This window comes from Miscanthus floridulus, chromosome 10 (assembly GCF_019320115.1).
Source record: "Miscanthus floridulus cultivar M001 chromosome 10, ASM1932011v1, whole genome shotgun sequence".
NCBI lineage: Eukaryota > Viridiplantae > Streptophyta > Magnoliopsida > Poales > Poaceae > Miscanthus > Miscanthus floridulus.
The window spans coordinates 53,989,422-54,047,245 of NC_089589.1; the positions used below are offsets into that span (position 1 = coordinate 53,989,422).

Sequence of the window (57,824 nt, forward strand, 5' to 3'; positions counted from 1 at the left end):
CAAGAAGTCTTACAGTGGTGCCGACCACTCCAAGACTGGGGCTAAGCACTCCAGCAGTGGTGCCAAACACTCCAGGAGTGGTGACGAGCAGTCCAGGAGTAGTGCCGAGCACTGCAGCCGGGGTGCCGAGCACTCTAGGTACCGTGCAGACCACTCTAGCAAAATAGGGAACTTCATCGACGTCGATCGAGTTCGCCTCACCTCCAAGCGACATCAATGAGTTCGTGGATGCCTTCCACGACGAGGAGGAGCTACAATTCCATAGGCTGCACGACATCGTCGGCAGCACAGGGCCCTCAAGCTTGGCGGGTCGGCTACTCAATGACCCAGAGCTGCTTCTCGTCAGTGCAGAGGAACCACCCACGTTTGCGCTGGGCGAGCGTGATGTAAACTAGCGACGGGCAATGCTAGAGGAGATGAAGGCGATCAAGGAAAACGAGACTTGGGAGCTCGTCGATCCACCTTTAGGATGTCGTTCGATTCACCTGAAGTGGGTGTACAAGGTCAAGCGGGATGAGCATGGTGCCATTGTCAAGCACAAGGCGGACCTCGTCTCCTGAGGCTTTGTCTAGTACAAGGGCATTGACTTCGAGGAAGTCTTTACGCCGGTAGCATGCATGGAGTCTGTCCGACTGCTTCTGGCTTTGGCAGCAGCAAAGGACTGGCGCGTCCATCACTTGGACGTAAAATCGGCCTTCCTCAACGGCGAGCTGGTGGAGACGGTCTTCGTTAGGCAACCTTCGGGTTTCACCATCAAGGGAATGGAGCACAGGGTGCTCTAACTGCGCAAGACGCTCTACGGGCTGCGATAGGCCCCACGAGCGTGGAACGCCAAGCTTGATGCCACGCTGGGCGAGCTTGGATTCACGAGGTGCGCAACCGAGCATGCGCTCTACACACGGCGACGGGGGAAGGAGGAGCTCATCGTCGGCGTGTATGTGGATGACTTTATCATCACCGGCGCATGTGCAGAGGACATCGATAGCTTTAAGTGCGAGATGGTGGCTCATTTTTGAATGAGCGATCTCGGCATGCTCTCCTACTACCTCGGTATCGAGGTGAGACAGGGGAAGGAGGCGCTCATGCTCTGTCAGAGCGCGTATGCCTCGAAGCTGTTGAAGTGGAGCGGCATGACTGAGTGCAAGCCGTGTGTAACTCTGATGGAGGAGCAGCTGAAGATGACGAAGGCCAGTACTACGACGAAGGTAGATGCAACACTCTACCGAAGCATCGTTGGCGGTCTACGCTACCTAGTCCACACGAGTCCGGACATTTCGTTCGCCGTGGGCTACGTCAGCCGCTTCATGGAGGATCCCTGAGAGGATCACTGGGCTACGGTGAAACGGCTGTTGCGCTACGTCAAGAGGACGGGGATCAGGGGATCGTCTTCCCCAAGACCGGCGGGAGAAGGCTGTAGCTCACTGTGTTCAGCGATGCTGACATGGCGGGGGACATCGATGGACAGTGGAGCACCTTTGGCATGCTTGTTTTCCTCAGGTCGGCCCCAATCTCATGGCTGCCGCTGAAACAAAAGGTGGTGGCGCTGTCCACGTGCGAGGCAGAGTACGTGGCGGCGGACATAGTGGCGTGCCAAGCTGTGTGGCTGCGCCGGCTGCTGGGCGAGCTGACCGGTGTGAAAGCTCACCCACCAGAACTGATGTTGGACAACCAGCCCCGCTATCGCCCTCGCGAAGAATCCGGTTCTCCACGACCGGAGCAAGCACATCGACGTCAAGTTCCACTTCCTCTGGAACTGTATCGATGGAGGACAGATCGTCATCGAGTTCAATGAAACTGGTCGGCAACTCGAGGACGTCCTCACCAAGCCACTCGGTCGTCTTCGGCTCACGGAGCTGAAGAATATGATCGGCATGGAGGGGGTTCAAGGGTTAGTAGCAGAATTAGGGTAAGAATTGTTAAGTAATCTGCTGCTCCCCTTGTGTAAACGCACGGCAGGGACAGGCGGTGCCGAAAAGTGCTCTCTGCTGTTGACTGTAGCAGTGTAGGGGCAGGCGCCAAATGGCTCTCCTGCCGCATTGTAGCCACAGCAAGGGTAGGCGCCAAAGTCAGCCCTGCTGTCACATCTAGTCACTGTAGCAGCATGGCAGCCTGACATGTCTGTGTACTAGGATTAGATGGGTAGAGTTGTATATATAGTTTGCCACTGCAACTCAGTAAAGAAAGCGAGTTCAGTTTTACCATCTCAAGCTCCAGCCAATGCTGATGCTTGTGCTGTGTGTGTGCTCTGTTCTCCCTCCCTTCTTGTACCTCTAGCCATAGTGTATGGTCGGCAAAGACAGTGCGTGGTCGGCTTGCCATGGTGCGTGGTTGACTCACCCTTGCCGGAGATCTAGGGGCTAACACGGTCCAACGCATCATGGACAAACAGCAGCACGCTTGGCTTCGGTGGTGGCGGCAGCAGCAGCTTGCAGGTTCCGGTGCGTTGCCGCCCCGAGCACGCTGCGGCACTACTCCAGCTGAAGCGGTCGTCCTTCACCTTCACCGCATCTTCCAACGGCTGCCCGTATTATTCAGCCAATACAACGCTGTCGTCATGGATCGAGGGCACCGACTGCTGCCGCTGGGAGGGCGTGGCCTGCGAAGGTGTCTCCGGGTGCGTCACTGGACTTGACCTCTCGTTCCGGTCACTGGGTATCAATGGCAGCGGTCTCCACCCTGCCCTCTTCAACCTCACCTCTCTCAAACACCTCGTCCTGGACGGCAACCACTTCTGCGGCTCCCACCTTCCAGCGTCTGGTTTTGAGAGGCTAACACGTCTTGAGGACCTCAGCTTACGTTACTGCAACATCTCTAGGTCAATTCCTCCCTCCTTTGCAGGTATCCCTTCCCTAAAGACCATTAGCCTCGCGTCAAATAATTTTAGTGGTGAGATCAGATCCCTGATTGACATCTCGTATACTATTCCACTCTTGGAACGAGTCATTTGATTTTATATTCACTTTGGTTTTAACTTGTTCGCTGGATCAACCTTCCCTCTCTGGATCACTCGCCTAAAACAACTCAAGGTTGTAGATTTTCAACGCATGGGTCTCTCTGGTACAATCCCTAGCTCCATTGGGAATCTCTCCTTGTTGACAGAGTTATTGCTCAGTGCGAACGACTTCTCAGGAGGGCTTCCTTCATCACTTAGCAGTTTGACATACTTATCACGACTGGATTGTTCAGCATGTGGTTTATCTGGCCAAGTTCCCTCTCTCAAGAACTTATCAAGGCTGGAATCTATAGACCCTCTCCGATAATAACCTCCAAGGTAAACCATTGCTTTCATTTGTTTGTGACTTGCCCAGCCTTCTATCTTATTGTTTTTCCTTTGCCCTCTCCTCTGTGCTAGGGAATACACATAAGAAGAGTAGATCTCACAAAAACCGCCACCTTTTTTCTGTCCTATATATCTTACAGCCCTAGTACCATTATCAAATAATCTCATTCCTTAGTTCTTTTGTTCTTGAAACTAACCTCAATATGTAGAGAATCTCCAGCAACAGCACCTACTTGACACCCTACTACTTCAAATTTGGGTAGTGGAGGTCAAAAAACCAACTCCAGCAGACCCCCTACCAGCACGGCGTCTCCTTGGCACACCGTTTCCCCGGCACGGAGCAGTAGGGCGTGGTGGCTCTGCCCAGCGCAGCAGTCTCGGCCCTCCCCGCCGCCCCGGCACCCTCCCCACTGCTCCCGGTGCGGCCAGCCGTCCCTTGCCTCCCCACGTGCCGCGATGAGCTGCCTCCCGCAGCCGGTCTCCTCCGTCTAGCACCTCCCGTCATGAGATAGCTGCCAGAGAGAAGAGAGAGGATGACTAATGGGGCCTACATGTCATTCTCTCCTAGAATAGATTTGAGTGGCCTATTTTAGTTAGCGTTGCTGGGGATAACATAAAATAAGAGTAGTATAAAATGGATGGCTACCTAAACAGACAAGTAGGGGGTCTGATTTGGGGAGCATTGCTGGAGATGCTCTTAGTTACCTTACCAAGCTCATCTTTTACTGTTAGTGTATCGGAGCCCCTTTTGCAGAGTCAACTAAACGTTCACACTAGTTCAGTCAATACCGGTCAATCGGCCTGTTCGCTGGTTGGTTTCTGGACTGATAAACTCGGTTGGTGCTGGTTTGTTGTGAGAAGAAAATACTATTGGCTGACTGATAAGCCCTGACTGAAACCAACAAACGAGCAGGCTGAATCTCTAAAACACACGGTTGGGTATGCCCATTCGTTGTGGCCAAGTTGACTTTGGAAAACTGCTCCATTTTAGCTCTCTAACACACTGATGTATACAACTATCTAGTATTTATTCAATATTACAGAAAATATTTTTACTGATGGACAAAAATGATCTTTAGAGCCGGTTTAAAAAACCGCTATTTTTAGGAGAGGTTCTAAAACCGTCTCTAGAAAGTAATTTTCAGGGACGGTTTTCTTAAAACAACCGCACCTAAAAATCTATTTTCAGGGTTGGTTGACTTAAGTCAACTATTCATAAAATTAGTTTTCAGATTTAACATTTAGAAGCCGTAAAAATAAAAAAAAATATTGTGGCGACAAGCCTAGAGGACCAACCATCCACTCCTAGGACTTAATTTTCGATAGTGTGTAGCTACCAAGACTCAAACCCACGACGTCTCGCCTCGTGTGTTGTCCCCTATCACTACACCACATAGTCATGCTATCTATTTGTACTGATATGTATGGATCATGTAATCAATATTTTTACTCATCAAAAATCTTTTTTTGAACTTTAAATACAGCAGGGAGACCCCACTGTAAGGATTTTATTACTCGTAAACAATCTTAAATGAGAAAATTTTCGACGACAAAGTTTTAGATCTCGTCGAACGCTACAACTTTGATATAGAACATGTCTCCATCTAAGGTCATTTGAAAAATAAAAAAAAATTAAAATCTAAGAACTTAATATATATATTTGGACCCATAAATAATCTTGGATAAAAATTTCATCAACTAGAAAGTTTTAAATCTCGCCAAGATCTATAATTTTGATATAAATTTTGTCTTTAACCGACTTCATTTGAAAAAGTTATGAATTTACTTGTGCTGCAACTATTTTTAAGGGCAGTTTCTGTCTTTAAAAATCGATTTCTTGGGACGGTCCCAAGAAATCACATTTTTAGAGGCCATTGATATAAGCAACCGTCTTAAAAAATCATATTTTCAGGAGCAGTGCTCTTAAGTCGACCGTCCTTGAAAATAGAACTATTTTTAGTGATGGATTACTTAACAGAATCATCCCTAAAAATATATTTCTAGTGGCGGTTGATAACCTACAGTGCTCCTGGAACTAGTTTTAAAGGGTTTGCTATGTAAACCGTCTTTGCAAGAAATTATAGAAGGCATCCTAAAAAAATCTTTTCTATACTAGTGTCTGTAAGCAGAGGAACCTGCCTCCACTCCAAATTATAAGTTGTTTTGCTGTTCCTGGATGCATAGTTATACCTAGAAATTTCAATTTTAGAAGGGAAGGAGTACGTTCTACTGTTTACCAGTAGTAGTTGATCGATACTAGGGCTTAAACTAATCGTAGGTCTGTGATACACATTGTTGACACTCAAAAGTGTCTCAAGGAGGATTACGGGCATCACCAACACACATATGTCACAAAATGTGGTAGTTCCATGAATATTAGGACAAGAAAGTAGTTTTTTCAAAGTGTAGATATATCGACTACAATAATATTTTGTTTTGCTAGCTCCTATGTGAATTTAATAGGTTAATGATTTTTTCGTTTTCTGGGGAAACAGAAAATTATCTGACCATGCCTGGTTGTACAGGGAATATTCCTCTGAGCGATGGAAATGTGCTCCGTAACCTCCAGTGCACATTAGTCGTAATTCATTCAGCGGTGCAATACAAGCATCCATATTCACCCAGCCAGCGTTTTGGACCTGAGCTATAACTGTCTTTCCGGTCATATTGAAGAGTTCCAGAATCCAACTGTGACGATGAAGTATATTTTCTTGTCTAACAATAAGCTCACTGGCCCAATTCCAACCTCATTCTCCCAGATCAGGGTTCTCACTTACCTAGAGCTCGACAAACAATTTCACGGGTACGCTGGATCTGTACCCTTACTTGATGCTAAGGAACCTCTCTAGCATAAGAGCCTCCAATAACCCCTTACTATCAGTTTCCGCGGACGATCGTGGCAATAGTACTAATAATAGCAGTATTACTGAACTACATTTTGCATCTTGCAGCCTAACCAGGGTACCCATTGTGCTAAAATATCTACCGAAACTAGACTATCTCGATCTCTCCAACAATAGCATTCATGGCAACATACCAGACTGGATTTGGAGAAACATGAGTTCCTTGCACCTGCACCACAATCTATATATTCAGTACAGTTGGTCAATTCCCTGCCTACACATCCATACATGACCTGGATCTCAGCTTCAATAAACTCAGGGGTTCTGTGCCGTTCCCTTCCAAAGTTCGTACTCTAGATTATTCCAACAACAAATTCTCCTCCGTACCATCCCTTGATTTCATCAGAATGTTCAGGACCGCTTGGACAATCAACCTGGCAAATAACGAATTTAGCGGCCCTATCCCATACTACACGGAATGTCAGCAGGATGATAATATAAGAATACTCGACCTATCTGGTAACCAATTAAGCGGGCCGGTCCCACCTCATCTCCTGAAAGGCTGCAGTAATTTGCTAAGGATGCTAAATCTGAGGGGCAATAACCTCAGTGGAATATTGCCTGATGAGATGGGAGAGTCATGTTCTCTTCAAGTCATAGATTTGCATGGAAATCAGATCCAAGGGCGTCTTCCAAGGTCACTTGCTAGCTGCAAACCATTGCTACACCTTGATGTTGGCGGGAACAAATTTGTGGATGTTTTTCCTTCATGGCTTGGAAACCTTCCAGACCTTTGGTTACTGGTCTTGAGATCCAACCAATTTTTTGGCCCTTGAACTATGCCAGTTGGGAATAATCACTCAGTGGTGAACAGTTTCTTTTCTAGTCTACAAATTATTGACCTCGCAGGAAATGGCTTCAACGGAGCCCTTCCTTGGGAACTCTTCAATTGTTTCAAGTCTATGATTCGGCCCCAGATGAACCCTGATAATATCGAAATCGACATGGGACTATGGGAGATAATTCATCTTCATTTAGGGGTGGCTTACTCTATCCAGTGCCAGTCAAGGTGGTCATGAAACAGCTATACCTTAGTATGATTAAAATCCCATTTGATATGGTGTTGATCGACTTATGCGACAATAGATTTAGTGGCTATATCCCCAAGTCTATCGGCAACTTGGCGGCCCTCCATGTCCTAAACATGTCTCGTAACACCTTGTCTGGGAACATCCCGAGCGAGCTTTGCCGCCTGTCCAAGGTTGACCTCTCGTGGAATAATCTCACCGGGAGCATCCCACAGGCCATGGCCTCCTTGACGAACCTCGAGTTGCCGATAGACTTGGGGATATAGCCACTAAATCTATTGTCGCATAAGTCGATCAACACCATATCAAATGGGATTTTAATCATACTAAGGTATAGCTGTTTCATGACCACCTTGACTGGCACTGGATAGAGTAAGCCACCCCTAAATGAAGATGAATTATCTCCCATAGTCCCATGTCGATTTCGATATTATCAGGGTTCATCTGGGGCCGAATCATAGACTTGAAACAATTGAAGAGTTCCCAAGGAAGGGCTCCGTTGAAGCAATTTCCTGCGAGGTCAATAATTTGTAGACTAGAAAAGAAACTGTTCACCACTGAGTGATTATTCCCAACTGGCATAGGGGGGGGGGGGGGGGGGGGGGGGGGGGGGGGGCACCAGGGTCTGTATGGATGCCCGCTCCCTATGCGGTGCAACCTGACGCTGTTAGATCACAGCTGTAAAGTAGATTCGGGGTGAGCCTCTTGCTTAGGGTTCCTCTAGTTCGTCCTGGCGCTGTTGCGCCGTAGCCTCGTGGACGCCTGTGTCGACGAAGCTCGCGCGGTGGAGTGCAGGGTGGTGGAGGCGGGGTCCAGTGGCGACGGCGGAGTCGGTGGGGCTTCCCGTCGCTGGCAGCACTCTTCTTTAGATCGGGTTAGGTTTTCTCTTTGGGTGGGTTACGGCGGCTCCGTTCAAACTCGTGGTCCGAGCCCTGATCCCCACGTCTTTTTTTATAGTGCTGTGCGACAGGGGCCCACCAACCATATTAGGGTTGGGCGCCCCCGATCAGGACAGATCGAAGGGTGGGCCTATTGGTGGAGATCAACTAACATTCTCCCCCTTGATCTCACTACTATCTTTCAATTTCATATCATTTACTTTTGTTCATTCCATTACAGATTAGCGCATAGAGCATGTTTCATCATCACGGTCAATTGCCGATAGATTTAACAGCTACAACACATCACTCTGTTCTGAAATAGATACTTAACTTTGGACCTTCTTTTGTCCAGGAATTTTAGGCTTTCCCTTAAACCCATGCTAGCTACATGTTCTCTGAACACGTTAGGTGGTAAGCCTTTTGTAAGCGGATCTGCGAGTATCTTTTCGGTACTTATATGCTCAAGACTTATGACATGATCCCGGACTTTATCTTTCACAACATAATACTTTATGTCAATGTGTTTGGCAGCACCACTTGACTTATTATTGTGAGCATACTGTACTGCCGGATTATTATCGTAGTATACCTTAAGTGGTCTATAGATGTCGTCAACCACCTTCAAACCGGGTATGAACTTCTTTAGTCAGTTCACCTGCCCCGTTGCCTCATAACACGCTACAAACTATCATACATTGTGGACGATGTAGTGACGGTTTGCTTTGAGCTTTTCCATGAAATAGCTCGCCACTGCGAGAGTAAATACATATCCAGACGTGGATTTTCTATCATCTCCCGCATAATCAAAATCTGAATATCTCACTATATGGAGTGAATCAGATATTCTATACGTCATCATGAGGCCTTTCGTTCCTTGCAAATAACGCAAGACTTTCTTTACTAATTTCCAGTGTTCTGTTCCAGGATTGCTCTGGAATCTACCAAGTCACCCGATAACAAATGCTAAGTCAGGGCACGTACATACTTGAGCATATTGTAAGCTTCCGACAGCTGAAGCATTTGGAACCACTTTCATTTGATCGATCTCATATTGGTTCCTGGGGCATTGAAAATCTCCATATCTATCGCCCTTGACTTTAGGAGCAGGCGAGGGACTACATTTGTGCATATTGAATTTCTTTAAGATCTTTTCTATGTATGCCTTTTGTGACAGTCCTAATACCCCTTTACTTCTATCTCATTGAATCTCGATCCCTAGATTGAACGAAGCTTCACCAAGATCTTTCATAACAAATGTTGAGGACAAAAACTTCTTTGTCTCCAACAGTAGACTGACATCACTACTAGCAAGTAAGATATCATCCATATATAGGACAGGAAAGATAAACTTCCCATTCTTAAACTTTGCATAGACACAATTGTCCTCAACATTATCTTTAAAACCCAAAATTCCTTATTGTCTGATCAAACTTTAAGTACCACTATCTTGAAGCTTGTTTTAATCCATAAATGGATTTCTTTAGGCGGCATCCCATTCGTTCTTTTCTTTTCATGATAAAACCTTTCGGTTGTGCCATGTAAACATTTTCATCCAAGTCCCCGTTGAGAAATGTCGTCTTTACATTCATCTGATGTAATTCTAAATCGTAATGTGCCACTAATGCCATTATGATTCTGAAGAAATCCTTACATGAGACTGGAGAAAATGTCTCATTGTAATCAATCCCTTCTCTTTGCGTAAAGCATTTTGCCACAAGTCTCGCTTTATATCTCTCTATGTTCCTTTGAGAGTCAAGTTTTGTTTTGTAGACCCATTTACAGTCTACTGTTTTGACTCCTTTAGGAATTATTTCCAAGTTCCAAACTTTATTGGCATTCATAGATTTCATTTCACCTTCCATGCTTCAAGCCACTTTGATGAATGACCACTTCTCATGGCTTCTTCAAATGAGGTGGGATCATCCTCCATTTGAAATTTCTTAGTGTTGTATACTTCATAGTCAACAGGAATAGCTGATTTTCTAACCCTTTGACACCTTCTAGGGGCCTCCACATTTGGCACATCTTCTATTTGAGGCTGTTGTTGCTCCCCCTCATGTGTGGCAATAGGTTCTACATGATCCTGAAGAACAGGTTCATCATCGTCATTCATTGTTGCCACAGGCGGAATAACAATAAGTGCTAGCACCATAGTATCTTGCACTGTCGGTGCAGCGACAGCAGGTAGTGAGAAAAATGGCTCATGAATCATCAGAGTGGGCGCATACACCCGCTTCTCTTCAAGGTCAATTTCTCGAGCTACCATGCTCCCCCTCGTCATTCCATACTCTAGGAAGACAGCGTGTCTCGTTTCCACAAACTTTATATATCTATCTGGACAGTAGAAACGAAAACCTTTTGACTTTTTTGGGTAGCCAATAAAATAGCAACTCACTGTTTTGGGATCTAGCTTCCCAATGTTTGGGTTAAATACTTTAGCCTCAGCAGGGCTCCCCCACACACGCAAGTGGTTTAGTAAGGTACTCTTCCTGTCCACAACTCATACGGTGTTTTGAGCACCGACTTACTTGGTACTTTATTAAGAATATGAATGGCGGTTTTTAACACCTCCATCCACAGGCTCAACTATAAGGTGGAGCAATTTATCATGCTGCGCACCATATCCATCAGGGTACGATTGTGTCTTTCAGCTACTCCATTCTGCTGAGGTTCGCCCGGTATCGAATACTGGACTACTATGTCATTCTCCTGTAAAAACCTTGTAAAAGATCCAGGAACTTGGCCATATGGGGTACGCCGACCGTAGTACTCCCCCCCCCCCCCACGGTCGAACTTGACTATCATAATCTTTAAATTGTGTTGGTTTTCAACTTCTGCCTTAAACATCTTAAATTTATCCGATGCTTCTTTTCTTTCTTTGATTGGATAAATATAGGCATAACGGGAGTAATCATCTGTGAATGTTATGAACGAATCATAACCATCCACACTCTTTACAGGAAACTGACCACAGATGTCTGTGTGAATAATCTGTAAAATTCATACGCTTTGTTTGACATCTTTCTTAGTTTTCTTTACATACTTTTCTTTTATGCATTCTCTGCATTGTTCTAAATCTGAGAGCTCTAATGAAGGAAGAATATTATTCTTAACTAGTCTTTCTATTCTCCCCCTCGAAATATGGACTATACGACAGTGCCATAATTTTGACGACGCATCGTGAGCTCTCTTATGCCACTATTTTTAAATTAACACTCTGTCACCAGCTACTTTATCAGCTAGGTAGCATATGTCTTTGAAGAGCTAGTGAACTGATTCTTTATTCTATCAAGGTACTCGATGACCGTGTCACACTATGAGATTGTGCCCATAATTGCAGGCTCAATCGTGTTCTTTATCACAGGCAAAAATTCCTTATTGGCAGTGACCCACTTCCTATGCTCAAAGTCATAGGACATCTTTTAGGATTCAAAATCCCTCTCTTTAGTTGTCTAAGCGGCATCAGCCTCGTTTGTCTCCCTCATCAGTGCCACATGATCAATGGGACACGGTGAGGTGACTACCCAGTCCACCTCAGCCAAGATGAAAACCTGGTCAAACCTTTTCTTAACAAAAAATTAACACCATTTGCATGCCTTGATTCCAACGTTGGTCAAAATCAAAACATACAACTGTTCTTATACACTAATTCTACATCACCATTGAGCAGAAATAGAATTAATATATAAAATCATTAAAATTCACAACTGTTCTTACATACTAATTGTACATCACCGTTGGTCAGAAATAGAATTAATGCATAAATCATTAAAATTTACAACTGTTCTTATACACTAATTCTACATCACCGTTGGGCAGAAATAGAATTAATGCATAAAATCATTAAATTACGATATTGTTATTAACAACGTTGGTCAGAAAATAACAACATCATAATCAAGTCAAAATCTCTTTTTCTCCAATTAAATATCACGTTGGTTTAAAATAACTGGAGAATAAATAATTTCTTTAGCAGCGGAAAAAGAATTCAATTCAATGAATTTTGCCCACAGGACAAATCTCTTTTCTATTTTCTTTAAGCCATTTATCCATTTTCAAGGAAACAAAACCTTTTCTGGAAAATAAAAAAGGAAAAAACGACTCCTTCGCTTGGGCTCAAAACCTGCAACAGCTCGGCCCAGCTTTGCTTGCCGTCATGGCCCAGCACGAAAACTCGGTGAAGCAGCCACGCGCACCGCGCCGTCCCAGCGCCTAGGCCGCAACCTGGGCCTGGGACGGAAATTCGGCCCACACGTGCGCGCCCCGCACCGCTCCGCCTAGGCCGTAAGCCGGCCCTTTCAACATCGCTCATCCGTTCCGATCGGACGATCGAGCGCGCCGATAGGGTGAACAAAAACCCACCCCCGACGGCCTTGCCTCCCCAGAACCCTAGAACCTCATTTCCTTCTCTCCTTTCTCTCTCTCGCGCCGCGTCGACATCAGCGGCGACGACCAAAGTGGCAGCCGGCGTCGTGAGGAAAGCAGCCACCGGAGCATGTCCAGCCACAAGTAGTAAATAAATATTTAGTGTGGCAGGTATATGAACAAGGCACTTGAAAACATAGCGAGCTTCATCGCCTAGTTGTCAGCTCATGGAGTAATTTGAACAGGCCACTATGTATTGCTCCTCGTTCCAATCAAAGCTGGCCTTAGCTTTACCCTAAGTCTAACTTTTACTGAGTTTTTATAAAAATTAATATTAACATCTACAAGTTTAAATAAATACACTATCAAAACAAAAAACTTTTTAGTACAAAGTCATACGAAGAACACGAGCGAGAGAGAGAGGGGGCAAAGGCAGCTGGAGAGATTAACTCAATCTCGAGCTGAATCTCACATTAACCAAGTGTTTAGGCTTTATAGCCGACTCTCCACAAATCACTAACTGACTAACAAATCCAAATTATCTAACAAATTCAAATCTGAGATCCTAGACTTCAGGAACCGAAGCCGCCCTGAGCGCGGTCACCACGCGGACCTGTGCGCGCCGTGCGCGTCGCCTGTTGGGCCTTCTCAGCCACGGCTTCGCTTGCGGCGCTGGTAGACGTGGCCCACCATAACATTGAGTCACTTGACCTCTCATGGAATCATCTCACGGGGAGCATTCCACCGGCCATGACGTCCTTGACGAACCTCGAGGTCATCAACGTCTTGTACAACGACCTGAGCGGTAGCATACCTTCGGGTAGGCAGTTCTCCACGTTCCCCAGAAGCTCCTTCCAGGGTGGGAACCAGGGGCTGTACGGATGCCAGCTTCCTGTGCGATGCAACCTGACGCAATCCCCGTCAGGTCGTGCAAGCGCTCCAGCACCCCAGCATTGTCTACGGCTACAAACCTCACCTTTGAAGCTGTCATTCTGTGGCTCTTTGTTGGTTCAGGCTGATAGAGAGAGCAATGGAGCCAACAACACAATCTGTATTGATCTCAGTGTATTTGTACAAGCCACAAGGCAGGCAACTGCCAGCGTGAGGTGCGACTGCAGCTGAGCGCACCGCGACGTGGGCGACGTCGTGGGCTGACCAGCGCGGTTGCATGGGCTAAGCAGCGCGGGAAAAACCTCAGCTAAGCTATGAACTACAAAATACAAATTACACTTTATCACCCCCCGCAGTCTGAAGCTTCATCGGTATGACGCAAAGACTGTCCCGGAAAGCTTCAAAGGTCTTCGTTGTGAGGCCCTTGGTCATGATGTCCACTACCGGATACAGGAGTTTTGCCGAGTGTCAAGGGCACTCGGCAAAGCCCCAAAAACACTTGGCAAAGCGTTTGACGAGTGTTACACTCGGCAAACGACGCTCGGCAAAGGTTTTATCGGCAAAGAGCTGTTTGCCGAGTGTCAAACGTCAGGCACTCGGCAAAGACTATGCCGAGTCCCCAAAAAACACTCGACAAACATTTTTCGGGAAAAAATAAAAAAAAACAAGTCGCCGGCCACCACCACCACCACGCCCAGCCGCCGGCCACCACCACGCCGCCCGTCGGCGCGCTCCTCCGTGCCGGATCCGCCATCGGAGGGCACCTCCCCACCGGATCCGCCGCCTCCACGCTGCTGCTCCCCGCCGGATCCGCCCGCCGCCGCCGTGGATCTAATCACCGGCGAGGGAGAGAGTGAGGGAGATGAAGAGCGGAAAAGAGAGGGAGATGGTGAGAGCTGACCTACCTCGGACCCACGCCGGCCGCTGCAACCCCATCGTCGCCGGATCCGAGCCCCAGCAGCCGGATCCGACGCATGCCGCCGTCACGAGGCCCACCTGCCGCGGATCCACCGCCATGGAGCTCTCCTTAGCCCTCCTCGCCGGATCCAATGCCAGGCACCGTCGCGAGGACCACCCGCCGTGGATCCATCGGCCTGGAGCTCGCCTTGGCCCTCCACGCCGGCGGGGGTAGAAGGGAGGGGAGGGGCGCCCACCGGGGAAGAAGAAGGGGGAGGGGAGGGCGTGGGTGGGCGGATCAGGGGAGGGAGGAGGAGAGGGAGGGCGCGGGCTGATCTGGGGAGGGAGGAGGAGAGAGGGCGCGGGCACGGCAGTGCCAGAGATCCGCCGGGAGGGAGGAGGAGAGAGAGGGGGCTAGCGGATCTTGGGAGGGAGGAGGAGAGAGAGGGCGCGGAGGAGAGAGAGGGGGTGGGCCAATCTGGGGAGGGAGGAGGAGAGGGAGGGCGTGGGCGGATCTGGGGAGGGAGGAGGAGAGAGGGCGCTGGCGCGGCGGCGCCGGAGATCTGCCGGGAGGGAGGAGGAGAGAGAGGGGGCGGGCCGATCTGGGGAGGGAGAGAAAGAGGGCGCGGGCGTCCAGTTAATTAAGTTGGTTTTTTTCTTTGCCGAGTGTCCTAGATCAGGGCACTCGGCAAAGTTTTTTTCATTTTTTTCTTCTCCTTATTCCCTAGAAAAAAGGTTTTATTTCTTTGACGAGTGTAAAAAATAAAACACTCGGCAAACCCCCTCTTTGTCAAATGTTTTTTTTACAGTCGGCAAACCCCCTCTTTGTCGAGTGTTTTTTTTGCCGAGTGTTTTTAGTGCAGCACTCGGCAAAGAACTTGTTCGCCAAGTTCCCGAGAGAATACACTCGGCAAACCTAAAAACACTCGGCAAATTTGACGTTTCCAGTAGTGGTGGGCGTACTGCTCGCCGGTCGACACATGGAGGACGCAGAGCTCGCCGGCTTGCACCCGTTCCCGAACGAAGTGGATGTCGAGTTCGATGTGCTTCGTTCTCTTGTGATGGACCGGATTCGTGGACATGTAGACAGCTGAGACGTTGTCGCAGAACGCCACCATAGCTTTGAGTATGGGTGTGTGAAGTTCACGGAGGAGCTATCACAGCCATATGCATTCGGCTACGGCATTGGCGACAGCGCGGTACTCTGCCTCGGCGCTCAACCACGACACCGTGGGTTGTCGCTTGGTAGACCATGACACGAGGGACTCACCAAGAAACACACAGAAGCCGGAAGTCGATCGGTGAGTATCTGGGTAGCCGGCCCAGTCTGCATCGGAGTAGGCAGTGACGTCGAGCCGTAACAAGGCACGCAACAGTAGACCATGCGACGTCGTGCCACGTACGTAGCGCATGATCCATTTCAGCTGTGTCAAATGTTGCTGTCGTGGATCATGCATGTAGAGGCAAGCTTGTTGGACGGCGAAGGCGAGGTCCGTGCGGCTGATAGTCTGAGGAAAGCTTTCCTTTGCCGTCGATCGGTGTCGAAGCTGGCTTACAGTTCGACATGCCCGCACGTTGTAAGATCTCCTCGGCGTACCGGCTCTGGGAGAGGTAGAAGCCATCCGCCATGCACTGGACATCGATGCCAAGGAAGAATCAGAGGTCGCCCATGTCCTTGATGGCGAACTCGGAGTGCAAGTCAGTGACGACGGGCTGAAGCAGTGTCAAGCTCAGGGCAGTGAGGACCATGTCGTCGACATAGAGGAGATAGGCCATGTCAGCTCCCCGGCGAAGAACAAAGAGGGAGGAGTCTGACCGGATGGCCTTGAACCCAAGCTTGGTGACCAACGTAGCGAAGCACGTGAACCAGGCGCGCGGCGCTTGCCGCAGTCCATACAAGGACTTGTCGAGGCAGCAGACAGCCAGGGTCGACGAACCCAATCGGCTGTTGACACAGGACATACTCTTACTCTTCGAGGTTGCTGTGGAGGAATGCGTTGGAGACATCAAGCTGTCTTATAGGCCATTGCTTGGACGCAGCAATGGTGAGCATGGTTCGTATGGTCGTGGGCTTGACCACTGGCGTGAATGTTTCCTGGAAATCCACCCCAGCACGTTGTGTGAATCTGCACACCACCCACCGAGCCTCGTAGCGCTTGAGTGATCCATCCGGATGAAGCTTGTGCTTGAAAACCCATTTCTCCAAAATCACGTGAGCGCCGGCCAGCTTGTCGACAAGACGCCAGGTGCGGTTCCCCTGTAGGGCCTTGAATTCTGCATCCATGGCTTGCTTCTAGTTTGGATCGTGCAATGCTGCCCGAGCTGATGACGAAATAGGCGAGATGGTGGTGGATGCGGCCGATGTGGCCATGGCATAGTGGGGGTTGGGTTTGAACACGCCGGTGCATGCACAAGTGACCATGGTATGGATGGGGGTGGTGTCAGCGTGGCATGCGCGGGCACCGGTGATGCTTGTGTGGGAGCTGGTGATGCGTGTGGATTGGAGCTGGGAGCAGGCACATCAAGCGATGGCATTGGCGTGGCCATAGTCGCAGGCGTCAGTATGGGTGTGGGCGTGACCACTGGGGAAGGCATGCCAGGGCTGGCACTGGGCGACGGCGCAGCGACGCGACAACGCTTGGGAGCTATGTCCGAGAGGATGAGAGGATCATCGTCAATGGCGGCAGGGAGCGCACACGCTGGCGACGTAGTGGCAGAAGATGGTGCTCGGAACGGGAAGACAGATTCATCGAACACCACGTGGTGTGACATGATGACGTGATGGGTGTCGAGGTCAAAGCACCGATAACCATGATGATCAGTGGGGTAACCCAGGAGGACACAAGCACAGGATCGGGCACACAGTTTGTGAGCGGTGGTGGCTGTCTGGTTGGGGAAGCACAAGCAGCCAAACACCCGGAGGTGAGTGTAGTTCGGTGGAGCACCCAAGAGCCGTTGGAACGGCGTCACCGGCACCGTGGCGTGGCATGGGTGCCGGTTGAGAAGGTGAGTGGTAGTGGAAAGCGCTTCAGACCAAAAGGAAAATGGCATGCCAGCGTGCAAAAGTAGGCTGCGCACACAATCATTCAGGGTGCGGATGATGCGCTCTGCCTTGCCATTCTGAGTAGAGGTATATGGACAGGAAAGGCGAAAGGAGATGCCGTGCATGGCAAAGTGCTGACGAACTACAGTGTTGTCAAACTCCTTGCCGTTGTCGGTTTGAAAAGAAATGAGGGGTAACTGAAATTGCGTCGGAACATAAGCATGAAATGAGATCAAACATTCAGCAACTTTAGATTTAGCGCGCTTTGGAAAGGTCCAAATAAAATGAGTACAAGCATCAATGGGGACTAGATAATACTTGAAACCAGAGTTGCTGGGAACAGGTGATGGCCAGACATCGCCATGTACAAGCTGAAAGGGAACATAACAGACAGAAGAAGAATGGGAGAATGGAAGATGAACATGCTTGCCTAATTGACATGACTGACAAGTATGAGCTATGGTTTTTGTACAAGTGAAATCAAACTGATCAAGAGTGCATTTGTGTGAATCACGGTCGGGGTGCCCAAGGCGTTGATGCCACAGATCAGTCGAAGCAGAGGAACTGGACAGCAGCGCCTGAGCAGATGAAGGCCGGAGGGGATACAGCTCGCTGTCACTGTTACATCAGAGCATCTCCGTCCGGGTGGGAAGATCCTTGATAGAGAAACCGAAAAGATCAAATTCGACTGAAACATTGTTATCTCGAGTGAAAGCACGAACTGAAATCAAATTCTTGACAAGATCAGTAGAAATAAGAATCTAATTGAGATGAAAGGGAGTTCCTGGAAGGGTAGAGGAGGCAGTATGAGTGACCGGCATGGATGCACCATTACCAACAGTGATTGGTGCTGAGAAGGGTAGGGCGCAAGCAGAAGAGAGATTACCAGAGCCGGACGCCATGTGCAAAGTGGCGCCAGTGTCGAAGAACCACTTCGATGTTTGAGGCTCGGCGGGCGGAACACTAGCCGTTGCCCGAGCGGCGAGGAGGGCCTGCTGGTTCCACACGTCGTTGGAGGATGAGGGCGGAGCAGGTGCTGGTGTAGATGCGCTGGCGAAGTAGGCCTGCTGTGGTGGACCGGGTCGCGGGCCGAGGACGCCAACACCAGGAGCGCGGAATGGCATGGACCACGCCTGGACCATGCCGGTCCACGGGTTGAAGCCCAGAAGCCACGAGGAATATGGTGGGCGGCTACTAGCAGATGCACCCTGGGAAGGAGGCGCGCCGCCACTGCTGCCGCCAGGGAAGTTGTTGCCACGGCCGCGACGCTTCTTGTTGCCGCGGTTGTCAAAACGCGTGTTGGCACCCGTGGTCGGCTGGCTGGATCGAGGAACGCCGGTGTTGCCAGAACTGCTCGCAGGAGCAGCAGGTCGAGAACTACCGACAGCGAGTAGGGCGTGCTGGGCGGCGGATTTGGCGTGTTTCTTATCGTACTGCTCCTCCAGCAGCAGATAGGAACGCGCGGACAGGAAGGTATGTGGAGGGTTCTTGGCGGTGATCACCAGAACAGTGTGCCGGTACTTGGGGGAGAGGCCGCGGAGCATGTTCAGCACCTGAGACGTCTCGCGCACTGGTTGCCCGATGTCGCACAGAGCATCGGCGAGACATTTGAGACGACCAGTGTACGCGTGATGTCCAGGTCACCCTAGACCAAGCTGCGGAACTCGGCCTCAAGGTAGGCGGCTCGATGAAGCTCTCGTTGTCGTGGAACTGGTCGTGGATCGCGTGCCAGATGATGCACGTCGTCGCCTTGGGAACACGCACGATAGCGCGAACGTCCTTGGACATGGTGTTGTAAAGCCAGCTCAGGATGCACTGGTCGACCATGACCCAGTCTAGATCACGGCAGTTGGTGCCGGTGGGAGAAGAAGGGAGGTGGGAGCTGAGACCAAACTTGCCGACGAAGGCGTCGAAGAATCATCGCCACTCGGTGTAGTTCGACTCGGTGAGATCGAGCTCGACGGGAACGTGGTTTTTTATGTTCACTGTCTGTAGCACAGTGGAGGAAGGAGGCTGGACGATGGTTTCGGTGAAGGAGACACGGCCGATGGAAGAAGTGGAGGAAGAAGACTCGCCATCAGAGAGATCGGCGTCATGCAGGGGGGTTAGTATCCATGGAAACAGTGGAAGGCGAGCGTGCGGCAACGCCGATCGCGGCGGCGGCGGTTGCGGGAAGGAAAGCGAACATGCAGCAACCCAGATAGCGGCGGTGGGGCAAAGCCGAGCTCGGCGGCGGCGGTTGCGGGGAGGGCAGCGCAGGGGAATAGACCTAAGCGAATGATACCATGATAGAGAGAGCAATGGAGCCAACAACACAATCTACATTGATCTCAGTGTATTTGTACAAGCTACAAGGCAGGCAACTGCCAGCGCGAGGTGCGACTGCAGCCGAGCGCACCACGACATGGGCGACGTCGTGGGCTGACCAGTGCGGTTGCATGGGCTAAGCAGCGCGGGAAAAACCTCAGCTAAGCTATGAACTACAAAATACAAATTACACTTTATCACAGGCAATGGGGTCGGCATCGCGGTATCAATTATGTTGCAGATGATAACCTGCTGTGGCAGGCATATGAACAAGGCACTTGAAAACATAGCAAGCTGCATTGCCTTGTTGCCACATCTTGAGCTAATTTGAAGAGGCTACTATGCACTGTTGTGTTTCAATGCATCTATACTATGTACACAAGATGTATTCGGATGCTTGTATCGAGTTATGCTCAAACACTTTTTACATGAATTGCTTTCCTTTATTTTACCTTGCACAAATAAATAAATATATTTAGATTTTTCATTTGTTGACAAAAAGTCTCAATATATTTATATGTGCAACGTTCAGCTGGGATTTCTTCATATCATGAATGCTCACACTCTAGAGCCAGTTTTGGGGTGAATGGACTTCAACCAATTTACAATGCAGATGCAAATTTACTTTAGGCAAAATATTTTGCTCGTGAGATGCCAGTCAGAAGATATATAACTGAGGTCCTGCTGAGTAGTCCAACTTATTTATAGTAATATTGTTGTCACAATCTAATTTTAGTTGGGCTAAGGATATTCTATCTGTCATCTAAAGCCTGGGATTTTCTAAGTGAAAGTCACGACCATATTCAGTTCTGCTAGCCACAAGTAGTAAATATATATATGAACTAGGCACTTGAAAACATAGCGAGCTTCATCGCCTAGTTGTCAACTCATGGAGTAATTTGAACAGGCCACTATGTATTGCTCCTCGTTCCAAATGAAAGCTGGCCTTAGCTTTACCCTAAGTCTAACTTTTTCTAACTTTTACTGAGTTTTTATAAAAAATATTATTAACATCTACAAGTTTAAATAAATATACACTATCAAAACAAAAAACTAGTACGAAGTCATATGAAGACAAATTTAATTTATACGAAAGTTGAGTTCAACAAGGTCTATAACTTTTTAGTCAATAACTTTCTTATTTCAGATGGTTTAGACATTCAAATATTTAATATATGATCGCAGACCTATTAAACTATTCCGGATAGAAACAAAATCAGCATAAAAGTTATAGTACTCGATGATATCTACAACTTTATAGTTTATTTGTTTTCATTTGAGACCGCTTGGAGTTTCGAATATGCAATACAAGATTCACAAATGTGAGCTTAGAATAATAGTGTCGGCTCTATAGTCATAAGTTACTATGTAGCTAAGATAGTAAAAATACCATTTGTCATCGGTTCCATTCCCTGTGAGATGGCTAGTTTGAAACCGGTAATGATAAATACTTGTTAAAGTAATGGATGCTCTAACAGGAAACAACACTTTTTAAAGTAATGGATGTTGGCTGGAAACTTCGCAAAGGATGTGAGATGGCTAGTGTCGGTGCAGAAAGTGACCAACACGTAAATATTTATAGTTTTGTCATACGTTGTGATCGGAGGTGGCCTAGCACTCAATGACACATGGTATATACTGGTTCAGGCAACGTGCCCTACGTCTAGTTTGAGTCGGTCGGTGACTTTATTCCTGAGCCCAGGTGCTCGAAGTTTGTAGTGGGGTTACAAATGAGAAGGAGAAAGATGGGGGTACAAGAGGTCCGGTCGGACTCTGGTCAGAGGGGCCGAGAGTGACGGGAGCTCCGCTATGCGCTAAGTGAACTTGATCGATCTGAATCCACTTAGTTGTGATGGAGAGGGCGCATCCCCTTTTATAGATGAAGGGGATGGCCTTACAAGTGAGAGGGAGAGAGTACGTATGCTACTAAGTCTTGTTGCTCACACACGGTGGATACAGGATGATGGTAGGTGCCCATAATACTGTTGCATGTCAGATGCACGTGGGAGGTTGTGTCGTCTTCTTCAGGTATGGCAGATGTCGGTGCCTGCCACACTGTTGATATCCAGAGGCATGCAAGGTTTATTTACCATGTTCGCCCGGTACGGTAAATGTCGACGCCCACAACACTGTTGATGCCCAGAGGCATGTGGGGGGAGCCTTACCGTATTTGTCCGGTATGGGAATTAATGGCGCCTACAACACTGTAGGGGAAAATGTTAGCGCTTACAACACTGCTTGGGTTCTGTCATGCCAAGAGGGTCGTAGGGTACTGCCTGGCAGGTGCACAGGGTACGGTCCCTGGTATTGCGGTTTGACTTGTGCGCCCTGCCTTACTTCGTCCATTTTGTGGTCCTTACCGAGCGGGCGTCTCCGGTCGGTTGGCCCCAGTCGGCTCTGACCGTGCCAGTCGGAGAGGAGCTGTAAGCAGGGGTTCGGCGTATCCCCGGTCGGAGACGCGGGTCAGAGTTTAGAAGTGGTATTTGGCCAGGTCTTCCGGTCGGAGAGGCCGTCAGGAAGCGGGCTAGAGACCGAAGCGAGTGCTCCGGTCGGAGAGGTGGGCCGGAGTTGGAAGCGGGCGATGTTCCTCCTCAGCCAGGCCTTCCGGTCGGAGATTGGATCGTCCTTCTGGCTTGTTATCTAGGTATTTGGGCCGGCCCATCAGTTGCGTGTTGCTCGCAACGTTGTCTGTTGGGCCGAGCCTTTGTTGGGAAGCCGGTCCATGATGGACCCTGGGTTTATGAACCCGATAGAAGCCCCCAGCCCCCGGGCGATTCGGGTAGAATCGTCTGGGGGATTTTTGTCTTGACGGTGGGTGCGCGCGAGCCCACCCACGGGTGTAGCCCCCGAGCCCCTAGGCGATTCGGGCAGAATCATCTGGGGGGGTTTCGTGTTGCCAGCGGGGGAAGTTTTCGTTTTGTCAGCGGGTGCGCGTGAGCGCACCCGCGGGTGTAGCCCCCGAGCCCCCCCGGCGATTCGGGCCGAATTGCTTGGGGGTTTTTTGTCAGTGGGCGTGTGTGCGTGTTTTTTAGTCAAGACAAAGTTGTCAACCAAGGCGTTGTTGCGTAGCCAATGTGGTTAGTTTTAGGGATCGGGCGAGGCAGAGCTCACAGATCCTGGCGTCGGTGTAGCCCGCGCAGCCAAGGCAGTTAGTTTAGGGATCAGGTGAGGCGGAGGTCGCGGATCCTGGCATTGGTGCAGCCCGCACAGCCGAGGCAGTTTGTTTAGGTATCGGATGAGGCGGAGCTCATGGATCTTGGCATCGGTGCAGCCCGCGCAGCCAAGGCAGTTAGTTTAGGTGTCTTGAGCCCCTGAGCCCCGTTGGGCTTTGGTAGGGGTCGGTTTGAGTTTTGTGCGTTACCCCGTCCTCGGTTTCTCACAGCCGAAGGGGCTGAGTTTTGTCGCTTGCCTCGATCGCTCGGGCTTGAGTGACGCGCTCGGTGAGCTCGCTAACGGGTATGATCGAGTGGAATCTAGGTCCATCATTCATGACGGGGTCGGCATAGCCCTCCTGTGACATTCCACTGCTCCCTTACCTACAACCCGGCAGATGCCTGGGTCATTCCAGAGACCGACCCGGGTGGCCCGATGACCTCCCCTTGATGGAGATTCTATGGGTTTGGTAGAGGTTTAGGATCGAACGAGAAGGTTGAGATGACCCTGTCTACTTTGGGGCAGACTAGGCGAGGGCCACATGGGGCTCATCTGTGTTTTTCTCCCCTAGCTTTGTTTGTCGCGAGGTGGCCTCGAGCCCTTCTTGGGCCGGCCTTCAAACCCCGGTTGGTCGTTGCTCATGTCGAATGAGGCAACTGCCACTTCGTGACGCAACATGAAGCGTTGTGATGCATTTTAGCTACATGTGCGATGCCTTAGTTCCCGAGCCCCCGGGCGATTCGGGCCCAAATCGTCCAGGGGGTGCGGGCATATGGAATGAATGCGTGTATGGATGTATGAATGATTTAGATAAAGAAAGAGCGGGGGTCGGTATTGTTACCTTGATGACTCGAGTGACGGGGTTTGAGGATCTTCAATCGGAAATGTCCTACCAGGATCCGTGCTCATCGTTCGTGACGGAGTCGGCATGGCCTACATGGGGTGTCCCTCTATTCCTTACCTATCTCTCAGCGTTGTCTGAGTTGTTCGATCAGACTTAGGAAGCCCATTGGTCTCTCCCGGCGGAGATCCCTTTGTTTGGGTCTTTACAAGTCCCACCTGGGAAGACAGAGAGTTGCCCACACATGGTGGCGCCTTGTTTCTCGCACCCGGTCGTGCGGTAGTAGTGGGCCATACCTAGGCCATGTCCCGTCTAACCAGGCGCTGCTCCATCGGTCAGTGTGCATCCCATCGATCAGGGCGCGTCCCATCGTTTCCCGTCCGCATTGAATGGGGGAAGGGAGAGAGTTTTTCGCTCTAATCCTTTGCCCTTCTTCAGCTACCGAATTTCCTCCTTAAAAAGGGGAAGGGAGAGGCCTTCTTGTTGTAGTCCTTTGCCTGTTCTCTAACCATTGTCTTTCCTCCTTCTTCCTTCTCACCAAGAGTGCCTATATGCCACGACGGTGCCTAAGTGAGGGGAGAACTCATAGATCCCTTCGTGAATCTGGAGCGCAATGTTGAGATGGAGGCTGCCCGAGGCGGTGCTGGCCGTCTTTGCCTGAGAAGGGGTGGCTTTCGCCGAAGGAGATGGTGCGCTGGATTCATCTGTGAGGCCTTTTTTGGGATGGAGCCGTGCGTGGACTCTTTCCGATGGATCTTCACCGGGCGAGCCTTGTCAGAGGGGAAGTTGCCTAGGACCGTGCTGGTGGAGTGTTTCATGCCTGCAGCTGCTTAGGTTGGCCAGTTAATAAAGTTTGATGAGATATCCTCCAGCCACGGTGGCCATACCTCGGTCGCAGCGTCCCTGCCTAGGAGCTACCTCGTCTGCATGAGAAGGTCAGGAGCTCCATGCTCTTCTACTGAGCATCTATGGGTGCGACGCCCTTGAGGTACCCGTTGCGCTCGCCGAAGTCGAGGGTGTGGAACCGAACGGGGTCTTTGAGGTACCCGTTGTGCTTGCCGAAGTCGAGGGAGCGGAACCGGGCGGTGTCCTTGAGGTACCCATTGCGCTCACCGAAGTCGAGGGAGCGGAACCGGGTGGTGTCCTTGAGGTACCCATTGCACTCGCCGAAGTCGAGGGAGCGGAACCGGGCGGTGGTTAAGTCCGGCGGTATGTGTCGTGGCTTCTCCTTTGGTATCAGCTGATGCCACCGAGTGGCCATAGTAGTATTTGGAGTAGAAGTAGTCGACAAATGTAATCGTTAAGTTTGTGGGGAGCCCCCGTGTGAATAGTTTTTGTATCAATGAATACATTAGTTCTGTTTTTGTGATAGAATCACTATTTGTTCCTTATTTTTTATCCTAGCATAGCTTTGTTTTTATCCTTTTTTTTCACACCTGCCTGTTCATTCCGTAGGCAGCAATTTTTTAGAACCTAGGCATGGCCCACGGGGCTCAGCTGCTCATAATCATAGGTCATGGCGGGGTGCGTTCGGTTGGGAGTAAGAACAAAGCCACATAGGGTAATCAAAGGAATGGAATGCCATTTTGTTCGGGTAAAAAGTTTTTACCATGTGATAGTAAAAAAAAGAGGTAGTATTTAGTATTGTACCCTCATGGAGCCCCCGAGCGACCCGGGCTGAAAATGTTCAGGCTGGAGGGCTTTACAGGAGCAAGTGTTGACTAAAAAGCGGTAAGACCAAATTTAGGGGGAAAACGACGTAGCTGTTCAATGTTCCAAGTGTTGGTGAGAACGTTGCCATTGTCGTCCTCTAGTCGGTAGGCGCCCGGTCGGATCACTTCGATTACCGTATAGGGTCCTTCTCATGGTGGAGAGAGTTTGTGTTTTTCCTTCGTTGATTGGGTCCTCCGGAGCACGAGATCACCGACTTCAAGGATCCTCCCCCTGATCTTCCTTTTGTGGTACCTACGGAGAGTTTGTTGGTAGAAAGCGAAGCAAATGACGGTCGTCTTGTGGGCCTCCTCGAGCAGGTCGACTACGTCTTCCTGAGCCTCCATGGCTCGGTCACGGTCGAAAGCCTTCACTCTTGGGGCGCCATGGTCGAGGTCGGAGGGTAGCACTGCTTCAGCTCCGTAGGCCAGGAAGAAGGGTGTGAACCCTATGGATCAGTTTGGGGTCATTCTCAGGCTCTAGAGGATCGTTGGGACCTCTACAACCCATCGTTCAGTGTACTTGTTGAGTCGGTCAAAGATGCGTGGCTTAAGTCCTTGGAGGACCATGCCATTGGCATGCTCGACCTGACCGTTAGTACGTGGGTGTCCCACCGAGGCCCAGTCGATCCTGATACCATATCCATCACTAAAGTCCAGGAACTTCTTCCCGGTGAAGTTAGTCCCGTGGCCAGTGATGATGCAGTTAGGAACGCCGAACCGGTAGATGATGTCGAGGAAGAATTTGACTGCCTCTTCCGAGCGGATGTTGGTGATGGGCTTAGCTTCTATCAACTTGGTGAACTTGTCGACTGCTATGAGTAGGTGAGTGAAGCCGCTCGGGCCCTTTTTGAGGGGTCCTATCATGTCGAGGCCCCAGACCACGAACGGCCAGGTGATGGGGATGGTTTGAAGTTCCTGTGTCGGCAAATGGGTTTGCCAAGCATAGAATTGGCATCCCTCACACCTGTGGATGACCTCCTCTGCATCTCGTAGTGCGGTGGGCCAGTAAAAACCTTGGCAAAAGGCTTTTCCGACCAGCAACCTCGAGGCCATGTGATGTCCACAGATCCCAGCATGGACCTCGAGGAGGAGCTGCTTCCCCTGGTTGGTGGGGATGCACTTCATGAGCACCCCCGATGGACTTCATTTGTAGAGTTCATCACCGAGCACGACGAAGGTCTTGGCACGTCGAGCGATCTATTGGGCTTCAGTCCTTTCGGGCGGGAGAACCTCCTCGAGGAGGTAGGCAAGCAGCGGCGCTTGCCAGTTGGTTTGATCGAGTGCTAATACGGCGATGTCAGCGGGTGACGTCATCATAGAGGCACTGGGGTCGGAGCCGCCGAGCGCTGGTTTAGCATCGGGGTCGGAGCCCCCGGCCACTGGCCTGGTGTCGGGGTGTCTAGGTTGGACCTTCCAGGATGCGTGCGGAGGGCTCATGAAGATCGTTGATGAAGATCCCGCTCGGAGATGGATCTCGCCTGGCGGCCAATTTCGTGAGGAAATCGGCAGCATCGTTGTCCTTTTGGCAGACATGATGCAGCTCGATTCCCTAGAATTTGTCCTCGAGCTTGCACACCTCATGGAAGTATGCTGCCACAAGGGGGATTTTGTAGGAGGACTCCTTCATGACCTGATCGACGACCAGCTCTGAGTCGTCGTGAACGTAGAGTCGTGTAGTGCCAAGTTCGATGGCGATGCGTAGTCCGTTGATGAGGGCCTCGTACTCCATGGCGTTGTTTGAGGCTAAAAAATGGAGGCGGATGGCGTAGCGGAGCCTACTGCCATCTGGGGAGAACAGAACCACTCCAGTCCCCGAGCCAGGTGCCATGACGGACCCATCGAAGTACATTGTCCAGTACTCATGGGTGACGTCTAGGGTTGGTAGCTGGACCTTCGTCCATTCGGTAACAAAATCCACAAGAGCTTGAGACTTAATGGCGGTATAGGGGATATACCTGATGTCATGGCCCATGAGTTCAAGTGCCCACTTGGAGATCCGTCCCACAGCATCGTGGTTGCGGATGACGTCTCCGAGCGGGTATAAAGTGACAACCGTGACTTCATGGTCGGTGAAGTAGTGCAGGAGTCGCCATCAGCACGGTGTATAGGAGTTTCTGCACCTAGGGGTACCATACATTGGGGTCGGCGAGTACCTCCCTGATGAAGTATACGGGCCACTAGACCTTAAGATGGTGTCCCAGCTCCTCCCTCTTGATGACCAGGGCGGCGCTCACCACATGGTTGCTTGCCGTGATGTAGAGGAGGAGGGGTTCTCCCCGTTTGAGAGAGACGAGGATTGGGGCCAATGTCAAGGACGCTTTGAGGATCTCTAGAGCTTGCTGAGCTTCCTCAGTCCAAATGAAGGCGTCCGTCTTTTTGAGAAGCTTGTAGAGTGGTATCCCCCATTCGCTGAGCCGGGAGATGAATCGACTTACGGCAGCCAGACAGACGGTGAGCCTTTGTACACCCTTGACGTTCCGTATAGGGCCCATGTTAGAGATGGCCGTGATCTTTTTAGGGTTGGCCTCGATGCCATGCTCGGACATAATGTATCCTAGCAGCTTCCCCTTTAGAACCCCAAAAAAACATTTCTCGGGATTCAATCTGATGTTGAACCTTCAGAGGTTCGTGAATGTTGCGGCCAAGTTTGAGATCAAGTCACAAGCTTGAGCCGTTTTGACCACTATGTCATCAACATATACGGCGATTGTTTGTTTCGGCCACTCGGCTTGATCAGGCTGATCGAGCAGGTCGATTTGGTCGGTGAAGCATTGCTGCATGCACCTTTGGTAGGTGGCACCAGCGTTCTTTAGGCCGAAAGGCATGGTTACATAGCAGTACGAACCATATAGGGTGATGAACGAGGTTGTGAGCTGATCGGACTCTTTCATCGCGATCTGGTGATAGCCCGAGTAGGCATCCAGAAAGGAGAGGATCTCACAACCTGAGGTGGAGTCGACTATCTGGTCTATGCGCGGCAAAGGAAAATGACCCTTTGGACACGCTTTGTTGAGGCCAGTATAAACAACGCACATTCACCATTTCCCGGTCTTCTTTTTAACAAGAACGGGATTGGCAAGCCAGTCGGAGTGGAATACCTCTCTGATGAATCCAGCTACCAGGAGTTTGGCGATCTCTTCGCCTATGGCCCTGCACCTCTCATCGTTGAAGCGGAGTAGGCGTTGCTTAGCGGGCTTCGAGCCCGGAATGAGGCATAGTGCATGCTCGGTGATGTCCCATGGGATGCCTAGCATGTCAGATGGTTTCCATGCGAAGACATCATGATTGGCTTGTAGAATGTCGACGAGCTCGCATTCCTATTTGGCCGGGAGCTGGGTCCTGATCCGCACCGTCTTGGTTGGGTCAGTGGGGTCGATTCCCACCGCCTTGTTTCCTCGAGCGAGCGGAAGGCCATCGAGGAGGTTGGTTTGTTGCAGTCTAGGAATGCTGGGGTCGATGACTCCCCGAGCCGTGGGAGCTCGGACAAGTTGATGACTGCGGTGGCGAGCTCGAAATGCTCACGGTCGCATGTGAAGGCGTGCGAGAAGGCGCTGCTCATGGAGATGATGTCGTTCGGTCCCGACATCTTCAGCTTGAGGTAGGTGTAGTTGGGGATTGCCATGAATTTGGCATAGCATGGCCGCCCCAAAATGGCGTGGTAGGACCCTGGGAAGTCCACCACTTCGAAGGTGAGGACCTCCGAGCGGAAGTTGGCTCGGTTGCCAAATGTGACGGGCAGGTCAATCTGCCCGAGTGGGTATGCCTGCACTCCCGGGATCACCCCATGGAAGGGGGAGCCCGCTAGGCAGAGTTCCAACTAGGGGATGCACATGGCGTCAAGGGTGTCGACGTAGAGGATGTTGAGGCCGCTGCCTACGTCCATCAGCACCTTGGTGAGGCGCTTCTTGTGGACGATGGGGTCGATGACGAGCAGGTAGCATCCTAGTCTCGTGACATGGGAGGGATGGCCCCTCTAATCAAAGGTGATCGGAGATTCTGACTAGCTGAGGAAGGAGGGGACGGCCATCTCGGCGATGTATGCCTCCCTATAGCACACCTTGTGCTGCCATTTGGACCAGATGGCATCGGATCCACCAAAGATCATGATGCATTCCTCAAGGTTGGGGAAGCCGTCTCCGTCCTTGCCCACCGCGCCTCCTTTCTTGGCTGCTGCCTCTTTGCCGTCTCCCTCTTTCGACCCGCCGACTTGTTGGAGGAAGCATTTGAGGAGCTCGCAGTCTTTGTAGAGGTGTTTGATGGGGTAGGCGTGGTTGGTGCACGGGCTATCCATGAGCTTGTTGAAGTGGTCAGGTAGGCCCTGTTGGGGCTACTTGCCCGTGCGATCAGCTGTGGTGACCAATGCGGTGTTGTCCGATCAACGTCGTTCCTTTTTGTTCTTCTTGCCCCTCTGTGTGGAGGGGCCCTCGTCTTGGTCCACGCGCTTGGCCTTGCCTTTGTCCCGGCCTCCATTGAAGACCGCTCCAACCGCCTCCTCGCTGGAGGCATGGTTAGTGGCGACGTCAAGCAGGTCGTGGGTGCTACGGGGCTTTAGGCAGCCAAGCTTGTGGATCAGGGACTCACAGGTCGTCCCGGAGAGGAACGCACTGATGACGTCCACGTCGATGACATCAGGGAGGGAGTTGCATCATTGGGAGAACCTGCGGATGTAATCCCATAGGGACTCGCTGGGCTCCTACTGGCAGCTCTTGAGGTCCCAGGAGTTACCAGGGCGGACATACGTCCCCTGGAAATTTCCGACGAAGTCCCTCTTGAGGTCTGCCTAGTCACGGATGCTATCGTGCGGGACAAATTCGAGCCACGCCCGAACATGTTCCCCCACGCAGATGGGGAGATATTGAATGATGAAAAGGTCATCATCCACTCCTCCGGCTCTACAGGCGAGCTAGAAATCTTCGAGCCAAATACCGAGGTTCGTCTCCCTGGTGTACTTGGCGATGTTGGTGGGCGATCGGAAGCGCTGAGGGAACGGCGCTCTCCGGATACACCGACCAAAGGCCTGTGGTCCCGGGCCCTCAGGGCTGGGACTCCGGTCGTCTGGCCGGAGACCATGCCTGGGGCGCGTTTCACTGCTCCCCTCGATGGTTCGGCCAGGACCCATGTTGCTGCCCTCACCGCCGCCCGGTGGACGTCATCATTATGCCGGGCCTAATGCCGGTTGCTGATGACGTTGCGAGCGTCTTGGTGCGGACCGGGCCATTCGTGTACCGGTGGTTGGTGTGGAGCAGGCGCCAGGTCGGACCGCAGCGCAGCCGCTACCTCCCGAGTCGCACTTGGCGGCTGTAGTGGCGAGCGGATGCAGCCATCCATCTAGCGCGTCCCCACTCCCCCAGTGGGGAGAGAGGGCACGTATCGAAGTCATGATGTGGAGCTTTCTGCCAATTGAATGGCGGTGGCTTCTACCAGTGCCCAGAGGTTCCGGTAGACCGCCTGCTCCTAGGGGTCGACGGGCTCAGGAACACCGCACAGAAGCATTGCCGCAGCGCTGATGTTCTGGCTAGCCCGAGCGAATTGTGGGGGTCGTTCCCCTCATTCATGATGTCATGTTGGACCTGGCGGGCGTGACCCCAGGTGCCGCCCGTCGGGTCATACGCATGGGGCGCAACGTGCTGCACCAAATACGCCGGCGCAGGCGACGGCTGGTAATGCCGCTGTTGTCGTAGCTCCTCAGCGTGCCCTTGTGTAAGCACGAGGGCCCCCGCACGTGGGTCCAGAGGGGTGTGAGTCTGCACAGACTCCGCAACCACCGGCGGCTGTCCCGGAGGGTCCACCATAGCGCACTCCTAGGACGGACGGTGGCTAGACGCCACGTCGCCAATGCTGGAGCCGTCGCTCTCAACCTCGTCATCCAGGAGTTCATGGAAAGTGGTGGGAGTATAGCTCGCCATTCCCATGAATTAAGATGTGAGAGGGGGCGGCGCCGATGGAGGGCGCCCCTCCGACGGGCGCCGGAATGAGTGCCTCCTTGCGGAGGTGTGGTACGCTAAGCCGGTCGGCGATGAAGTCTAGGCTTCCAAAGAGGAAGGCCTGGGACGACTCGAAGACGGGTGGAACCCACATCTCCATAGGTGGGAGTGTGGGAAACTCTACTGAGCCGAAGCGAGTCGTATCGCTTGAGCCCGCCATGGCGAAGGTGGCAGAAAAATGGGCCATCCGATGACCAAAATGTGTTGAACGTGCAACGTCTTCCCCACAGACGGCGCCAACTGTCGTTGCAGAAAGTGACCAACACGTAAATATTTATAGTTTTATCATACGTTGTGATCGGATGTGGCCTAGCACTCAATGACACAGGGGTTATACTGGTTTGGGCAACGTACCCTACGTCCAGTTTGAGTCGGTCGTTGACTTTATTCCTGAGCCTAGGTGCTCGAAGTTTGTAGTGGAGTTACAAACGAGAAGGAGAAAGATGGGGGGTACAAGAGGTCCGGTCGAACTCTGGTCAGAGGGGCCGAGAGTGATGGGAGCTCCGCTATGTGCTAAGTGAACTTGATCGATCTGAATCCACTTAGTTGTGATGGAGAGAGCGCATCCCCTTTTATAGATGAAGGGATGGCCTTCCAAGTGAGAGGGAGAGAATACGCATGCTACTAAGTCTTGTTGCCCATGTCGGTGGGTACAGGATGATGGTAGGCGCCCACAATATTGTTGCATGTTAGATGCACGTGAGAGGTTGTGTCGTCTTCTTCAGGTATGGCAGATGTCGGTGCCTGCCACACTGTTGATACCCAGAGGCATGTAAGGTGTTTTACCATGTTCGCCTGGTATGGTAAATGTCGGCGCCCACAACACTGTTGATGCCCAGAGGCATGTGGGGGGAGCCTTACCGTATTTGACCGATATGGGATTTAATGGCGCCTACAACACTGTAGGGGAAAATGTCGGCGCCTACAACACCGCTTGGGTTCTGTCGTGCCAAGAGGGTCGTAGGGTACTGCCTGACAGGTGCACAGGGTACGGTCCCTAGTATTGCGGTTTGACTTGTGCGCCCTGCCTTAGTTCATCCGTTTCCTGGTCCTTACCGAGCGGGCGTCCCATGTCGGTTGGCCCCAGTCGGCTCTGACCGTGCCAGTCGGAGAGGAGCTGTAAGCAGGGGTTCAGCGTATCCCCAGTCGGAGACGCGGGTCGGAGTTTAGAAGTGGTGTTTTTGGCCAGGCCTTCCGGTCGGAGAGGCCGTCCGGAGGCGGGCTAGAGACCGAAGCGAGTGCTCCGGTCGGAGAGGTGGGCCGGAGTCGGAAGCGGGCGCCGTTCCTCCTCGGCCCGGCCTTCCGGTCGGAGATTGGATCGTCCTTCTAACCTGTTATCTAGGTATTTGGGCCAGCCCATGAGTTGCGCGTTGCTCGCAATGTTTTCTGTTGGGGGCAAGCCTTTGGTGGGAAGCCGGTCCATGATGGACCCCGGGTTTATGAACCCGACAGCTAGTTTCAAACCGGTAATGATAAATACTTTTTAAAGTAATGGATGCTCTAACAGGAAACAACACTCACTTTTTTTAAAGTAATGGATGTTCTAACAGCTGGAAACTTCACAAAGCATGTGAGGTGGCTAGTTTGAAACCGGTAATGATAAATGTACTTTTTTAAAGCAATGGATGCTCTAACAGGAAACAACACTTTTTAAAGTTCTAATAGATGCTCTAACAGCTGGAAACTTCGCAAAGGATTTGTTCCTTGCTGAGAAAGCCTGATTACTCAAAAGGAATCCTCTCTGACTGGAACTAGTTAAGGCTGGCTGTATTCCATGACGGCAAGAACAAATCCTGATTCCTGCCGTCACAGCTACTCAATCAAAGTGCCAAAAATAATGGAAAGGCGTACTCGATCGACAAAGCTAGAGGATAATATATGATCTCAGACCTATTAAACTATTCCGGATAGAAACAAAATCAGCATAAAAGTTGTAGTACTCGATGATATCTACAACTTTATAGTTTATTTCTTTTCATTTGAGACCACTTGGAGTTTCGAATATGCAATACAAGATTCACAAATGTGAGTTTAGAATAATAGTGTCGGCTCTATAGTCATAAGTTACTATGTAGCTAAGATAGTAAAAATACCATTTGTCATCGGTTCCATTCCCTGTGAGATGGCTAGTTTGAAACCGGTAATGATAAATACTTGTTAAAGTAATGGATGCTCTAATAGGAAACAACACTTTTTAAAGTAATGGATGTTGGCTGGAAACTTCGCAAAGGATGTGAGATGGCTAGTTTGAAACCGGTAATGATAAATACTTTTTAAAGTAATGGATGCTCTAACAGGAAACAACACTCACTTTTTTAAAGTAATGGATGTTCTAACAGCTGGAAACTTCACAAAGGATGTGAGATGGCTAGTTTGAAACCGGTAATGATAAATGTACTTTTTAAAGCAATGGATGCTCTAGCTGGAAACAACACTTTTTAAAGTTCTAATAGATGCTCTAACAGCTGGAAACTTCGCAAAGGATTTGTTCCTTGCTGAGAAAGACTGATTACTCAAAAGGAATCCTCTCTGACTGGGAACTAATTAAGGCTGGCTGTATTCCATGACGGCAAGAACAAATCATGATTCCTGCCGTCACAGCTACTCAATCAAAGTGCCAAAAATAATGGAAGGGCGTACTCGATCGACAAAGCTAGAGATTGGAGCGTGCAGTGCTGGTGGGTGCATAAATATCCATGCTCACCGCTTCAGAAATTATATGCTCCAGATGATCCCCTCCAAATTAGGTAAAGGAGAGATAGCGAGAGATGATGAGCCTGCCAATGGAGAGTAAATACTTAAGCTAAGGCGACCCAATCATCATCTAGAAAAGCAAGGCAATTAAGCCAAAAGATGGCAGAGGCCATCGTGGGGTCGATGCTGTGGAAGCTGCAGCAGGTGGCGAGCAGGGAGGCGCGGACGCTAGTGGCTGTGAACGAGGACATCCGGAGCCTCCGTGACAAGCTCATGTGGATGCAGGCCTTCCTGCGCGACGTCCAACCGTCGCGCCGCGTGCAGCCCAACGAGCTCATCAAGGTGTGGCTGCAGCAGACCCGCGACGCCGTCTTCGACGCCGAAGACGCCGTGGACCAGTACTTCGTCCAAATTGATCTCTCAAGGTGCGTTTATACCACGACATTAACACCTAGATAGCCAGTAGTATTGCGTGTATTTTTTTTTCGGAACCGAGGGCTGAGCCCCATTTCCATTAGAAACAACGGAAATACAACAGAGTTTTTTACAGTGTTTCAGAAAACAAAAGGGATAGCAGGAGCAGGATTAAGACTACATCAGTATCACCAGATTGCTATCTTAGCAAAACAGACGGCAACTCAACCATATCACCAGAAAACAAAAGACCCCCTTAATTATATACATGAAAATAATAATTAAATATATATGTATATATATATGTGTGTGTGTGTGTATAGAATGTTACCACAAACGCATTTAGAATTATTCATAAGAGGAAATTTGTTATATATTAAAATTTTCTCTGATAACAATTCCATAATTTATGCGAAGTTGGTTGTGTCCAATGGTACACGGATCTCATCCACCAATTTAGTCCGTATGAGAGATTTTTTTTTTCAATTTAGAAAAACATTTGCAGAGACGGGCATAGGATTCCCCTTCATAAATCTTCATTAACAGAGACCATACGCCACAGATGGAAATGGACGTTTCATTTGACTGACTCTCTAAATCTGTTTCGTAGTATCATTCCCATCCAATTCAGTTTTAGACTCTCAGAGGTGCTCATAAGGGTATGCGTGTGCCGTTCACACAGAGTGAGTGTGTACATGAGTATCTGGTCTGTACTAGGATTTGCAAAACAAAACTTATAGTACCTATCACTACTACAATAAGCATTTGTAGGGGCGGCTGACGAAGGTTCGTAGAGACGGCTCGGCCAGCTGCCCCTACCATACCGTCTCTACAAATCATGCATTTATAGGGGCGGTTCCCAGACCGTCCCTACAAATCGATTTATAGAGGCGGCTGGTGTTATCAGCCGTCCCTACAAATCGATTTGTAGGGGCAGCTAGTAACACCAGCCGCCTCTACAAAATTGATTTGTAGGGGCGGCTGTAGTACCAGTCGCCCCTATAATACCTGTTTATAGGGGTGGTTCAGTCTAGAACTGCCCCTACAGTACATTTTTCCTCAAAAAAAATTCAAATTTACAATATATATATATAATTCAAATCTGAGCATATGCACAACCCAATATCATTACATCCATTATCATATTGAGATTAACCAAATTTAACAAGTTTCACAGCATCAATACACACCACGTTGCAATGGGAGCTTATCAAAACCATACAAAAAAAACTCAAGAGCATACGAAAATCATAAAATAGCTAAGTTCATCAATTCCGATAGCTTTTCCATTGTTCTTGTTTCCTACACATGAGTGAGCAAGAAATCAGAAGTTAGGATGATGGGTTGCAAATAAAAACTACCAGTTATGAGAAATGAAGACACAACGATCTAACGATATGTTATTGTTGCAAATTTAAACGAAAGTAGATGCCGACTTGAATAAGAAGCTAACTCATTTACACGGGAGACAAATCTACTAAAGAATATGTGAAAAAAAGAGGACCGGATAGCGCTTACCATATTATGCAACCGGTGGTGCAGACTGTAGATGTTGGCGCATCCATTGGCCGATTCAACCACTTTTCACAATTTTTGAGGAGAAGAATGCAAAGCATACAGGAAGATGCATGGTATTAGTTGTCGATGTCAACGTAATACAAAGCATACAGGTTACGTGTATCACTTACTAATGCACTTGCGAAGCGTGCCGAACAGCAGAGATGCGAGCCAGACACACGCATCGGATCACGACGACGCCGCCACCGCCGAGATGTGAGCCAGCCCACGCTGTTGCTGCCGCCGCCACCTCGGAGATGAGCCGAAGCACTGACGAAGACGGACCGGCATGGCTGCGCTAGTATTTAGCCCGACGCCACTCCACCATGTGCCGCGGCCTAGCACCAACCAAGGGGCGCTGACTGCTTGAGGAAGCACCCAAGGATCCGACCACATCAGATCTCCGCCCGCTCGCATCGGATCTCAGCCCTCCTGCACCGAACGGTGTAGTGCGCGATGGAGGAAGGCTCGGTGGTGGAGCTGAGATCGAGAGGAAGGCTCGGTGGTGGAGATGAGATCGAGAGAGAGGGGGGCGCGGATTAGCCCGGCGGTGCTCCGTTCGCCTAGGGTTGCCGTCGTTCGTCTGCCTGCTCTCTCTTTGCGGCGGCCGCGCGTCCAAAATGGATGAGAAAGGAGGAAATCTTGTTAGGGTTTGGGAAGTCCGACGGGTGGAGCTAGTTTTGTTCCTGGTGGGACGAACTTTGGCCGTTGAATTCAGATCAAGGGCTTAGATCACTGACAGCCTTAACAGGCATGCGGGTTTCAGTGGCCTACAAGCGAAAGTGAGGCCCAAGCCCAGGTTTGGAGCCTGCGGGTTTCGGCGGCAGCATTTGTAGGGCCGGTTTTTTATTCAGCCGCCCCTATAAATATTTTCGTATATTTCTAAATATTACTTCTGCATATTTTTTATAAATGTGTAAATATATATATATAAATGTATAAATGTAATAAAAATAATTTGTTATATTTTCCCGTACTCATAAAAATTACTTGCTTATATATATATAGATATAATGATACATTTTATTTTGTAAAATAAAAAATATATTTAAAAATTTTAAAATTTGAATTTGTGAACTTCGAATTGAATTTTAAGACAAAAAATGATCAAAAAAAATATTGTAAACATCAAAGTTGTAGAACTCATCAAGATGTACAACTTATATTTTGGTCATATTTTCATTTGATAAAATTTGGAAAGTTCAAATTTTGAATTTCAATAAATGGCAACTTCAAACAAGATTTTGAAAACTTAAATGATTTCAAATAAGGAAGTCATAAACATAAAAGTTGTTGAACACATCACTATCTACAAATTTTATTTTGATCATCTTTTTATTTGACAAAATTTGAACAGTTCAAAATTTGAAATTCAATAAATAACAACTTCAAACAAGATTTTGAAACCTTAAATGATTTCAAATAAAAAAGTGATGAACATAAAAGTTGTTGAACACATCAATATCTACAACTTTTATTTTGGTCATTTTTTCATTTGACAAAATTTGAACTGTTCAAAATTTAAATTTTAATAAATGGCAACTTCAAACAAGATTTTGAAACCTTAAATGATTTCAACTACAAAAGTCGTGAACATAAAAGTTGTTGAACTCATCACTATCTATAACTTTTATTTTTGGTCACTTCTTTATTTGATAAAATGTTAGTAAACATTGTTCACAAATTCACATATCACTCATAGCTTCATGAACTATACGAGAGACATGTTGATTTGTGAACAATGTTTACTATCACTTTGTCAGATGAAGAAATAACCAAAATAAAAGTTGTAGACCTTGATGAGTTATAATCTTTAGTATTCATCACTTTTTCAGCTGAAATCATTTAGTGTTTCAAAATATTATTAGAACTTGTCATTTCTTTTAAATTTGAAAATTTGAATAGCTCAAACTTTGTCAAATGAAAAGAATGATCAAATCAACACAGTAACTTGATAGGGCATGATTTTAGAAAATTTTAGGAAAAAATCATCACATTTGGAGTTATTATGAGGGAGAAAGACTAGTTACAAATTTTACCCAGAGATTAAAAAAAATCACAACTGTTCATGATGATCAATGATGAACAAGTATGATTTCTCTTTTTGATGTGTGGCTGAAACTTGTAACTAGTTTTTCTCACTCATACTAACTCCAAATGTGATTGTTTTTTTTCTAAAATTTTTTAAAATCATGGTCTATCATTTTAGTCTGGTCATCTATCTTTGTCACTAATTTTCGACAATTCAAATTTTGAATTTCAAAAAATAACAACTTCAAACCTGATTTTCAACCACTAAATGATTTTAGCTGTAAAGGTGATGAATATAAAAGTTGTTGAACACTTCACTATCTACGACTTTTATTTTGGGCACCTTTTCATTTGGCAAAATTTGAATAGTTCCAATTTTAAATTTTAATAAATGACAAATTCAAACTAGATTTTAAAACCTTAAATGATTCCAACTACAAAAGTCGTGAACATAAAAGTTGTTGAACTCATCATCATCTACAACTTTTATTTTGGTCACTTCTTCATTTGATAAAGTGTTAGTAAATATTATTTACAAATTCACATATCACTCATAGTTTAATGAAATATATGAGAGACATGTTGATTTGTGAATAATATTTACTATCACTTTGTCAGATGAAGAAATAACCAAAATAAAAGTTGTAGATCTTGATGAGTTATACATCTTTGATATTCATCACTTTTTCAGCTGAAATCATTTGGTGTTTCAAAATCTTGTTAGAACTTGTCATTTTTTTAAATTTAAAAATTTTAATTGCTCAAACTTTGTCAAACGAAAAGAATGACCAAATCAACATAGTAACTTGATAGGGCATGATTTTAGAAAATTTTAGAAAAAAAATCATCACATTTGGAGTTAATATGAGGGAGAAAGACTAGTTACAAATTTTACCCAGAGATTAAAAAGAAAAATTACAACTGTTCATGATTATCAATGATGAACAAGTGTGATTTGTAGGAGTGGCTGGTGATTGAGCCGTCCCTATAAATTGCAACACCGGGGGCGGCTGGTGAGTGAGCCGCCTCTACAAATCGACCCATTTGTAGGGGCGGCTCGTATCATCAGCCGCCCCTACTTTGCCATTTGTAGGGGCGGCTGGTCTCGTGGGTCCCGAGCATGCCCACTGTAAGGGTGGCTCCATCACCAGCTACCTCTAAAAAAAATTATCCCGTTGCTACAAACGTTTTTTTTTTTGTAGTAGTGCATAAAAAAGGGTCATGACTATTGATTTGGTTTGTAGATTTATTATCTGATGCTAGGGTTGAAAAAATATTTAAACATCATCCATAAACTAATTATATGCATTTTTCTGTAGATTCCCTGGCTGGAGCCGTACCATCTTGAGTTTCTTTGCCAGCTTTACCACCCAAGTCGTGGTCCGGCGTGACCTCTCCAGCAGGATCAGGTTGATCAATGCAAGGCTGGAGGGAATCATTGTGAACAAGGACAGGTACAGGTTGGGAGAGTCTAATACGCTAGGATCAATATGGAGGCCATCCAGCTCCACGTCACCTCTCTCAGAAAAGATGTAAGTGCTTGTTTCCAAGCCTATTCACACATTACCATCTGTTGTGTATTGAATTTTTTTTTTTCGGATCCGTATTGATTGTATGAGACATAGTTTCATGCATGTTTGTTTTCTCTCTTTAGAGGGAGAATCGATACCCAAACTTGTGCCACTGAAGTTTGGTCGATCTAAACTCACAAACAGAAAAAATTCACTTGAAAGATAATGAGTTAATTAAATTAATTACGGTATGTAATGTTTTCACTTAATTTAACTATAAAGATGCGGTGGTGCAGTGAAAGAAAGGTAGAGTTGCCGGAATCTCACAATGGGTGTGCCCAGTGGTGCTGTTTTTTTCCCCTGCAGTGTAGCTGCATGCTGATAGCAGCCTTCTACTGTAGGAGAAATTTTTTTCATGATTTTGGTTCCTCACACTTTCTCACCCATCTTTCCATCCCTCACTTCCACATCTCTTCTTCCATCCATCAGTCCGATCCCTATTCTTTATCTCCAAAGCCTTCAATGCCCACTTTGTCGTCCGACCAAAACCTTCCATGCCCACTTGATCGATCAAGCTCATGTGCATCGTGACTCCACACGACTTGGTGCACGTACGTAGGAGGGGGTTGACACGTACTATATTTTTCTTAACCTCACATATAGAGTTAACATAGGGGCCACAGATGTTCAGCATGCCACATCAGCATACGGGCACTGATCTAGACGCAATTGGACTGGCCGTGTGACTTGAACAGATGATCTATAAGTTTAGAGACCGGAATTACACATATGAACAAATTTGAGGACCTAAAAGGACGCTTTTTAAGTGTAGGGACCGATGACATAGCTAAACAAGTTTGAAGACCTAAATGAGCGATTTATGAGTTTATGGACCGGGATGACACAATCACACAAGTTTGAGGACAACGGGTGCACTTTACTCTTTTTATTTTATGATGAAGTGTCATATATATGTGCTGTGTGGTTCTGTTGGTGAAAATTGTTTGTGAAAATGTTATTATATGCCAGTTTGAAAAGGATGCACGTGATGGACCATGAAGGATTTGTTTGTCCTGGAATGTAAGTGGATTACAAATCGGCAGCAAATATGCCCTACCCATATGAAATTGGTAGATCAGGGGTGACCAAATTTGACTGTTGAGTAGAATCCTAGGCTGATATGTCTTCTATATATATATATATATATATATATATATATATATATATATATATATATATATATATATATATATATATGGTGCATTTTATATACTCTAGGGAGTAGTTACTCACATAATCAATAAATCATGTTGTGTATGTGTACATACTCATTTATCAGTTTGAGTATATTGACATACTAATATTAAGATACTCCATATCTTTACTATATGAAAAAAATTTAAAAGAGCACATATTTTTTAATATATTATATAATACTATGATAGTAGCATATAAAATAAGTATAACCATATACTCTAAGTATACATACATACTTGTCATGCATAGTACCCTAAATGGTCTAGTATGATGATATACTCCATCTACATACACTTCGTCGGGCCATATATGCCCTAAATCTAGAGATATATACACATGAGAGTAACTACTCCTGGGAATAGGAAATAATTTCCATATATATATATATATATATATATATATATATATATATATATATATATATATATATATATATATTTATGCATATATGTTTATTGCTGACGAAGATTTTTTTAGTAGTATTGGCAATTATCAAACTAGCTACCTCATGATTAACACTAGAAAAAAATATGACAACAGGGATGACGTGGTCCTGCCACTAGTGGGACGAAAGGAACTGGTGCGTCATCTTAAGCATTTGCTTTATAAAAGCAGTGTAAATCATCAACATGTGATCACCGTGATTGGGGAAAGTGGAGTCGGCAAGACAAAGCTGGTGAGGACCTTGTACGACAGGAGGCAGACCCTGTCTCATTTTGACATCTCTGAGTGGGTGAGCTTTGGGCCAAATCTTAGTGCCTCTGCTGTCCTCAAGATAATCATCAGACGCATTACAGATGGAGAAGAATGTCACAAGGCCAATATCAAGGATAAACTGCAGGAGATATTGAAAGGAAAGAAGTATCTGTTTGTGATAGATGCTCAACTCAGTAACTCAGAGTGGAACCGCATTTTTGCTATGCTCCCCGACCGCAAGGATGTGGATGTCAATGTTGGCAGCAGAATAGTGAGAATTTCACATAGTCGACCAGATACACCACCTCCTCCATATAAAGAAATTCCAATTGAGGTTAAAAGATTTGATGAGAAAGAAGTAGTCGTCAATCTGTTCAAGGAAACCTTCTTAACATATGGCAGAAATGAACTTCCTGGTGAAGCAATTGAAAAATATAGAGAGAGGATTTGGGATAACACAAAAGGGTTGCCACTGGCGGTAGTTCTTTTGTCAGGCCTTCTGCGGACCAAGGAGTACCCTAATGAATGGAACACAGTGTTTAAGCACCTGAAGAAGATGCATTCAAAGCAGATTGATAAGATTTTATCCCTCTGTTTCGATGACCTTCATTATGATCTGAAATCTTGCCTCCTCTACTTTGCTGCATTGCCGGTGAATACTTTTATCAGGGCAACGAACATTGTGTGCATGTGGATGGCGGAGGGCTTCCTGGTACCAAAGGGCACAACAGTGGAGAAAGTAGGAGAGCAGTACCTGAAGGAGCTGATAGATAGGCGCCTTGTCAACTTGGCACCAGTGGGCTATAATGTTCCTGGGTATGCGCGTGTAGCTGTTCAGAGCAAAGTACACGCTTTCCTGCAGCTTGAAGCACAAGAGCAATGCTTCGTGGAGATCCACAGTGGTGATGACATCCCAGCTTTGTCGGATGTTCGACGCTTGTCGCTCCAGAATCACAAAGACAAGTATGCAGCTTTGTCACACCCTCTGCCTAAGCTGCGAGCCATCCTGTCAAACTTTGAGGCAGAACAAGAGGCTCCACAAGTTGGCGAGAAGCCACCAAATGAAGCTGGAGGAGAACAAGGTGGAAATGGAGATAGGCCATGCCTGTACCCAGTCAGGTACTGCCCTGGTTCCTCAATTAGAGGGGGCAACAAAAAGAAAAAGCAAGCCATGTCTTGTGTGCAGGACCTGCTACAGAATTCAAGGTTCCTCCGTGTCATCCATTTCAACGGCCTTGAGGTGGACAAGGAGCTTCCTGCCGAAATCGGCTATGTTGTGAACCTGCAGTACATCCGAGTTACCTCCTGCTCCTTGGAGAAGATCCCATCATCAATTAGCAGGCTGTGCAACCTCCAAACTCTTGATGTCCGAGGCACCATGGTCCGAAGCCTTCCAGATGGGTTCTGGAGGATTCAGACACTCCGTCATGTGCTGGGCGACCGTCTTATCTTGCCAAAACATGTTGGTGACTTGAGGAATCTGCAGACACTCAACAGCATAAAGCCTGACTATGATGACGCCCATGCCTGGGGCAACAAGACCTTCACCCACATGATCCGCCTCTTGTACTTACACATCCGGCACGGTGAGAGTCAGGGCAGCCAGGACATCTTCGCCAACCGCAAGAACAAGGCTGCCTTGGTAAAAGCAGTAGCCATTCTCAAGTACCTTGTCGTCCTCATCATAAAAGCTACTGTCATTCCCTCAGAAGTGTTCACTGGGTCCAACCTCCAACGTCTCAAGGCAATGGAACTGGTCGGGAAGCTTGACCTTCCTCAAAATGGCATCCCTGAGATGGAAGTCCGCAATCGCCTCCCAAACCTCAAGAAGCTGAGGCTTATGGAAACAATGGTGTCACAGGAATTCATCAACCAACTAGGAGGCCTACAGTTCCTTTCCACCCTTGAACTAACCAGCAATTCTTTCAGGCAGCTTATCTTCAAGGACGGATTTCGCAGCCTCGAAGAGTTGACAGTGCATGAGAAGACACTCAACAGGTTGGAGATACATGAGTCGGCACTTCCCGAGCTTGGGGATCTGGATATTGTCAGCCATAGCAATGAGCTCCGTGTTGTGATCCATGGTCATTCCAGGCTTGTGGAACACATCAAAGCTGAGGATGAAAAACTTTTTAAGATTATGGACATAATAATAACGCGACAAGTCGAAGTGGAAAACAACAAAGAGTGCGATTTCAATGCCTGAAGATTGAATGTGAGCTGATGTGCTTTTATGCATGCTTCTGATTGCAGTGTATTTTTATATATGTGCCCATGTATTTTATTCTGTGTAATTTGGAACCTTGTGTGCTTCTGCGTGGTGACTGTAATACAATGTACGTGTCACCCGTTAATTATCATGGTGTGTATTTGCTGTGTTGACATGATTAACAATGCTGCAAAATACTTGTTTGTTTTGCCTTCATTTTTGCAATGGATGTGGGATTCACATACCTGATCAACTAATAACCAGCTGGGTGCACTACTGCAGATACCCAGAGGGAGGATTGTGTGCCTTGAAATACACTGAGATGCTTTACTTTAACAAACACTATCATTGATTATTAGACATCTAACATCAAGTATCTTAAGTTGTTAAGTGACTGTTCCGCGAGATTATTCCCACCCTTTTTAGACTGCTGCCACTAATACAGAGATGGGCTTTACTCCCGGTGGGGAACCCCCTCTAGTCCCGGTTCCCCACCCGGGAGTAAGCATCCGGGACTAAAGGTAGAACCTTTAGTCCCGGGTCAGAAACCGGGACTAAAGGGGGACCTTTAGTCCCGGTGCGTAACACCAACCGGGACTAAAGGTCCTCCCAGCTTTAAAAAATAATGCCTCCTACCGTTGCGTCCCGTGAGATTCGAACCCAAGACCTCATGCATTGCCTCGCGCGTAGCTTACCATCCCACCTAGACAACACATTTAACAATGGATGGGATGCTTCCCTTTTGAACTAACCCATCAGGGAACCTTTAGTCCCGGTGCGTAACACCAACCGGGACTAAAGGTCTTTTAGTCCGGGTTGGTGTTACCAACCGGGACTAAAGGGTCTACCTTTAGTCCCGGTTGATGTTACCAACCGGGACTAAAGGTTTGAGGACTTTTAGCCGTTGGGCAGGGACCTTTAGTCCCGGTTGGAGACACCAACCGGGACTAAAGGTCTCTCTAGTCCCGGGTGCAAAAAATACCGGGACTAGAGTCCATTTTTGCCTCGGATAAAAGGTCTGTTTTCTACTAGTGTGCTTTGGGTCTTGGCAGCAAATAAAATGCTTTGAAAAATCAATCGTGCATCATGGCTCAAGAAAGGCAACACCAATAGTGATGAGGCATGTTTACCTTATAGAGTTGAAGAACGTGTTTCTTGAGAATTGATGTGTATAGGAGTGAGCAAAGTAGTGTATGCAGGTCGGTTACCAAACAAAAGTCCTTGAGTAGCAAAGTTTTCCGATTAATAAATGTAGGGCAACATCTCAGATCCCTTTCGAATGTAACCTGTGCAAAGAGCAACATAGTAATTGCAGTTAAAGATTTAGTAAGGCATAAGAAGATGAAATGATCATGAATTTGATTAAGCAAGCTGAAATGAAGTGTAGCTGTGTAAGCATACCATTTCAGAGGAAGTATTCAGTTCCAAATATGTCGCACTTGACAAACCTCGAAAAGAAAAGACATTATTTCTGCTACCATTGGCATAATAATATATGAAGCACATGTCAAGTACATTCTTCAGAACCAGCATTATCACAGAAGTTACAGACAGTAATCCTCATTGTTTTGGCCAAGATTGACAGATGCTGTTTCCGCTGGCAGCATGCTTTCAAGGACAGGAGTCTCTCCAACATAGTCATCTAGTTGTAGTGAAATCAAAATCTGAGCAGATATTTGAGTTCAGTTGGGACAAATTACCAACAGAGTTCACCGCCTGTGATTTTAAGATGTTTCAAGGATTTGGATAAGACCTTATCAGTAGCGAGTTGGCAATTGGTAATCTTCAGATCCCTCAACACCAGGCGGCTTGAGTAATCAAGAAAGCTTTCTTTCTCCCAAAGGGAGACCATGTATCTCTAATCTGACAAGGAGTTGGGAGAAGAGAGAGGCCAGTCGGCTACTTCAACACGCACGTACGCGGAACGTCCAGCTGCGAGAACCCACGGAGATGGAGATCGATCTCGCCCTCGTCGAGACACCGTAGCGCCACGAGCGTCCGCGATGCGCAGGAGAGGGACGGACCCTCCACTCCTCCAGAGTATTCGGTAGCGGCAGACGAGCACGCATGCCCACACGGCGTCTCGCGCTGGGAGGAAGCCCAACACGTCGTACACAACGGCGTCCGGGAACGCGCGGCCGCGGAACGGCACCCTGCCGCACTCTGCAGGCGCCTTGTTGGTCTTGCGTTGGTGAGTCATTGCGTCGAGCAGGCGGCGTGCGCGGGCGCTGAAAGAGCAGGTAACTTTTGTTCAGCGACGAAGGTGGAGAATTCAAATGTGGCGGGAGCATCCGGAGCGCCGAAGAAGGGTGGCCCGGAGGGGAAGGTGCTCGGATGTCTGGACGGACATCCACGCCTGCTCTTTGTTTCGCGCCCCCATGGTCCGCGCTGCTTCGAACGCCCCAAATGTCACTAGCCCTGAACATCACCTGCGCGTATGGAATAGATGCCTAGCCAGCACAGGAGGAGGAGGAGGCACCGAGGAGGCAGCAGAAGGCGACGAGAGAGATGCATGACCCGATCTACTTTTGCAACATATAGATATAAGATAGATAAAACAATTAAAACATGCGTCTGAAACACCTGTAGAAACACCCAAAAAAACACTTTCAACCATTGTAAAAAGTACGCAACATCCAGATAAAGCACTTGCAATATAGGATTAAAACACATGCAAACATCCCACATCTGAAAAAACAAATGAAACATTGAAAACAGAAGCTTGCAACATACATGTACAACAATTATATCATATGCGACGTCCCGATCTATTTTTGTAATATTCATATGAAACAATTGAAACGTGCATCTAAAACAACTGAAACACTTGAAACAAGCATTTGCAACTTAGGGGGAGAGGCCGGGACCGGTCGATTCCGGCCGTTGAGGTGGGAGCCGATGGCGAGCGAGCACCACTGGCACTGGGCGCGCTCGTGGGCCCTTGGCACATGCGCCCAGCGGCAGCGGCGGCAGCCCCATGGTGGCAAGGCAGCCTGACGGCGCTGGGGTTGGGGAAGAGGTCAGGACGAAGCTGCGCAAGCTGAGGGAGGAGGTGGTGTGGTCGGTTTTAATGGAGGAAGGGGGCAGCGGTGGCGCTCTATGATTTATCGGAGACATGGAGGAGAGAGATGGAGAGACACGAGGCGAGATAGAACAAGAGAGAATAACTATGACTGGCTACTTGAGGGGAGGTATCGAATGTAGTGGATACAATACATGAACAACATGAGGCGACGTAGCGTTCGGAGGGACTCCCGATGTTTGGATGCTCTAATTATAGCATTACAGCTCTTAGGCCTCGTTCGGCTGGTCAAGTTTGCGGCTGAACCGGCTGGAGCTAGTTGGACCTCGTGACCCAGGCGAGGACCAGCCGTTCGGCTGGTCTACAATATTCAGCTGCCGCCATCCCACTCTCTCCCGTCTCATTCGGTCACGCGCTTAGGGTTTCCACCACTCCCAGCTGCCGCCATCCTCACTCACTCTCCCTTCTCGCCTTCACCCGCGCCGCTGGTCCCTCATCGTCGCCGGACGTCGTCCGTCCTAAACCCCTCCCATCCCTTTTCCCAGAGAACGAAGGCGACATCCACACGGGCCATCTCGCTGGTTCTGGTTTGTCGGTGCCTTCTCCGAGTCATAGCCGTCTTGCAAACCAGATCCAGTCGATTCGTCGCTGTCGGCGGGAGATCTGCCTTCCATGGCACCGGATCCGTCACCTCCTCCTGCTTCCGCCCTCCCTACAATGGTATTTTCGGTATGCTTCCCTCTTCTGCTATCCCATTTTGCAGGCCGCTATCAGATCCACTGGGTTAGGGTTGCAAGTTTTCTGCTCCGAGGTGTGGATGCCTAAGTACAGACGGATTGTTAGGGTCACATTGGCCTTGCACATCCGTTGCATTGAGGGTTAGCATAAACTCCATTTTTAAATGTTTTCATTTACACTTGGCTCCCCTGGTTTGTCATGTAGTCCAATGATGGATGAGTTGTACATCTGTGTCTTCATACTCCTGCTTATGCAGTCAGTCAATAAGCAATATGCGGATGTGCCTTTGATTCAGTTTCACTAGGAAAACAATGAAGTGTTTGAGCCTATAGTTTACCAATACATGTTGGCTTGATGATTCAAATGCACAGAGTTGTATACATCCAAGCACCCGTTGCATTCAGTAGGTTTCACCAGTGGAAATGATAGCCTGTATGCGTCATTTGACCTATTCAGCAGCTGTTCAGGACTACTGATGTGGTTACGTCTTTTGTTATAATTTCAGTGATTAGGGTTACTTCTTTTGTTACTTCTATAATCTGTTGTTAGTACAATATACATACAGTTCCTATTCGGAATTTATATATTTGCGTGCCAGTACTTTGGTAATCATTTAGCTCTGATAGGGGAACATGTTTATCATGTAGGTGTGGCCTTTCGAAGTATATATACTGTCACCATCGTCAACAGCTTCCTGCTCCCCGCCAGAATCCCCCCGGTACAACTTGCGTTCCAAGCGCGTGAAGCGAGAAATCAAGGCAAGTACACATTTCTAGCATTTGCATCGTATTTTAGTTATTTTTGTTGAATGCTTTAGTTTTTTTGCGGTACCACTAGTATGTTCAGCCACAAACGACAATAGCTCTTCCACATTCCAACAGATGCCTCCAAAGCGTGCAACTTGGACCGAGGATGAAACCAAGCTGCTGCTGGACCTTTGTCTTCAAGAGAAGGAAAAGTGTAACTTCACTCAGCAGGGTCTCACCACTGGTGGCTGGCACAACAGTTACACTTATTTCCCCCAGTTTGATAAGAGACAATGCAACAATAAGCTAGGATACCTAAAAAAGGCCTACCAGACATGGAAAGATGGGCTGACAGCCACTGGACTTGGGAGGAACCCACGTACGGGCGCCATTGATGCTGACACTGAGTACTGGGAAACTCAAGAAGGTTCCCAGCCCATGAACTCGATATGTTATCTTGTTAACAGTTCCGATTATATAGGTTACATTGTTTAACATTATGTGCTCCTCTTATTTTTTAGGATGGTAGTCAGCCTGAGGTCCTCCATGGTAAGCAACCTCCCTTCCTGGACCAATTGGAGGCACTGTTTGGGGACCGCAACCGGAACACGGGCTGCTTCGTATCCGTTGGTGGTATTCAGGACTCAACGCCTCCTACAGCCTTGCGTAGGCTAGACTTAGGCGGTCCATCCAGCTACCATTCTGGTTCGAAGAGGGACAGCAGGGATCATGTTGTCAACAACCCAGAGAAGAAGAAGAATTGAAATGTGGGGGAGTACATTGCACGGTTGTCTGAGAGCATTACTGCAAGGGGCGCATCAAGGGATAGAGAGCGAACCCGTGAACAGGTGGAGGTAGACGAAGCTATGCAACTTTTACGAGATGACGGTGTGCCAGCCACTTCAGACATGTTCTTCTTGGCAACGGATTTGTTCAATAACTCAGTGCCCCGGCGGGTGTTCAAGAATTTGCTGACATCCGAAGAACGTATGGCGTGGCTGACATATCAAATGAACAAGAACAACAAGTAGTTCAGTAGCTGGGATGTTGAGTTTGGTGTGAAGCAACGGTGGCATTTGAGTGTCGTCTTTTATCCTTTACATTAATTATTGTCCTAGTTGTGTTGAGGTTTCATGTCTTGTAACGGGGCCTTTGCCCAAAAACCATGTGTCGTATTTTTTTCCGGAACTCGTTATTAGTTGTGTGATGCGATGTATTTGTTTGAACTGCCAGTCATGACTTGGTTGTTGAAACTATAAATTATTTCATTGTTAACAAATGCTTTAAAGTGTTCTATATTTTAACAAATCATAATGGGGTACTGTTGTTGCAGGTACATCAGGGACTGGTTGCAGAGTTCATCAGTGATCGACAAGCTTGAAGGTGTGTATGCCTTTTCCAGTTAAGAAATTAGCCTTTCAGCTATGGCATACCGGCTAGGTTGTAAATGGTTAATGAATATAATTGATTAAAGAAACTTAGAGTACAATTTTTGGGTTAATGGTTTGAGTCTAAAGTGCTCTCATTACTTATAGTGCCCACTCCGGATGCAAACTATGTTGGAATGTGCTTACCAACGATGGTTTATACCTTTGCTTGGCAGCATTTTGGGGCATGGACAACAGCGACGAGGAAAGTCAGAATTCAAGTAAGATGAGCTTCAACGAGGTGGTTACTGCAGCTATGGCTGCAGGCATTGCAATTGCGGACATGTTGTAGGTACCAACACAAGATAACCCTTATGTCCCAGTGCCTGATCCTACCGGAAGACAATGGGTAGAGAAGCTGTTGTCAGATGCTGGTAGGTGCTTTGAAAACTGCCGAATGAGGCTTGAAAATTTGGTTAGGTTGCATAGCATACTACATGATAGCTATGGGCTAAAATGCAGTAGGGAGATTGAATCAATTGAAGCTTTAGCCATGTTTCTATGGGCATGTGATACAAATCAATGCCAGAGACAAATGCATGAGAGATTTAGGAGGGGGTTGGGGACATGTAGCAAGGTATTTTCCCATATTCTAGCTGCCATGACTGGATTTGCAAATGACATAATTAGGCCTAGGGACACTAGTTATTCAGTAGTGCCCGCTGAATTGGTGGAGTACTCGCCGTTTTTTGATGGATGCATAGGCGCCATGGATGGCACTCACATAGATGTCATAGTTGATCAAGGAGTCCGTGATAACCACATTAATAGGAAAGGAAGGCCAACTCAAAATGTAATTGCGGTCTGTGACTTCGACATGAGGTTCACATATATTGGGGTAGGGACAGAGGGTTCTGCACATGATATACGGGTCAAAAGAAAGGCAGAAGCAGATGCCTCTTTCCCACATCCACCGTCAGGTTAGTTGAACTTAGATAATCTGGTTGAGTAAGGCTGTAGCTAATTGTATGTTACCTGTTGCGTTGCTGTGAATTTATGCACGCCGCTATTACTTGGTGGACTCCGGTTACACACTTCAACCTAGGTATCTGACGCCGTATCCAAATAAGAGGTATTGGGTGAAGGAGTTCCAGACAAGGGGGCAACAGATGCGCAGGAGGTATTCAACCGACATCATTCCAAGCTGCGAAATGTCATAGAGAGGACATTTGGGGCAGCGAAAGCAAAGTGGCACATGTTAAAAGGCATACCTCACTATCAGGGACTAAGCAAACCTAGATAATTATTGCTCTTTGTGGACTGCACAACTACGTGCATGAGCTGAAGGGTCAGCATCAACAAGTGCGGATCAGGCAAGCGACAGACCTTGGCCCTTTGAGTCAAGTGGCAGCTATGGCATTGGGAGATCCTAATGACATGAAACATGTCCGCGAGTGGATAACATATGGACTGCCACTCCTTGGGAAGACAACGTAAGTCAAACAATTTCGTTTTTGTGGATGTTATAGCATAAGTCATGCATTTTTCATCATGGCTGCCTAGTTTGGGTCTAATGAGAATATGTTCACATGCAGGTGAAGTAACTGCCTACATGGTGCAATAGGGCCACTTATAAAAATTTGCTTGAGGTACTACTAAGAAAATCTTTGTCCAATATCTATGCTGCCTTAGTCTTGTTTGTAATATGACAACTGTATGGATAAGTCATGATGCATACTGGACACACCTAAACCATGTACAGTTTTGTTAGCATTACCAACATTTACATGTCTGCTCTGTTGCCGACACATAAGAAGTGTAGCTGCAAGCAGTGTACTGATCTAATCTTAACAATTGCTAACTTGAAGTGTAGCCGCTGACAGTGTACTGATCTAATCTTATGTTGCTCATTTCCTTCCCTTCTTGTTTTTCCAGAGAAAAGCTGATGGGTTCATTCCTTGTTGCTGCGATTCAACAAGTTGGAGCTTAGTCTGCTCTGGAAGCTTGATGCATGTTTAGGAATTCTTTATGTTTCAGCTTGTATCTGAAAGCTGTTGTCGTTTCAGAGCTTATCAGTTTGATGCAGGTTTAGGAAATTCTTTTGGTTTCAGCTTGTATGTGATAGCTGTTGTCGATCCAGAGCTGATCAGCTTCATGCTTGTTTAGGAAATATGTTGTTAGTACAATATACATAAAGCTGTTGTCGTTGCAGAGCTGATGCAGTTTGGGTGAAATTATGTGCTGCATCAGCTAGATGCATGTTTAGGAATTTTTTTGGTTTCAGCTTGTATCTGAGAGCTGTTGTACTGAGCTGGTTCATTGATAAGTAGCACAAACAGCCTTCGGATGGAGGTGTTCGAATTTGAATTCGAAATGTATTTAATGAGGATGTGGGGCCATTTTATTTGAATGCAGTTGCTTGCTGGTCCATCCGGCTGATTCTGGTGCTGTTGGCTGGTGTGAGCATTGTACCGAGTTTTAGCTCCAGCCGGTTTCAGCCAGAAACTTCACCAGCCGAACGAGGCCTTAGTTGGATGTAGGCTGTAGCGCACACGTTTTAGCTTGTTGCTACATTATAGAATAGTGAAGCACAGAGTGAAGCTGGAGCTTCCGGGAGCTCTCCCTCCGCTCGCCCGGTCCTGCTCCTCTTCTTTCTGCATCGGCACTTCGCGGGTCACACGGTGATTAGTGCAAGCCGAATAGTGATATAACCTCCCTCCATCAGCCATTTGAAGCAATGTAGTGTGACACTTGATTAATTTGTGTCCATGTGTTATAGGAAAAAGTCTACATAACCCCTTGAACTATTGATGGGTGTACACTTAAAACCCTCAACTACAAAACCAGGTATTTTAAACCTTGAACTTTGCAAAACCGTTTAGATAACCCCCTGGGGTGGTTTCGCAGGCGGTTTTCGCCAAAGCAGCACGCCACGTGGACGGTTTTGCCGATGTGGCAGTCCACGTCAGCGCAGCCAGCCACGCCAGCGTCCAGTAATTCGATTTTTCTTTAGAAAAATAATTCGCGAAAATAGATTATTCCGAAAAATAGGTTTTCTGTTGAGAAAAAAATCCAAAAAATATAAAATGATTTAGATAAATGTTTCAATATATTTAAAAATATTTTCTTTGATAAAATAAATATTTTTAATATGTTTTGTTGCATATAAATTTAGTTTTAATTCTAGAAAATGCAAATAACTGCTATAAAATTATTTTAATTAGTTTTATGTTGCAAATTAATTCTAAATTTTTTAAATAAATTCTTTAGCCCTTTTAAAATTTAGGTTTAATCCAAGAAAAATAGTTTTCATCATTTTTATCCGTTTAAAATTCAATTAGCTGTAGTTTTCGCGTCGTTGGTCCGATGTGGGCGGTTCTTACGCCCAAATCTTTCAAAAATCGTGCTCTAACTTGTTCTAGCTGGTGTTTATTGCATACATTTGGGCACATTTTGATGCACATTTTGGACACTTTTAGGTGCATTTTTGAACACATTTTGGGCACTTTTGGACACATATTGGCATATTTTAGCACATTTCGACACATGTTGGGCACATTTAAGTGCATTTTGAGCATATTTGAGCGCATTTTGGACATTTTTGACGTATTTTGAACTTATTTAGGCACATTTGGGGGTATTTTGAGCATGCTTGGGCATATTTTAGGCACATTTGGACGTATTTTGAGCACATTTAGGCGTATTTTGGGCACATTTTTAGCACATTTGGGCATATTTAGGCGTATATATTGAAACACCTAAATGTGCTTGTATAATCCACAGCCACGCATGAGCAGATCAGCTTCATTTCATCCATGGACTAATAATTTGCTTACCCTGTTTCCGAATACAAGCTCTTGGCATTGGAACCCGGGTTTGGTTTTCCCCAAAGTCCCACTGACTGTAGATGCTGAAGACTGCACGTAACGACTAAGCATAAACATAGAAGTCATAACCATCGGCCTGTTCGCTGGTTGGTTTTTGGGCTGGTTTGGGCTGGCTGGTGCTGGTTTATTGTGAGAGAAAAACACTGTTGGCTGGCTGGTTTGGGCTAGCTGAAACCAACAAGTGAAAAGGCTGCATATCTATAAGAGAGTTCAGGTATGCGTGGCCTAAAGTGATGTTTTTGGTCGTCTTGTCATGCATTTCTGCTCGGACTTGAGGTCTGTTTAGTTCCACTTCGTTTTGTCAAATTTTTCAAGATTCCCTGTCACATCGAATCTTTGGACGCATGCATGAAGCATTAAATATAAATAAAAAATAAAACTAATTACACAGTTTAGACGAAATCCACGAGACGAATCTTTTAAGCCTAATTAGACTATAATTGGACACTAATTGCCCAATAACAACGAAAATGCTACAGTGTTCATTTTGTAAAAAATTTTGCATCTAAACTGGGCCTTGCAGGAAGTGCATGCCATAGTGTATGGAACTGAATGCATGCGAACACAGAAACCATGAGCTGAAACCAATGGCCGCTGCCCTGTGTGCTCCTCTGAACCAGCTGGCCCTGGTTATTGATCGACCTACCGCACTTTCCGAATTACTAGTCCCATCAGGGGGAGGCAACAGCCCAAGCCAAAAGTGAGACCAAACAAAAGCACGCCAAAAGTTGAGTGCTGGCAATGCGATGAAGTGCAGTACAGGCTTCACAGTCACAGACGACCACTAGATGATGGCAAAGCAGAGACGCTGCCGCTTGCCCGGCTCTAACGGTGTGGCTCTGATATTGGCTCTACGTGTCTGTCATAGTCAATAGCATCAGCACTTGTTTCTTGCTTTACAGTTTATATGTATTTGCTATCTTAATTAAATATTGCCACATATGCAAAGCGAAATCTCACAAGTAGGTAAACCATATGACTGTACACACTAACATGATAGGTTGATGAATTAGCCTAACGGATCATAAAGTCTGTAAGATGATTGAGCACACCACCCTTGTTGTCTGTCTCTTTAATCACTCATTAGAATCATAATTATTGTTTACAAGAACATTTAGAAAGTAGTCATGCTAGAGTTAGCACATATCTCTGTGTCATTGCTCAGAATGGTTAATCATATGATTTTTTTTTCAGAATTCATTGGTTTTCCGAATTCTGGTTGGTAATCCCGCCTGAACCCTGTGCACAGGGCAGTCCTGAGTTTTTTTTTAAGACCTAGAACGAAGATAAAATTTGGGCCTTTTTATATAAATAAACTTGATAATACTACTCGTACTACTCATTGCTACGAAATGTTACCAATAGTACTCATTGCTACGAAATGTTACCAATAAGCAGTTAACTTAAAATTTAGACAAACAATTAGTCAAAAATTAAACAATTATACAAAGAGAAAATTCACAAAGATTAAACAATTATACAAAGAGAAAATTCACAAAGATTAAGCAATTATACACTACCTTAGGGAGTCAATTTGCAAATCCCAATTCGCAAATGATGTCCGTCTGGGTCTCTGAAATCTGAATCACTAATTGACCTTCGGTAGGCTGTACATGATTAGGGAATAGGGAATTAGGGATCATAAGAGATAGGTATAGGACAGAGATTGATTTGTACCCATGCGGATCAGTGGATCACGTTCAGCTTCAGAGTTGCGTCGTATGCAGATGATCTGCCGCCTGCCTCATCACGTCCTATGCAGAAGATCACGCCAACGTGCGGACATGGAGAGCGGTGCGGCGGAGCGCGAGGCGGTCGGCGACTCGCTTCGCTGGGTTGCTACGACGCTGCCTTGCGCAGTCGCGTAGAAGGAAAAGAAGTCCAACCGTCAAGGAAGGAAGCGGCGTGACGGCGCGACTCACGCGGAGGCTGGATTCCTATCACCGGTGTCCTCGATTCATCTAGACTCGCCCTGGCGTTAGATTGGTTGTGTACTAGTACTGGTGTGGGGGCCATGAATTATTGACTCTACAAATACGATTGGTAGTGCTCTAAAAAGTTCAATTTCTCAACTCCGTGGTTTTGGGGATGGGGTGGGATGGGGATGGGATGGATCCACTTTTTGACTATTTGGTTGGGAGTCATCAGGAATTGAGATATCTCACCTAGAGATATCCATAGAATATTCGGTGAAATCGGGACCGAGCCCGTCCCAGAAAAAAGCGCGGACAAGGACGTCCTCTTGCGACGGCGTGGGACGGCGTGAGCATCTCCAGATGATGGCGAACGGGCGCGCGGCCTCCTCCGGCGCGGGCGAGCTCCGGTCGGGCGCCCGCGGGGCCACCTCCGGGCTCCGGCGCGGCCCCAGCTCGCGGAGCTCCGGCGCGTGGGCGAGTCCGACGAGCAGCAGCCATGGCGCGTGCGAGCGTGGGGGAGTCTGACGAGCAACAGCCATGGAGCGTACGAGCGTGGGGGAGTCTGACGAGCAGCAACAGCCATAGCGCGTGCGAGCATGGGGGAGGCCATGGCCTAGGCGAGCGTGGAAGAGACCCGTCGAGCGGCGGCCGTGGCGCTTGCGTGCGAGCGTCGGGAGGCTATCAGGGGGAAGAAGATAAGGCATCACGCCTCGAAAGAAGATAAGGGAGAATAAGAAATAAAAAATTAAAAAGAGTATGACAAGTGAGTCCCACTAAACAGTAGCTGACGGCATCAAATTCACCCTCCATCCTATTCCTATTTATTCCTTCAACCAAACACAAAATGGATTGATCCCGTCCTTGTCAACCAAACAGAAAATGGAGCCGTCCTACAAATCAGAGACAGAACCGTCCCACTCCACTTTGACTCCCAACCAAACGCTAACTAAGAAGCCATCGGCAAATCAGCTCCATGTCATCTTTGAACTATTTGGCATTCCATTTGCTCAAAAAAACACTTGTATCAGAAAAGCACCCTTAGATTTGGTTTTCTCCAAGATCTCATTGAATAGGTAGAGGCTTAAGATGAGAAGTATACAGGTTGGAAGCGAACCATATCATAGATGTGAGAACGATGCTCGACATCTTAATACACAGGAAGAGTTGAGAGAGATGTGTGTCATATATATCATGGTGTTTTCCTCTTTGTCATGCATTTCTTCTCCGATCCAACGTGCAATCTGACTGACTGAGTTTGTAGATGACTCAAATACTGCACGATCGCGGAGAAATTAAAGTACATTCCTGTACTGCTACCGGCTCTAAAAAAATCTAATGTTCATGATCCTCCCAAACCTTCCAAGGTTCTCACATCACACCTGTGCTGTGTTCTGACCTTGTTTTTTTTTTATCTCCTGCAATACACTCCCAATGTCCCGTTGGCAACAACAACAACAACCAACAGCAACAGCAAGATCCTCAGTAGCCATTAGTGCCATCCAATGTGGAGCAGTTGCTAGCTATGCAAACTTGGTTGCTACAGGTTCAAATAAAGAACATGGTAAACAATCAGCAGCCGCAGGCACAGGCACCACCACTGCCTCCCATCAATCACCCTGTTCGCTTGATCGTATCAGCCATGCTTATCAGTCATGATACAATATTTTTCTATCACAACAAAACAGCATCAGCCGGCTTATATGCCATAGAAATGATCAAGCGAACATGATGAATAGGCTTGCGGAATTCATGAAGAATAGGCACCCAACCTTCTCTCACTCTGCCGACCCCCTGCAAGCAGATGACTAGCTCAAGACAGTGCAGAAGAAAGCTGAACTTGGCAGGCTGTGATGACCCTGAGAAGGTAACAAATGCTGCAGGTCAACTCATCGGGATAGCAGGAGATTGAGGGGATGCTTATATATATATATATATATATATATATATATATATATATATATATATATATATATATATATATATATATATATATATATATATATATAGTAAAAGATGAGGACAAAAATGCCCCCTATCATGCAGAGGTGTTTCCATTGTCAAGAAAAAATATGAGGACAAAAATGCCCCCTATCATGCAGAGGTGTTTCCATTGTCAAGAAGAAGGTCACTTTGCTAATAAGTGCCCCCACAAACCACGACAAGGAAAACAAGGGCGTCAATACTACATTCGTGGCAAAGTGAACAATGTCACCACAAATGGTGCTTCATATGCTAAAGATGTTTTGTTCGGTATATGTTCTCCGTTCACTCACTTGCAGCTTCTATTTGCCTTCCGTGCATCACAAATCTTTCTTTTTCGTTGATTTCTTAGCCAAGGACATCTTTGCTACTTGCTTTAATTTCCTAGCAACTCTGAATCTCGGGACGAGATTCCTGTTAAAGGGGTAGTTTTTATCATACCCAAAAATTCTAAGTTTGGGATGTGAACAATTTTAAATAATAAATAAATATTTTTCCATGTTTTATTTTTTTC

General features: G+C 47.4%; 2 protein-coding genes and 1 pseudogene across 2 annotated transcripts; all 3 read left to right on the forward strand.

The window, feature by feature from the left end:
* Positions 1-1,441: 1,441 nt before the first annotated feature.
* LOC136488653 (receptor like protein 27-like) lies at positions 1,442-19,926 on the forward strand (annotated as a pseudogene).
* A 14,099-nt stretch (positions 19,927-34,025) lies between these two features.
* On the forward strand, positions 34,026-43,823 carry LOC136490253 (putative disease resistance RPP13-like protein 3). The gene is made up of 3 exons (XM_066486735.1): positions 34,026-34,404; positions 39,301-39,513; positions 41,290-43,823. Exons 1-3 carry the CDS (start codon positions 34,139-34,141, stop codon positions 43,649-43,651), a joined length of 2,841 nt encoding a protein of 946 aa, XP_066342832.1. The 5' UTR covers positions 34,026-34,138; the 3' UTR covers positions 43,652-43,823.
* Positions 43,824-48,295: 4,472 nt separating this feature from the next.
* LOC136488654 (uncharacterized) lies at positions 48,296-49,879 on the forward strand. Its single transcript, XM_066485505.1, has 4 exons — positions 48,296-48,587; positions 48,682-48,685; positions 49,494-49,543; positions 49,764-49,879. The coding sequence occupies exons 1-4, from the start codon at positions 48,296-48,298 to the stop codon at positions 49,877-49,879; spliced, it is 462 nt and encodes a 153-aa protein (XP_066341602.1).
* Positions 49,880-57,824: the final 7,945 nt, after the last annotated feature.

What these genes read in the sequence shown, in the direction of transcription:
- LOC136488654 (XM_066485505.1), top strand. Translation starts at nt 48,296, where the DNA reads ATGCCTCCAAAGCGTGCAACTTGGACCGAGGATGAAACCAAGCTGCTG. An exon ending in AGTGATCGACAAGCTTGAAG is followed by an intron (nt 49,544 to 49,763) that starts GTGTGTATGCCT and finishes TTTGCTTGGCAG; the next exon opens with CATTTTGGGGCATGGACAAC.
- LOC136490253 (XM_066486735.1), top strand. Translation starts at nt 34,139, where the DNA reads ATGGCAGAGGCCATCGTGGGGTCGATGCTGTGGAAGCTGCAGCAGGTG. An exon ending in GTCCAAATTGATCTCTCAAG is followed by an intron (nt 34,405 to 39,300) that starts GTGCGTTTATAC and finishes ATTTTTCTGTAG; the next exon opens with ATTCCCTGGCTGGAGCCGTA. An exon ending in TCACCTCTCTCAGAAAAGAT is followed by an intron (nt 39,514 to 41,289) that starts GTAAGTGCTTGT and finishes ATATGACAACAG; the next exon opens with GGATGACGTGGTCCTGCCAC.